The 72089-nt window shown below is 41.9% G+C and overlaps 3 protein-coding genes across 3 annotated transcripts in view; 1 reads left to right on the forward strand and 2 right to left on the reverse strand.

The window, feature by feature from the left end:
• Nucleotides 1-2557: 2557 nt before the first annotated feature.
• LOC124118180 (myosin regulatory light chain, smooth muscle-like) lies at nucleotides 2558-6345 on the reverse strand. Its single transcript, XM_046480293.2, has 7 exons — nucleotides 6264-6345; nucleotides 5811-5879; nucleotides 5014-5089; nucleotides 4442-4543; nucleotides 4123-4201; nucleotides 3628-3676; nucleotides 2558-3295 (listed from the first exon to the last, which is right to left on the reverse strand). The coding sequence occupies exons 2-7, from the start codon at nucleotides 5868-5870 to the stop codon at nucleotides 3188-3190; spliced, it is 474 nt and encodes a 157-aa protein (XP_046336249.2). The 5' UTR covers nucleotides 5871-5879; nucleotides 6264-6345; the 3' UTR covers nucleotides 2558-3187.
• Nucleotides 6346-15204: 8859 nt separating this feature from the next.
• Nucleotides 15205-43562, forward strand: LOC124118189. Its single transcript, XM_046480306.2, has 7 exons — nucleotides 15205-15422; nucleotides 22003-22054; nucleotides 37845-38025; nucleotides 38509-38741; nucleotides 39385-39654; nucleotides 41246-41980; nucleotides 43235-43562. The coding sequence occupies exons 1-7, from the start codon at nucleotides 15360-15362 to the stop codon at nucleotides 43498-43500; spliced, it is 1800 nt and encodes a 599-aa protein (XP_046336262.2). The 5' UTR covers nucleotides 15205-15359; the 3' UTR covers nucleotides 43501-43562.
• An 8322-nt stretch (nucleotides 43563-51884) lies between these two features.
• LOC124118198 overlaps nucleotides 51885-72089 on the reverse strand; it is a 22557-nt gene continuing 2352 nt past the window's right edge. Inside the window, exons 2-7 of the mRNA XM_046480318.2 lie at nucleotides 60391-60504; nucleotides 58464-58644; nucleotides 57200-57426; nucleotides 55550-55813; nucleotides 54180-54893; nucleotides 51885-52700 (exon numbers count right to left, since the gene is read on the reverse strand). Coding sequence (XP_046336274.2) covers nucleotides 52420-52700; nucleotides 54180-54893; nucleotides 55550-55813; nucleotides 57200-57426; nucleotides 58464-58644; nucleotides 60391-60439 — 1716 coding nt within the window. The 5' untranslated portion in view covers nucleotides 60440-60504 and the 3' untranslated portion in view covers nucleotides 51885-52419. The remainder of the gene's footprint in view (nucleotides 52701-54179; nucleotides 54894-55549; nucleotides 55814-57199; nucleotides 57427-58463; nucleotides 58645-60390; nucleotides 60505-72089) is intronic.

Raw genomic sequence — 72089 nt, forward strand, 5'->3', positions numbered from 1 at the left:
CAAACCAACCAACCAACCAATCATTTTAGGAGGAGATTTCCACCACCTGGTTAACAGTATCAGTATGTGGAAAATCATAATCCTATATATGATCAGTGTGCCAAGGAAAATGAAAAAATGCGTCCTTATCTTCAATGCAACGTCATCCGACCCTCTCGATATTTCGGTCTTGGTGGAATTTGGTGAAACTTGGTCGACATTTACACAATATAATATAATTTCTAGTATTCGGAATATGACAATGTGACAGATTTGTCAAGGTGGCCGCTGACGATTACACATCACTTGTCAGTCCTTCACATACAAAGCAATGATAAGAAAGAGCAAGTCTATTTCATGTTCATGTTTATTGTGAGGTGTCATAAATAAAAACGTATATACATGTACAGTACACATTCGTTCAGTGGCAAACATCCATATCAGTATTTGTCAGATATCATTATCTTTACAAATTTCAAAAGGCTGAGTGAGTGAGTTGGGTTTAACGCCGCCTGGAACAGTATTTCAGTTATACCACGGTGTGTCAGCTTGGGAGGAAAGCCCAAATTTATGCACGTCTCGGATGTTTTTACTTTGGTGAACCCCAGAGCAAGGGTATGGTGCTGACAAACCCAGAAACATGATCGGGACCAACCTGGATTCGAACCAACCATCAAAGGTTGTTAGAGTAACCAAGGGACTCAACTTTGCACATCGAATTACTGTGCCTTTAGATGGCTTGGCCTTATGTTGCTCCACTCGATCCCACGTCCCAACCCAAACAGATAAATGTTTAACAACATAATATTAACTCTTATGTACACATTGACATTGTCAGTATTGTAAGTTCGTTTCAGCTACAATTGTATTTCGCAGTGAACTGTTTGTACACTAAGTTTACGATGACCACGACACTATGACGCAGGTCAAGGTTACGTATAAGGTCGATATAGGTCAAGGTTACGTTTAAGGTCAAGGCTTATGCCTTCATCTCCTCCTCGTCCTGTTTGCCCTTCAGTTTGCCGGTGAAGGCCACATAGTTGAACTGGCCCTTAGCGATAGGTGCTTCCTTCCATGTCATTTTGATCTGGATTTAAAAAGACTCAGGTGAGTATTCATTTCATATCATATTTATACATGTTAATTCATAGATGAAAATTCAAGTGGAGCACCAATACTAGTTCATGGTGTTGAAAGGATTCGGCCTGTAAAACAAATATCCCAAAATAGTCGAGTTCTAGTTGACGAGGTATTGTGTTGTATCGAACTTCGTGATAGTATGGATGAAACGAAGCCGAATATAATTTCTCGAGTTACATAATACCCACAATTACTACATTAATTCATATTCAAAACAAATAAACACCCCGGTCATACACCCATGGAAAATGCTTGAGTTTTACACACAGGAGTTAAAAGAGACGTCTTAACATATGAATACATATTATTGAGGAAAGTATATATTTTACCTGAAATTAGAACAAAAACTATCTACAAAATCGAAAGGTTTTTTAAAGTCTTGAAAGCACAGAAAAAAACCTGTTGATATCTTTCAGTGGTTATTTTTAGAGTTGGTTGGTTGGTTGGTTGGTTGCCGTACTCAGCAATATTCCAACTATATGACGGCGCTCTGTAAAAAATCGAGTCTGGTCAGACAATCCAGTGATTGATATCATGTGTATCGATCCCCGCAATTGGGATTGATGGCATGCTTCAACCAAGTCAGCGAGCCTGACCACCCGATCCCGTTAGTCGCCTCTTACGACAAACATAGTCGCCTTTTACAGCAAGCATGGGTTGCTGAAGACCTATTCTACCCCGGATCTTCACGGGTTGAGTGTTGAAGTTTAGTGCTTTCTATGACGATACTAACGTGACACAGGCTTATATTGATTTTGTAGATTTGATTATAGGTAACACAAATATAATAAAGCGACACAACCCTCTCCATAATCATAAAAATTCATCGTCCATTGCACGATTCAGATTTTGTCATAAGACCCGTGAAGAGCAGGGGTAGAATAGGTCTTCAGCAACCCATGCCTTCCGTAAAAGGCGACTATGCTTGTCGTAAGAGGCAACTAAAGGGATCGGGTGGTCAGGCTCGCTGACTTGGTTGATGCATGTCATCGATCCCAATTACGTGGATCGATGCTCATGATATCAATCACTGGATTGTTTGGTCCAGACTCGATTATTTAAAGTCCACCGTCATATAGCTGGAATATTGCTGAGTGCGGCGTTAAACAACAAACCAACCAACCAACCAATCATTTTAGGAGGAGATTTCCACCACCTGGTTAACAGTATCAGTATGTGGAAAATCATAATCCTATATATGATCAGTGTGCCAAGGAAAATGAAAAAATGCGTCCTTATCTTCAATGCAACGTCATCCGACCCTCTCGATATTTCGGTCTTGGTGGAATTTGGTGAAACTTGGTCGACATTTACACAATATAATATAATTTCTAGTATTCGGAATATGACAATGTGACAGATTTGTCAAGGTGGCCGCTGACGATTACACATCACTTGTCAGTCCTTCACATACAAAGCAATGATAAGAAAGAGCAAGTCTATTTCATGTTCATGTTTATTGTGAGGTGTCATAAATAAAAACGTATATACATGTACAGTACACATTCGTTCAGTGGCAAACATCCATATCAGTATTTGTCAGATATCATTATCTTTACAAATTTCAAAAGGCTGAGTGAGTGAGTTGGGTTTAACGCCGCCTGGAACAGTATTTCAGTTATACCACGGTGTGTCAGCTTGGGAGGAAAGCCCAAATTTATGCACGTCTCGGATGTTTTTACTTTGGTGAACCCCAGAGCAAGGGTATGGTGCTGACAAACCCAGAAACATGATCGGGACCAACCTGGATTCGAACCAACCATCAAAGGTTGTTAGAGTAACCAAGGGACTCAACTTTGCACATCGAATTACTGTGCCTTTAGATGGCTTGGCCTTATGTTGCTCCACTCGATCCCACGTCCCAACCCAAACAGATAAATGTTTAACAACATAATATTAACTCTTATGTACACATTGACATTGTCAGTATTGTAAGTTCGTTTCAGCTACAATTGTATTTCGCAGTGAACTGTTTGTACACTAAGTTTACGATGACCACGACACTATGACGCAGGTCAAGGTTACGTATAAGGTCGATATAGGTCAAGGTTACGTTTAAGGTCAAGGCTTATGCCTTCATCTCCTCCTCGTCCTGTTTGCCCTTCAGTTTGCCGGTGAAGGCCACATAGTTGAACTGGCCCTTAGCGATAGGTGCTTCCTTCCATGTCATTTTGATCTGGATTTAAAAAGACTCAGGTGAGTATTCATTTCATATCATATTTATACATGTTAATTCATAGATGAAAATTCAAGTGGAGCACCAATACTAGTTCATGGTGTTGAAAGGATTCGGCCTGTAAAACAAATATCCCAAAATAGTCGAGTTCTAGTTGACGAGGTATTGTGTTGTATCGAACTTCGTGATAGTATGGATGAAACGAAGCCGAATATAACGGAGTTATCACTCTGAGTAATTACGGAGTAGCTTCCCTTTATCTGTATCATGACCCTCATCTGCATATTGCATTATGAACTGTTACTGCACGTTCTGTGTTTCGTGAAGCTCACCTCATCTTGGGTAAAGTTGTCTCCCATGTTCTGCAGGAGGTCCTTGATGCTGAAGTTGAGATAAAGGATATATATGGTTAGTGAGCTTCAACGAAACAACGATGCACATCTAAGTCATAAACATGTATTAACAAGTTCTTATTCACTATTGATTGTAACTCCTCTTTTGAACACTGATTCAATTATTTTACGGCGTGGCTGTTTAATACGATACAAAGACAATGGAAACAGACCTCGGGTCATACTTGGAGCAAATAGCGGATTTGAAGCCAAGATCAAAGCCTGGCTTAAGATGAGGGACAAATATTGCCATTTTGGTCTGGACAATACATATTTATGTTACATATCTAAAAGAAATTATCTGTGCATTTTAAAGTAACACGCGATGATAAATCCATGTCTTCAAAAGGGGATATTTCGATTGGATGTGAACACCAGCCATTTCTTTCTTTGATCAAAATCGGGAATTGACAACAAAGTATTTTAACTGCTTACTTATCCTCGGGCAGTGTTCCTTTGCCATCTTCGTCAAACATAGCGAAAGCGTTCTTGATTGTTTCTTCCGAATCAGTACCTTGAAGAAGAAAATCAAGTTCATAATTGAAACCGGTATTAGATTATAGAATGTGCCATAGGAACGTCTTAAAAATCCAGTTCGTGCAGACAATGTTAAAATAAACTTCTTTTGGCGGTCACTTCTTTAGAATATTTACGTCACTGGTTTAATATTTGTTCTGTATCATTTGAAGACTCTAGGAATACAATGTTTGCCATGACGTTATGATTTTGTCAGTAATATTGCTGTGCGACCTACCTCCCATCTTCTCCCCGAACATGTTGAGGAAGGTGGTGAAGTTAAGGGGGCCAGGTGCTTCCTTCAGCATCTCCTGCAGTTCAGCGTCAGATGGGACCTTTCCTGGTGATATCAAGGTTCAGAGTGAGTGAGGAGATATCATTTAACGTCAAAATCAGTATTAACTCGGTTCTATTCTGACATTGGTAGATCTTTTTAGCAAAGAGATGAAGCAGCCACTTTGGCTGACATTGAGACTATCAACTCTCATGACTGACAACCAAAAAAGTCAAGGTTTACAGAGGACATCGTCTGCCATTCAATTTCGACCACTTTTTCACAAACGACGTAACTACTAATTAACATTTAATAACTATTTTGAACTACCATTATTTTCCCTGGACATATTTTATAACTATATGGTCCTAATAAGTGAGTTGGACATGGTACTGGATCATAATCAGGACCACTGGCGGATCATGACAGGCTCATGGAACTTGTGCCTACACTTACATTTGAATAATGTCATCACAGGTAGATACTTAATATAAGAATGAGATTTTCTGTTTAATATTCTACACTGACATCCTTACCCAGGTTGGCGTAGATGCTCTTCAGGTCATCAACCTGGATGATTCCGTCCCTGTTGACGTCGATCAGAGCAAAGGCCTGAAATATACATGAAATATTCATGAAATATGAAATAAATAAACATAATAGACACATGCATCAATATCATAGTCCAAGCTAAGCCCTTCGCATCAGCTACTTCTCGTAAATGTCATAAGAGCATTTTGTGCCAGTGCAATATTAAGTAACGTGTTTGCTAAATGCTTATTCAACTTATAAGACATCGCATTAGACAACTTTATATACTTTCAATCAGCAATATATCCCATCTTGTGGTGAACCTTTTCATTACAAAACTTGAACATTTCGTCTTTTAACTTTTTCTGCGTTATTGCCGAATGATCTAAATTATAAGATTATGATATAAGTTTGTAGATAAGTAAATTGTTGTCAAAATTGTCGTGCCAGAGCTGCAAATCGGTCTTATATTAGATCCGCATAAGAAAGTAATTTTCATATTTTGGCATATAAGACTCAATTCTTACTCAATGTCGTTTTTGACGTTTCATTGACTTTTAAAAAGCTTCCCTCCTCCTCTGATTTTATTGAACGGATATCGCTGATATGGTGTATATTGTAACAAGGAATATCTTTCTTGACAGAAGTCGTAATTGTAGCCCATGTTATATTATTAAAAAAAACCTTCTCATCACCAGTAATGTATTTCCATATTGATGACGTTGTCAAATATCTTGATTACAAGTCTCTGTCATTCCTACGTACATTGAGGAATTCACAATTCAAAATCATCTACACTTACCTCTTTAAACTCCTGGACCTGAGCAGGGCGGAACATAGCGAGAACGTTTGTGGGAGCCATTGTTGATATCTACAATAGGAGAAAACTGTCTGTGTTAAATAATAGAAATGCGAGAATCTAATCCTCCTTTATTGTCGGAACGTTTTAACTTTCAAACTTTTTTTCCGAAAAAAATACGAGTAATCACGAATGTAAGAAATCGTGACTTCTCGTGTAAGTTCGGTTGAAGAAAAAGAATTGAACTGGTTCCATTGACTGGATACGCAGTTAGGTATGCGCTTTTACTTGGAGAAATTAGCCCAATCTAGAACTGACAGCGGATCGTAAACAGCAGGGGACTATATGAGATTAATAAATTCTTATCGAGTTTTTATGTAGTGAATCGAAATTAGATGGATTTTGATACAGTTGCATGTACAGATTCTAGAATGTCAACAAATCTGTCGATCTTACCTTGAATCAGCTGGTGCGAGCGAAGGAAGACTTGAAATATCTTGCTGGAAGACGAAGTGATACTGACAGTCCTGAGATCGTCAGTGTTTATATACACCCATCTACCATACGTCAAAGCATATCAAGTGTCCGTTTCTCTGTGTAATGAGTCAACATTGCGTCACTAAGACGCATCTAATGAGTCTGGCCACGTGGTCACTCTGGCAGCGGTAATTTGAGCAGCCGCTAATGTTCTAACCACGTGCTCTCGGCTGGGGGTCGAATGTACTAAGTGACATATACAGGAATACAATATACACCACTGTAATATACATGTTGTGTGTTATGTCAGGACTCATGAACGACACATTACCCGACGGGGCGTGTAAGTAACATCAGGCAATACACTGAATATAGCCGACTGCAGGGAAATATAGGTAATTTGAATTATGTCACTGCATACTCATACATGTACCAACCATTTAAACAGAGGGGCAAAAGAAACTATACCTCTCAGATGATTTTCAATTGAAAATATCATAACTTCGCTTTATTATACTCCAAAAATGAACTGTACTGGCGCTTAGAAGGTTTAATATTGTAAATTAAAAGTTGATTTAAAACATTTATACATTTAGAAATCAATTGCGCATGATACACAACTGCGGATGGGTATCTTAGACATGTTATCTTTAAAAATGAATAAAAAAATCGGCACAAATTTACATTTCAAACCTTGCAGGTGTCCTCTGGTTGCAAATTTATTTCTTACCCCAGTCTTCATTGAACCAATTTTTTGTTACACATATTAACAAACTGTTGCAGGAATGAGTGATCGTTGAATAGATAAAATCAAATTTGGGTAGCCCATGGGTACAAAGTGTGAATCTCATATCTGGTGTCCCCCGCCCTGATATTGCTGGAATATTGCTAAAAGCGGCGTAAAACCATACTCACTCACTCTTTCAATTTCATAAAAAAAAATCGGTATACTTTCTTGTGCCCCTCAGTATACTTTCAACTATCTTCAAAAACAGTCTACTACAGTTATTGTATGAGGGTGTTTTTTTTTAGGAAGACTTGTTTAAAACTGTCCTGCATAATTTAATGTGTATATGGCCAAACAACATGTGCAGTGTGGTTATTTCTTGAAACATTTCGAAATTATGTAGAAATGGTGCATATAAGGCTCAACAATGCGTGTAATTAATGTGATTATTGTTTGGGACATTACCAAATGATGTAGCAATGTGCTTTGGGTAAATAAAAGCGACAAAGACATTTCAATAATCATGAATAATTTCGTTTCTTATCGGCGTGATAATATATATATTTTTCCATTTTTTAAAATTACAGCAATTGGCTAATGGCAAATAAAAGGGACAAAAAATGACCTCTTCAAACATTATTAATTCGTCAGTTGAGTCAGTATATGAGTATAATTTTACGCCGCTTTTTTCAATATTCAAACACCATCACAGCGAGAGATACTAGACTGGGCTTCACATATTGTACGGTGGCGAATCAAACCCCCAATCGATTTATCAATATTCCAACAATATCAAGACGAGGGTTACCAGAGTGAGTTCTACATATTGCACCCATGTGCGTAATCGTTCCGTTACTGGGCTGTCCCACCGAGCGAGTTTGAATTTAGTTTCTTATCGGCGTAAAACTATATATGCATATTTCCATTTTTCAAATTATACTCTTCCAAACAAGTTGGGGGTACTCGTTCATAACTCAAAATTTTCAAATTGTAATTTGTAATACCGTCACGATTTGTCAAACATTTACTCATGTGATCACTTGACGAGGCATACTGCATTTTGAGTCTCCCAATGACGATTTGAGGGAAAATGTCATCCTCTTGCAGAGTCTGGCCAAGTTAAACCAACGTGGTCGGCGGCCTATGACGTTGACGCAGACGTCTCCCTATCATGTCCCACTCGTAAATGGGGGAAAGGTCTGGTTTCATTGCTGGCCATGGCATTCTTTGGATGCTGTGCTGCTGGAGGTGAACATTGACGATTCGTGCACGGTAAACACGTGCGTTGTCATCCTGAAAGACAAAACGACGACCCAGACGCCTTGCCAACGGGACAACCAAGGATGTCAGACTGCTGTTTCCCTATTACCGTCCAATGACCCTTCCATGCACAATATGGAGTGAGCCTCGGTCAGTCATAGTGATGCCACTCCATGCCATAACCGACCCATAGCCAAATGTGTCCTGAGGTCTCAGGTTGACATTTGCTTGACATTCATTTCCAGACACAACCACGCTCATCAAGGTAGTGCAAACTGAAACGTGACTCATCTGAAACAATGAGACGTGACCGGCGAAGATCTCCCCAGCTTCGACATTGTGTACACTGCAGACGTCTGATGGGGGATATGATAAGATTTAAAGTGGCGGCACAACACCTGTTCGTCAAGCATGTAGATGAGCTGCATGTAGACAATTTCCGCAACTGACCCTTAACTCCTACTCCAGTAGCCTGATGAAAGTTTGCAGCAATTTGATTCGCCGTTTGAGTCCGATTTCGTAGAGCCTGGTTTATGATCAATCCATCCTGAAGTTTTGTCGTTGTTGGCTTCATTGGTACATATTCGATAGCCTGATAATCGAAGCCTGGGAAACATTGAACGCATTGGCCTCTGCACTTTGACGTCTTCCAGTTTCCAGCATGCCAATAGCCCGAAGGCGCTCAGCACGTTGCAGACGCGGCATCGATAGTTCATAAACAAACAATGAATAAAATCAATTTAATCACAACTGAAGATAAGCAGAACCAATGAAATTGACAGAAATAATGGTCCACAGAGATAAATCGTCCTTCATCCAAGGGTCAAAATAAAAAAAAACTTTTTAAGACATCCTATGCACGTGTGTGGCGCCAGTGAGTGCAGCACGTGCAAACTATTGGATGCGTTTTGTTTTTACAGACATGAAGGTTCTTGTGTATAATGTTTGTCGTCAACACAACATATTTGTTCTAATACTTGGTATTGATAATTCTGTTTCATGATCCCGGACGTGAGAGTGTATATTATATATTTGGGACGGTAGGGCGGACTGGCGAAAATATTTAATTATACTCTTTTACTATACTATTTTGAAACTAACGTCTGTTACTGCTCAAACAAACCGTCCTTGTCAAAGTACCTGATGAAATATTTAATAAACAGATAAGGCTTACTTGCTTAGTGATCAGTGCATACCAAAATCAATAATAAATGTGTCCAAAGATTCATTTAAACTCGACCTTTGTATACCGCCTCAAAGAGAAGAAAGCAGATTTAAGGCGATGATTTAGACATCCTTTACAGATTTGAAGGGTTAAGTCTTTACATATATCCTTTCTGTTGAAAAGTTGTGTTTTAAGTGGTTATTTTGCCTTGATGTTTGGTGTTTCAAGAGTTGTAAGTTTCCAGCTTTAAGTTACCATGACACAAGTTCGTATCGATTTTGTTGACTTGCTTTGAGGTAACGCGAAGGTTTGCTTCACAAAACCTGCAACATCTAAATGAACTTATCGTGATACAAATGTCGCTGCTTGAATTCAGTAACACTGTTTGAATTTGATACGAAAATATTTAGTTAGTAGTTTGGTCGGGATTTTTATTTTTTGCAATGTGTGAATTTGACGATTATGATAATGAAATAATTATCTGGGTTATTATGTTGACGATTATTACAGTAATGATAACGGTGAGATAATGATTATGTTGATGATGGTAAAATAAGCGTTACCCTGCATTAATCCACACAGTTCTGTTCTGAGTGAATAAGGGGCGGTCGGGATTCCCGACATGGGTACAATGTGTGAAGCCCATTTGTGGTGTCCCCCGCCGTGATATTGCTGGAATATTGCTAAAAGCGGCGAAAACCTCACTCACTCACTCACTCTGACTGAAACAGTTATCTTCATTTCCGGATTCACTATTGAATGTTTTTGTTATGATGTCATGTTTTTTTTATTCAGTGTTTCCGGATCAACGGCATCCGGACTAAAGAGTTTAACTGTATTTCCCAAAAGTGGAATATATAACACTGCGTCACTTTTTATTCGCAAAACACAAGTTCCCCTTTAAATAATCTTAAATAAATTTAACTGGCATGATGCCGTAACACTGTCAGAATATGTATTTCGACTTCTTAACAGTATCAGTATGAGGAAAAGCACGATCATAGATAAAAAAGTGTCCCTAGTAAAATAAAAAGTGCCCATATCTTCAATGAAACTTTCTCCAAAACCGAAATCTCGGTGTGTACAGTTATATTATATAAGTTCCGTGCTTCGCGCCACATAACCGCATGGATATTTACACAATAATATCATTTCTAAAATTGGGAATATGTGTGAGTGAGTTGGGTTTAACGCCACTTTTAACAGTATTCCAGTTATATCACGGCGTGTCAGCTTAATGTGGGAGGAAAGCCTGAAGTGATGCAGACCTCAGACGTTTATCACATCGGTGAAACCCACGAGCACGGGTATGGTGCTGATGAACCCAGAAACATAATCGGGGCGAACCTGGATTCGAACCCACAATCATAGGTTTCTGGCATGCCCAAGGGACGCAACACTGCACAGCGAATCGCGGCGCCTTAGACGACTGGGCCACCCGTGCGCCCTCGGAATATGACAAGCGTTCTCATACAGATGATTGTTTTATAGAATGTATTTAACAATTAATCTGACTATAAAATCAAACTATCTTTCGTGGTATTTGGATATCCGATCCGTTAAAATTAATTACGCAAAGAACAACGCCACAAGCACAAATGAATAATTTTATGTGTATTTTCATCACGACATTTTTGTTCGGTGTGTTTTATACAACTAAGTATATCAAACTAATTGGAAGATATAGTTATAATCTACTGCTGAACAAAATGAAAGTGCAAGTGCCATGGGAGGTACAACTTTACAGAGTTCGACAGATCGTCACATCTGTAAAGCAAACAATATGGTATTCAAAACATCGAAAGCGGCGCGAAAATAATAATTTGTCCATGTCATGTCAATTTCAAAGACTGAAGACGAACAGACAGGGGAAGGGAAGACTACCATATAGAGGCTCCATATATGGTCAGGCTTAGTCTGCCTGCTTCCGCCTGGGATTTTTTAATCGCTTTGCGGGGCATTTTCTGTCTACTCATCCGTTTGACTATCGTGTCCACAAGTCAAGTACTTATGCCTTATTATTAGCAACATTGACGATGCCTTCAGTTGAGGGGTAAGCCACGGCTGGCATTTACGCGTGGCAGTAGGACCGAGGGCAGCATTGGTTTATGGTACCCAAACAGGAGGTTGGTTATAAAAAAGTTTATCACAGACATTAATTGTCATTTAAATTATTCCCAATAGTAAGATCAAACGTCCTCAGAACACTCAACATTGATGCTATTTTATTTTGGTAGGATTAACAGAAATAGCACACGCATGGATTGATTGCATCCTGTGTATCCTATTGGTGTTTGGCACCACAAGGTAGAGTGAGTGAGTGAGTACGATATTACGCCGATTTTAACATATTCCAGCAATATCACGGCGGGGGACACAAGAAATTAGCTTCACCCATTGTCCCCATGTTGGGAATCGAACACGTGACGAGCGACAATTTAGCCACTAGGCTAGCCACTACTAATATAGTAGATAGATGCTGTAACCAAGTCTACATGACACCCAATGAAAACGATCGACTCCGAGGTCTAGTGGTAGAGCTTCTGCCTGGAGAGCGAAAGGTCCGGGGTTCGATCCGCGGTCTCGTCATACCAAAAGACGTTAAAAGATGGTACTTGTTGTTTCCCTGCCTGGCGCTCGACATCAAGGGGCCAAAACAAGGACTGTTCGGTATACTGGGGTATTTGTGCTAAACTGCGGCATGGTATCTCAGTGTGCTAGCACTTTAATATCGGCATTAGTACAGACTAGTACATGTAGCCGCCCCCCCCCCCCCCCCCCCCCCCCCCCCATCCCCCCACCCCGAAAGGCACGTCGCAGTATAAGTGCAATAATCCTTAACGCGACGTAAAAATCAATGTTGCCACACCTCATCACCCACTGAAAACATTCTTCACGCACGGCTGTACAATTACGCCAGTGCTTCGTGATTTCAGCACTTTCAGTTTTTGTGTCGCGAACTGACTTAATGTAACTAGGCAAATTGATATTAACAACAAAATCGCAATCAATTTTATCTCGTTAAGAAAAATCACGACCTGGCACGTGAAGCCCCGGATCTGCAGAATTCCATGCAGTCTATAACAACAGAGAGGAGTTGGGGCGGGAGAAGATTGATATGGCAACCGTGCATGAATTTGTCGACGGGGCGCATGACGTAATCACAGAAGCACACGAACTCCACTGCACTGCTTTTCCCCTGTTCAGTTGACATGAAGCCTTCTCTTGCACTTCTATCCACAAAAACGCGGTCTTCACGCCGTTGTTCTCACATTTATCCTGCTTAAAATATATTAATGTAGACAAAAATACTTATAACGTGTTTAATAAAAAAACACCCAGTACTACGAGCCCCTTCGACTGTTTCAAAACATCAATGTCATACCTACACTTCAAAGAAATGATTTAAGAATGACATTTTTGTCTTGTTCTGATTGTATGTTAGCGTCTTCAGTTCAATATTTGCAACGTCGCGTGGAGCGTACGATCAATGAATATTTCAAAGCGAACGCGAATCGTTTTATCAGCCGAGGAAAGAATGTATTCTTGAATTGACAATGATAGCTAGTGCACGTCATCCGCAACGGCATGTTTACACAAATGTTTACAAAGACATATTTTCCACCTCACTGCTTGCTTTTCCTATTCTCAGACAACAGACACAGGTTAATTATACTGCCTTCTAGATTCAGGGAAATTCGAAGTTTATAGATTTCATGTTTCCCCTGAGAATACAACGATCCAGTCGATATTAGAAAGCGTAGGACGTAGGGCTAATATGGTAAAAAAATTTGTTGTTAGGATTGGCTTTTCCTTTCAATAAAATCGATGATCATTATAGTTGGTGAATGTCATATTTTTATATATCAGCAACCTTGGTTCATGTCGTAGTTTGCTTTAATAAATATATTGATAAAAAAAGTGTCCTTGGAAGCCATGTCAGCTAAATATTGATTCGACTGCTATGTACTTTGTTTTCTTTACGATCTAAAGTACAAGTGCGGGATTCGAACCCACACTCATAGCTTTCTGGCGTGCCCAAGGGACGCAATTCTGCACCGCTTGTGGTGCCTTAAACGACTGGGCCACCAGTACCCCAGAATCAGAGAGAGGATAGAGTGGTTATAGTGAGTGAGTGAGTGAGTGAGTGAGTTGGGTTTAACGCCGCTTTTAACAGTATTCCAGTTATATCACGGCGTGTCAGCTTAATGTGGGAGGAAAGCTCGAAGTGATGCAGGTCTTTGACGTTTACCACATCGGTGAAACCCACGAGCACGGGTATGGTGCTGACAAACCTAGAAACATAATTTGGGCGAACCGGGATTCGAACCCACAATCATAGGTTTCTGGCGTGCCCAAGGGACGCAACTCTGTACAGCGCCTTAGACAACTGGGCCACCCGTGCCCCCCAGAGCGGAACCATCACGATTTTTATGTAATAAAAATATTAAGATGTAAGAAATTTACCCCGTAGCAACAGTGTCCTCGGTAGCAGGGTGAGGTAAAATTGGGTTTAACGTCGCGTCCAAGGTTATTGCACTTATATGGCGACGTGCATGTACGTTTGTGTGAGGCTGCTTGTACTGGTCCGGACTTAAGCCGATTTAGCCCCTTAATGCCGAGCGTCAGACAGGGTAACAACATGTACAATCTTTAACGTCTTTTGGCATGACGCGGCTGCTGATCGAGCCCCGGACCTTCCGCTCTCCGGGGGGAAGCTCTACCATTAGACCACGGAGGCGGTCCCGGTAACAGGGGTAGAATGGAATTCCAATGCGGGCATTAGACATTAGCACATGCTCTCTGTCATATGCATCATATTAAAAACGTCCCAACGTCTTCAGCCTTTTCCAGGACAACGTATTCGAAGGTTCTATAGGCATTGCTATGACATCAATAACCGAAAACCCTTCCCGATCGACCGGGTACTTTTACAATAGCTAGAGAATCTGATATCGGACCATGGTTTATCATGGGTGAGGGGTGTTTTAGGGTGTGTGTTGTGTCGAGGCAACCGTTATGTTGCATGACCAAGAATGCTATACTGTTCCCATCGAAATTAGTTCACTGAGTTTATCCGTTTATCAAAACATGTACCCATCTCTAGACGATCTATGACTCACTAGCTGTGGCAAGTTTCCCAATAGTATTCCTTGTCATTTTTCAAGTTCTCAAGTTCTTATACGATTCGCTGCGATCAATTTGAGTCTCTAAATGAAAACGCAAAAGACCTCGGTTGAAGAATCAATACTTTTCGAAATATAAAAAAAATATTCAGATCTCGACAAATGTCATCATCTGTCTCCAGTAATATTCATGACGAGGAGTATTATTGGTAACAACTTCTTTGTTCTTCTTCAGCGCTACTTCGTGCGCCTTCATCTAGTGGAGGGTACATATTAGATACTGAGTACAAAATAGTCATATATATGAACAGACATGCACAGGTAATAATGCATCAGGTCTTAATCGATCGGAGTTTATTTCACACATATACATGATTTCGTTAGGACCCATGAGTGGTAGTTAGAAGACAATTGAAGTTTCAGATTGCTTCAGAAAGAATTGATTTTCACACAAGAGTACTAGATACCATGTGTTATCTTATGTATGACGTCATGAAGTGCGCTTTGGGTGTCAGATAAACACTATTGATCATAACTTCACTGATAAACACTATTGATTATAACTTCTCTGGGAGAACGGCTTGACTCCATCGATTGCATCCAAACCGTACTTTGGTTCTCTAACTAATGAATGATTCCGAGTTGTCTACAGGCATGTGACTTATAACTGTTTGCAAAGAAGTGACGTAATTATTGCCTTGTTGCCAGCTGTAGACCAATACACACAACGTTGTGTGTGGTTTGTGCCTCTGACTTGTGCAGTGACCAAGTACGCAGGGGATTTGTTTGAGAACATCATGCAGAATGGTGTATTCATTTTCAAAGATACGATCACTGACGTTTTGAAGACGAGGAAATACGTAAGTATGTCAGTATTTCTGGAGACACACACAACATGAGATGAACTTTATAATGACGGCGATACGAGAAACTAGTGACTGTGTCCTGGGAAAGGAGGGGTTTTATTATTATTATTATGATTATGATTATTATTATTATTATTTATTCATCCTCCGAGTTGGGGGATAACAATAACAAGGAGATTATGCAGTTGTGTACATAATTGGACGTGACTTATGATATGATATAAATATATTTATTTCTATAAAGTGGAGGGTTTGCCAAATAAGCAAATTTTGCTAATCTGAATGCCTCTCCCAAACATGATACATATACAAATTACAATGTATTGAAAGTGACATGAGAAATAGCATACATTATATAATTGATATTAAAGATAAGTATTGTTATGTAAGTGTTTTATTACTGGATTATCTTTCGTAACTACAGCTACGCTATTATTTACATCCAGCACAACCACATCGCATTATAATATTATAGCAAAGCCAACATCTCAGACAAAATCTCTAAATCGGCAAGAAGATAGAATAGAACTGTGCACTGATTTCAAAATTTCAAGATTTATTACAGTCGTTAATTGTGAATTACTATTTAGAATTGAATTTAAATCGTAGCCTTTTACGAAATAATACATATTTTGCGTTAATGTACTGTTGAAGGGACACGTAAGAAAGAAATGAAGTGCATCTTCCGTATGATAACCACAACAACATCTCGGGCTGTCGGATATAAATCTGGCAAATTTGTCGGCGTAAAGATCGCTGCAGCCAAGCCTGAGATGGGAGTGTATAACCTGACAGAATCTTGATCCACAATTTACAACAACGTATATACTATACTTATCATTGCTTTTTATAAAATTTTAAAAACCTCCTAAGCTACTGGCATAAGTGTATTCAATTTGTAGTGAGTTCCAAACATTAACTGTATCTGGAATAAATGATCTGGCATAATTATTTGTTTTACACTTAATGTTTTGCAGCTGTGAGTAGTTTCTCAAATTATCATCACTTGCATCCGACACTCTATTTGGAACTAAGGATGAGAGATAACCCGGTACTAGATTGTTAACCATTTTATAAAAGATATTTAACTTTTGAAAATGCCTTCTTTCTTCTAATGACGTAAGATTTGATTCTTGATGAAGTTTACCGTGACAAGTGCCACGAACAGCCCCACAAATAGTTCAGAGTGCATCTAGATTAAATTTTTCAAGTAGTAACGCCTGTTCTTTTGTGCAGTTGTCCCATATGTGGCAACAATAATCAAATATCGGTAACATGAAAGATTTATACATAATTTCCAGTGTTTTTCAATTTAAACGATACTTGAAACTCATGAGACAGTGAATCATTGGACTGACTTTCTTAACATGGCTATCAACATGACTGTTCTATTAGCAAGGATAATATATCGATGGCTTTAATGAACGTTCATGTATCTGTTTGAAGTGTAGCTGGCTAATTATTCATATAATTAGAAAGCACATGTCCTAACGATGACAGACATATGCCATTTATGTATACATATATGGAGAATTGTCCGTGAGTTAAACTGCCCGATAAAAATATAACAAATATCCACGACATTGTCAGTGTATAAACACAGTGGGCGGAAGTGGTCGTGATTTGTTATGAGTAGACTAAAGAATAGGTTGCAATAAGAATGACAGTTTTTATTATATACCCTGATGAAATTACGGCGACGTCCATATACATATGTAGGTTTCAGTGTAAGCGCCCTTTTGATAATGATAAAACATCTTTGGGGGAAAGTATACATGGGACATTTTCAAAGGTAGACAAAAACGATGTCCAAATAATCCATACAATCCTCAAAGTCACATCGCTCTCATCACATTTGTCTATGTCTATTGTTTATATAACAGTAATAACATTGAACTTACATACCATCACCAAGGTCAAGTTGACGTGTTTTCAAACAAATTCGTTGAAAAACTGTTCAGCGGCAGCAATTGTATTCAACAAACGTATTTTCGATCGCTCCTAACATGGGCGCCATATGATATGATATATACAAGCATCGCGTTGTTGTGCACCCACGCAGACCACTTATCAAAACGTCGAGTATTATCGCCGCTATAGTTTGTTGTGGCCGTTTGAAATGGAATTGATAAAAAATAAAATATGAACTAATTGGATAATTTTAATAGTTGAATCTAAAAGCGAAATACGTATCGAGTAGGCTATTTTTTATACAAGGCAAACGATATCTAGGTGAGAGAGGAATATATGTTTTAAAGTACAATCATTGTCAATATCAAGACTGAATGAGAGTGAAGCTTACGAAAATATTAATGACTTCGATTGAAGTTTTGTTCAATCTATATTCAGTGTATGTGAATGTTCTTAATGTGGAGAGGTGTTTACATAAGCAAATTCTGCTTGTTTACTGATCTTTTCAAATAAAAATATGTTTGAATAAAATACGTGTATGTGCTCAACGATCTGAAAAGAACAATTGTCCTGTTTCATCATGCATTTCGCGCCTCACTTGGGCCTGACTCAACTACATACATATTATCGTTGCGGTATATCATTTTAATCAAAATGGAAAAAACACATGTCAACATATCTAAATTTATAATTTTGAAAACTGCGGCAAATTATTTCGAATTAGTCAATCGACAAAATGTCTTTCATTTAACTTGAGAGACACTGTTGCGATTACTTGTCAAATGGGTTTGTTTGTTTGTTTGTTGTTTAGCGCCGCACTCAGCAATATTCCAGCTATATGACGGCGGTCTGTATAATAATCGAGTCTGGACCAGACAATCCAGTGATTGACATCATGAGCATCGATCCACGCAATTGGAATCGATGACATGTATCAACCAAGTCAGCGAGCCTGACCACCCGATCCCGTTTGTCCCCTCTTACGACAAGCATAGTCGCCTTTTAGGGCAAATATGGGTTGCTGAAGACCTATTCTACCTCGAAATCTTCACGGGTCGTCATTCACACGTTCACATAGTTTAACAAGAAAACGTTTGCGTTGCGTTCCTGTTTTACTTCTTACCGAAGGTGTTGCGGCCACTGCGAATGAGTACGAATGAACAAGACACCGTCACGACAACGTTAGGACTCTCATACTATGCTGCTGCTCTGGACCACGATTTCTTTCCACAACTACGCTAGAGCAAGATTTTTTTAACATTCCCAAAACAATCCTGCTTCTACGGTGGCATCAGGCCAAACTACGGTTAACCACGAACATGTGTACGACGCTGTTAAAAATCGTGCTCTGTCGTAGCATTTGGTTTTGGATTGTTGTTTAACGCCGCACTCAGCAATATTCCAGCTATATGACGGCGGTCTGTAAATAATCGAGTCTGGATCAGACAATCCTGTGATTGACAACATGAGCATCGATCCACGCAATGGGGACCGATGACATGCATCAACCAAGTCACCGAGCCTGAACACCCGATCCCGTTAGTCGCCTTTTACTACAAACATAGTCGCCTTTTACGGCAAGCATTGGTTTCTGAAGACCTATTCTACCCCGGATCTTCACCGGCCCTGCCGTAGCAAACAACATGTATGTGGGAACGGGGCACATCCTTACAATTATCATGCATTTCAAGGTTTAAGTAAAACTAAAACTAAACAACTAACAGAATATCGAGAATTTTAAGAACTACTGGACCAAATGTCACATGTAATAATTGTTTAAAAAAATAAAAATGAATTTACTTTCTATTCCGTTACCCATAAGGCTCATAGATTTCTGGAAAACTATCACAAATAGGAAACAATAATTATTCAGAAACGAAATTATGATATCAATCAACACAGACTCACACGTGAAGATCGAGGGTAGAATAGGTCTTTAGCAACCCATGCTTACTGTAAAAGGCTTCTATGCTTGTCTAAGAGGCGACTAACGGGATCGGGCGGTCAGGCTCGCCGACTTGGTTGATGCATGTCATCGAACCAAATTACGTGGATCGATGCTCATGATATCAATCACTGGATTGTCTGGTCCAGACTCGATTATTCACAGACCGCCGTCATATAGCTGGAATATTGCTGAGTGCGGCGTTAAACAACAAACCAACCAACCAACCAAATCAAAGGAGAGTCCTTGTGGTGGAGAAAATGGTTGATATCAATAATTTCTCTTTATCAACAAACAACAACCAACCAACACAGACACATTAAGGAGAGAACAATAATATTCGTTCGAATGCATAATCTTTCACAGATTCCACTTTTATATGTTTCACTGTTGTTTTTGTCTTCTACCTCTCGAACTTACCGCATTCATAAACTTCGTTGGAACCCCGCGGAATAAGCGTGGAAGGCTATTCAGTCTCCCCTTCTTTATTGTAAGAAATTTAGGGGTTTTGTTAAAAATAAAATTGAACCACTAACAACATAACAGGAATTTGTAAAACACATATACCAAAATTAATTATAGCAGATAACTGTAGACAAAATTAGAAATGCACGTATTTCACCTTTTTCTCACCTTTTTGCGAACACCTGGTATCATCACTATTTGATAGTGATTCATAAACACATGCTAATGATATAATCGGAATCGCTTTTAGCAGGAATATCTTATGAATATGGAAAGGGTTTTGTCGCTTATATTCCTATACAATTAACAATAAACTCTTATGTCCCTACAGACTTCTAATACAACTGTTACAAATAGATCAGATAATGTAGACAGTGGTATCTCTAATTTAATCCAGCTTCTATGTTGTTTTTATTACACAAGACTTTTTTTATATATACTCTTAAAAGAAAAGAAACTTGACACTGACTTTCAAAATGTAATATAATGCGATTGTTTCAAAATAGGACACAGAAACCATAATTGAAACACTGTTTGAAGATCAATGTACACAATGTTCAAAACATTAATCGTGTCACCTAAGGCAGACGCACGTACACGATACAGTTAATGTCACAGGGGTACAGAAAATGTCAGTATCGGTTGTGCCCACCACGTGCATCAATCACCGCTTGACACCGACGACCCATAGATGCAATCAAGTTGTCAATAACACGCTGTTGGATGTGCTGCCATTCATGCTGAAGTGCATCAAAAAGCGCCGGAAGTGTTTGGGGCGGTGGATTCCTTCTGCGAACGCGTCGATCCAACTCGTCCCACAGATGCTCAATCGGGGACAAATCTGGTGACCGGGCTGGCCAAGGTAATGTCTGGATGTTGTTGTGCCGTAAGAAGTCCTGACAAACACGTGCAATATGCGGTCGAGCGTTGTCCTGCTGGAACTGTCCGCCATGAACGTTGACGTGAGGAAGAACGTAAGGCTGTAGGATCAAGTCTCAGTAACGCACACCTGTCAATGCGGCCCATACCATGACACTCCCGCCGCAAAATGGGACAACCTGCTGCACACAGTTGGGGGCGTAACGTTCACCCCGACGTCTGTAGACATGTGCGCGCCCATCAGCACGTGTGAGTAGGAAACGGGACTCGTCAGTAAACAGTACATTTCTCAACCTTGCACGTGTCCATCTAACCCTCTGTTGGCACCAAAGCAGACGGTCCGCCAGATGACGTTGGGTCAATACATGACGTCGAACAGGTCTTCGTACAAAAAATCCAGCCTCCCTCAGTCTGTTGCGTACCGTTTGATCTGATATTCTGCGTACCCCAGGGATCTGTGTGGTTGTAGACGCGGCTGGGGTAGTGCGGTCTCGGAGGTGTCGCAGCCGGATGTATCGATCTTGTGCTTGGGTTGTCGCCCTTGGTCTTCCTGACCTTGGTCTGTCGTCAACTCTGTTGGTGTTGTTGTATCGGGTCTACAGTGCGGAGATTGTCTGTCTGGATACGCCAAAGTGCCTGGCCACTTCTTGCTGAGTTGCTCTAGCTTGTAATCTCCCAATGGCGTTGTTCCGTTGAGCTGCATTCAGTCTTGGCATTCTGTCACCGCCTCTACTGCCGTTATAAGGACTGTATGAACAGCCGTTGGTGTGGATTTTTTATACCCATTCAGCAGGGGGGCCTGCATGCCTAAATGCAGGATCCTGTGCTGCACGTTTTTTACGGGCGGTTGCGTTTGGATGAAGATGTAAAATTGATCCCCAAACGCTACGTTTATGTGCTTTGCATGTGTTTTCGCGAATTATAGACACATCATCTTTCTGTTTGACTTATTTGGTTCTCATTTAATGTAATTAGTTTATATATTATGCAAAAAGTGGTTTTACATCCATGTCAAGTTTCTTTTTTTGAAGAGTATATACATACACAGACTGTTGAAGAAACGCGTAATCGTCTTCCATATTAATTATGTTCTTGTCCGGTGTTTTTTAACATTTAAATAAAGGTATTTAAGCTCATATTTAAAATTTTATTAAATCTGGTTTTGTCGCCAAAATGGTATGTCCCTCAGCATGTCTTTATGAACTTCTATCGAATAGGGATGGTACCTGATGTTCGCAAAAAATGTGAATGTATCCTGTCCCACCCGTGGCAAATAAAACAAGTTTCCTTACCTGCGGCTGATTAAAACCTGCATTGATTTCCGTTACAGTGTAGATGTATTTGTGTTTCATATTTTATGTCATCCTCGTTTAGATAAGAAACAAGGCCACAATGAAGTTGCTGATGGTGATCCTGGTGCATGGTGGTGAGTATATCAAGGACACGTGTTTTTCCATTTGTGTCTGGTGCAAACTGGTGAGTATACCAGAGACACGTCCCTTCGATTCTTTGGCGTTGGTCAGCCTGGTGCAAACTGGTGAGTATACCAGAGACACGTCCCTTCCATTCTTTGGCGTTGGTCAGCCTGGTGCAAACTGGTGAGTATACCAGAGACACGTCCCTTCCATTCTTTGGCGTTGGTCAGCCTGGTGCAAGCTGGTGAGCATACAAGAGACACGTCCCTTCCATTCTTTGTCGTTGGTCAGCCTGGTGCAAGCTGGTGAGTATACCAGAGACACGTCCTTTCCATTCTTTGGCGTTGGGCAGCCTGGTGCAAGCTGTTGAGTATACCAGAGACACGTCTCTTCCATTCTTTGTCGTTGGTCAGCCTGGTGCAAGATGGTGAGTATACCAGAGACACGTCCTTTCCATTCTTTGTCGTTGGTCAGCCTGGTGCAAGCTGGTGAGTATACCAGAGACACGTCTCTTCCATTCTTTGTCGTTGGTCAGCCTGGTGCAAGATGGTGAGTATACCAGAGACACGTCTCTTCCATTTATTGTCGTTGGTCAGCCTGGTGCAAGCTGGTGAGTATACCAGAGACACGTATATTCTATTCTTTGTCGTTGGTATTATAAGCCTGGTGCAGGCTTGTGAGCCTACAAGAGACACGTCCTTTCCAGTTATTGTCGTTTGTATTATAAGCCTGGTGCAAGTTGGTGAGTATACCAGAGACACGTCTCTTCCATTCTTTGTCGTTGGTCAGCCTGGTGCAAGCTGTTGAGTATACCAGAGACACGTCTCTTCCATTCTTTGTCGTTGGTCAGCCTGGTGCAAGATGGTGAGGATACCAGAGACACGTCCCTTCCATTCTTTGTCGTTGGTCAGCCTGGTGCAAGATGGTGAGGATACCAGAGACACGTCTCTTCCATTCTTTGTCGTTGGTCAGCCTGGTGCAAGATGGTGAGTATACCAGAGACACGTCTCTTCCATTCTTTGTCGTTGGTCAGCCTGGTGCAAGATGGTGAGGATACCAGAGACACGTCTCTTCCATTCTTTGTCGTTGGGCAGCCTGGTGCAAGCTGGTGAGTATACCAGAGACACGTCCCTTCCATTCTTTGTCGTTGGTCAGCCTGGTGCAAGCTGGTGAGTATACCAGAGACACGTCCTTTCCATTCTTTGTCGTTGGTCAGCCTGGTGCAAGCTAGTGAGTATACCAGAGACACGTATATGCCATTCTTTGTCGTTGGTATTATAAGCCAGGTGCAAGCTGGTGAGCATACCAGAGACACGTCCTTTCAAGTTATTGTCGTTTGTATTATAAGCCTGGTGCAAGCTGGTGAGCATACCAGAGACACCTCCTTTCCAGTTACTGTCGTTGATCAGCCTGGTGCAAGCTGGTGAGTATACCAGAGACACGTCCTTTCCATTTATTGTCGTTGGGCAGCCTGGTGCAAACTGGTGAGTATACCAGAGACACGTCCTTTCCATTTATTGTCGTTGGGCAGCCTGGTGCAAACTGGTGAGTATACCAGAGACACGTCCTTTCCATTCTTTGTCGTTGGGCAGCCTGGTGCAAGCTGTTGAGTATACCAGAGACACGTCTCTTCCATTCTTTGTCGTTGGTCAGCCTGGTGCAAGATGGTGAGTATACCAGAGACACGTATATTCTATTCTTTGTCGTTGGTATTATAAGCCTGGTGCGATGCTTGTAAGTATACCAGAGACACGTCCTTTCCATTCTTTGTCGTTTGTATTATAAGCCTGGTGCAAGTTGGTGAGCATACCAGAGACACGTCCCTTCGATTTATTGTCGTTGATCAGCCTGGTTTAAGCTGGTGAGTATACCAGAGACACGTCCTTTCGATTCTTTGTCGTTGGGCAGCCTGGTGCAAACTGGTGAGGATACCAGAGACACGTCCTTTCCATTCTTTGTCGTTGGTCAGCCTGGTGCAAACTGGTGAGTATACCAGAGACACGTCCTTTCCATTTATTGTCGTTGGGCAGCCTGGTGCAAACTGGTGAGTATACCAGAGACACGTCCTTACCATTCTTTGTCGTTGGGCAGCCTGGTGCAAGCTGTTGAGTATACCAGAGACACGTCTCTTCCATTCTTTGTCGTTGGTCAGCCTAGTGCAAGCTGGTGAGTATACCAGAGACACGTCCCTTCCATTCTTTGTCGTTTGTCAGCCTGGTGCAAGCTGGTGAGTATACCAGAGACACGTCCCTTCCATTCTTTGTCGTTGGTCAGCCTGGTGCAAGCTGGTGAGTATACCAGAGACACGTCCCTTCCATTCTTTGTCGTTTGTCAGCCTGGTGCAAGCTGGTGAGTATACCAGAGACACGTCCTTTCCATTCTTTGTCGTTGGTCAGCCTGATGCAAGCTGGTGAGTATACCAGAGACACGTATATTCCATTCTTTGTCGTTGGTATTATAAGCCTGGTGCAAGCTTGTAAGCATACCAGAGACACGTCCTTTCCATTCTTTGTCGTTTGTATTATAAGCCTGGTGCAAGTTGGTGAGCATACCAGAGACACGTCCCTTCGATTTATTGTCGTTGATCAGCCTGGTTTAAGCTGGTGAGTATACCAGAGACACGTCCTTTCCATTTATTGTCGTTGGGCAGCCTGGTGCAAACTGGTGAGTATACCAGAGACACGTCCTTTCCATTTATTGTCGTTGGGCAGCCTGGTGCAAACTGGTGAGTATACCAGAGACACGTCCTTTCCATTCTTTGTCGTTGGGCAGCCTCGTGCAAGATGGTGAGTATACCAGAGACACGTCTCTTCCATTCTTTGTCGTTGGTCAGCCTGGTGCAAGATGGTGAGTATACCAGAGACACGTATATTCTATTCTTTGTCGTTGGTATTATAAGCCTGGTGCGATGCTTGTAAGTATACCAGAGACACGTCCTTTCCATTCAAGCCTGGTGCAAGTTGGTGAGCATACCAGAGACACGTCCCTTCGATTTATTGTCGTTGATCAGCCTGGTTTAAGCTGGTGAGTATACCAGAGACACGTCCTTTCCATTTATTGTCGTTGGGCAGCCTGGTGCAAACTGGTGAGGATACCAGAGACACGTCCTTTCCATTCTTTGTCGTTGGTCAGCCTGGTGCAAACTGGTGAGTATACCAGAGACACGTCCTTTCCATTTATTGTCGTTGGGCAGCCTGGTGCAAACTGGTGAGTATACCAGAGACACGTCCTTTCCATTCTTTGTCGTTGGGCAGCCTGGTGCAAGATGGTGAGTATACCAGAGACACGTCTCTTCCATTCTTTGTCGTTGGTCAGCCTAGTGCAAGCTGGTGAGTATACCAGAGACACGTCCCTTCCATTATTTGTCGTTTGTCAGCCTGGTGCAAGCTGGTGAGTATACCAGAGACACGTCCCTTCCATTCTTTGTCGTTGGTCAGCCTGGTGCAAGCTGGTGAGTATACCAGAGACACGTCCCTTCCATTCTTTGTCGATCGTCAGCCTGGTTTAAGCTGGTGAGTATACCAGAGACACGTCCTTTCGATTCTTTGTCGTTGGTCAGCCTGATGCAAGCTGGTGAGTATACCAGAGACACGTCCCTTCCATTCTTTGTCGTTTGTCAGCCTGGTGCAAGCTGGTGAGTATACCAGAGACACGTCCTTTCGATTCTTTGTCGTTGGGCAGCCTGGTGCAAACTGGTGAGGATACCAGAGACACGTCCTTTCCATTCTTTGTCGTTGGTCAGCCTGGTGCAAACTGGTGAGTATACCAGAGACACGTCCTTACCATTCTTTGTCGTTGGGCAGCCTGGTGCAAGCTGTTGAGTATACCAGAGACACGTCCTTTCCATTCTTTGTCGTTGGTCAGCCTGATGCAAGCTGGTGAGTATACCAGAGACACGTATATTCTATTCTTTGTCGTTGGTATTATAAGCCTGGTGCAAGCTTGTAAGCATACCAGAGACACGTCCTTTCCATTCTTTGTCGTTTGTATTATAAGCCTGGTGCAAGTTGGTGAGCATACCAGAGACACGTCCCTTCGATTTATTGTCGTTGATCAGCCTGGTTTAAGCTGGTGAGTATACCAGAGACACGTCCTTTCCATTTATTGTCGTTGGGCAGCCTGGTGCAAACTGGTGAGGATACCAGAGACACGTCCCTTCCATTCTTTGTCGTTGGTCAGCCTGGTGCAAACTGGTGAGTATACCAGAGACACGTCCTTTCCATTTATTGTCGTTGGGCAGCCTGGTGCAAACTGGTGAGTATACCAGAGACACGTCCTTTCCATTCTTTGTCGTTGGGCAGCCTGGTGCAAGCTGGTGAGTATACCAGAGACACGTCTCTTCCATTCTTTGTCGTTGGTCAGCCTGGTGCAAGATGGTGAGTATACCAGAGACACGTCCCTTCCATTTATTGTCGTTGGTCAGCCTGGTGCGAGCTGGTGAGTATACCAGAGACACGTATATTCTATTCTTTGTCGTTGGTATTATAAGCCTGGTGCAAGCTTGTGAGCCTACCAGAGACACGTCCTTTCCATTTATTGTCGTTGGGCAGCCTGGTGCAAACTGGTGAGTATACCAGAGACACATCTCTTCCATTCTTTGTCGTTGGTCAGCCTGGTGCAAGCTGGTGAGTATACCAGAGACACGTCTCTTCCATTCTTTGTCGTTGGTCAGCCTGGTGCAAGATGGTGAGTATACCAGAGACACGTCCTTTCCATTCTTTGTCGTTGGTCAGCCTGGTGCAAGCTGGTGAGTATACCAGAGACACGTCCTTTCCATTCTTTGTCGATCGTCAGCCTGGTTTAAGCTGGTGAGTATACCAGAGACACGTCCTTTCGATTCTTTGTCGTTGGTCAGCCTGATGCAAGCTGGTGAGTATACCAGAGACACGTCCCTTCCATTCTTTGTCGTTTGTCAGCCTGGTGCAAGCTGGTGAGTATACCAGAGACACGTCCTTTCGATTCTTTGTCGTTGGGCAGCCTGGTGCAAACTGGTGAGGATACCAGAGACACGTCCTTTCCATTCTTTGTCGTTGGTCAGCCTGGTGCAAACTGGTGAGTATACCAGAGACACGTCCTTACCATTCTTTGTCGTTGGGCAGCCTGGTGCAAGCTGTTGAGTATACCAGAGACACGTCCTTTCCATTCTTTGTCGTTGGTCAGCCTGATGCAAGCTGGTGAGTATACCAGAGACACGTATATTCTATTCTTTGTCGTTGGTATTATAAGCCTGGTGCAAGCTTGTAAGCATACCAGAGACACGTCCTTTCCATTCTTTGTCGTTTGTATTATAAGCCTGGTGCAAGTTGGTGAGCATACCAGAGACACGTCCCTTCGATTTATTGTCGTTGATCAGCCTGGTTTAAGCTGGTGAGTATACCAGAGACACGTCCTTTCCATTTATTGTCGTTGGGCAGCCTGGTGCAAACTGGTGAGGATACCAGAGACACGTCCCTTCCATTCTTTGTCGTTGGTCAGCCTGGTGCAAACTGGTGAGTATACCAGAGACACGTCCTTTCCATTTATTGTCGTTGGGCAGCCTGGTGCAAACTGGTGAGTATACCAGAGACACGTCCTTTCCATTCTTTGTCGTTGGGCAGCCTGGTGCAAGCTGGTGAGTATACCAGAGACACGTCTCTTCCATTCTTTGTCGTTGGTCAGCCTGGTGCAAGATGGTGAGTATACCAGAGACACGTCCCTTCCATTTATTGTCGTTGGTCAGCCTGGTGCGAGCTGGTGAGTATACCAGAGACACGTATATTCTATTCTTTGTCGTTGGTATTATAAGCCTGGTGCAAGCTTGTGAGCCTACCAGAGACACGTCCTTTCCATTTATTGTCGTTGGGCAGCCTGGTGCAAACTGGTGAGTATACCAGAGACACATCTCTTCCATTCTTTGTCGTTGGTCAGCCTGGTGCAAGCTGGTGAGTATACCAGAGACACGTCTCTTCCATTCTTTGTCGTTGGTCAGCCTGGTGCAAGATGGTGAGTATACCAGAGACACGTCCTTTCCATTCTTTGTCGTTGGTCAGCCTGGTGCAAGCTGGTGAGTATACCAGAGACACGTCCTTTCCATTCTTTGTCCTTGGTCAGCCTGGTGCAAGCTGGTGAGTATACCAGAGACACGTCCTTTCCATTCTTTGTCGTTGGTCAGCCTGGTGCAAGCTGGTGAGTATACCAGAGACACGTCCCTTCCATTCTTTGTCGTTGGTCAGCCTGGTGCAAGCTGCTGAGTATACCAGAGACACGTCCTTTCCATTCTTTGTCGTTGGTCAGCCTGGTGCAAGCTGGTGAGTATACCAGAGACACGTATATGCCATTCTTTGTCGTTGGTATTACAAGCCTGGTGAAAGCTGGTGAGCATACCAGAGACACGTTCTTTCAAGTTATTGTCGTTTGTATTATAAGCCTGGTGCAAGTTGGTGAGCATACCAGAGACACCTCCTTTCCAGTTACTGTCGTTGATCAGCCTGGTTTAAGCTGGTGAGTATACCAGAGACACGTCCTTTCCATTTATTGTCGTTTGTCAGCCTGGTGCAAGCTGGTGAGTATACCAGAGACACGTCCTTTCCATTCTTTGTCGTTTGTCAGCCTGGTGCAAGCTGCTGAGTATACCAGAGACACGTCCTTTCCATTCTTTGTCGTTGGTCAGCCTGGTGCAAGCTGGTGAGTATACCAGAGACACGTATATGCCATTCTTTGTCGTTGGTATTATAAGCCTGGTTTAAGCTGGTGAGCATACCAGAGACACGTCCCTTCGATTTATTGTAGTTGATACGCCTGGTTTAAGCTGGTGAGTATACCAGAGACACGTCCTTTCCATTTATTGTCGTTGGGCAGCCTAGTGCAAACTGGTGAGGATACCAGAGACACGTCCTTTCCATTCTTTGTCGTTGGGCAGCCTGGTGCAAACTGGTGAGTATACCAGAGACAAGTCCTTTCCATTTATTGTCGTTGGGCAGCCTGGTGCAAACTGGTGAGTATACCAGAGACACGTCCTTTCCATTCTTTGTCGTTGGTCAGCCTGGTGCAAGATGATGAGTATACCAGAGACACGTCTCTTCCATTTATTGTCGTTGGTCAGCCTGGTGCAAGTTGGTGAGTATACCAGAGACACGTCTCTTCCATTCTTTGTCGTTGGTCAGCCTGGTGCAAGCTTGTGAGTATACCAGAGAGACGTCCCTTCGATTTATTGTCGTTTGTATTATAAGCATGGTGCAAGCTGGTGAGCATATCAGAGAAACGTCCTTTCCATTGATTGTCGTTTGTTTTATAAGGCTGGTGCAAGCTGGTGAGCATACCAGAGAAACGTCCTTTCCATTTATTGTCGTTGGTATTATAAGCCTAATGCAAGCTGGTGACCATACCAGAGACACGTCCTTTCAAGTTATTGTCGTTTGTATTATAAGCCTGGTGCAAGCTGGTGAGCATACCAGAGACACGTCCTTTCCAGTTATTGTCGTTGATCAGCCTGGTTTAAGCTGGTGAGTATACCAGAGACACGTCCTTTCCATTTATTGTCGTTGGTCAGCCTGGTGCAAGCTGGTGAGTATACCAGAGACACGTCCTTTCCATTTTTGTCGTTGGTATTATAAGCCTTGTGTAAGCTGGTGAGTATACCAGAGAAACGTCCTTTCCATTTATTGTCGTTGGTATTATAAGCCTGGTGCAAGCTGGTGAGCATACCAGAGACACGTCCTTTCCATTTATTGTCGTTGGTCAGCCTGGTTTAAGCTGATGAGTATACCAGAGACACGTCCTTTCCATTTTTGTCGTTGGTATTATAAGCCTTGTGCAAGCTGGTGAGTATACCAGAGACACGTCTCTTCCATTTTTGTCGTTGGTATTATAAGCCTGGTGCAAGCTGGTGAGCATATCAGAGAAACGTCCTTTCCATTTATTGTCGTTTGTTTTATAAGCCTGGTGCAAGCTGGTGAGTATACCAGAGACACGTCTCTTCCATTCTTTGTCGTTGGTCAGCCTGGTGCAAGATGGTGAGTATACCAGAGACACGTCCTTTCCATTCTTTGTCGTTGGTCAGCCTGGTGCAAGCTGGTGAGTATACCAGAGACACGTCCTTTCCATTCTTTGTCGATCGTCAGCCTGGTTTAAGCTGGTGAGTATACCAGAGACACGTCCTTTCGATTCTTTGTCGTTGGTCAGCCTGATGCAAGCTGGTGAGTATACCAGAGACACGTCCCTTCCATTCTTTGTCGTTTGTCAGCCTGGTGCAAGCTGGTGAGTATACCAGAGACACGTCCTTTCGATTCTTTGTCGTTGGGCAGCCTGGTGCAAACTGGTGAGGATACCAGAGACACGTCCTTTCCATTCTTTGTCGTTGGTCAGCCTGGTGCAAACTGGTGAGTATACCAGAGACACGTCCTTACCATTCTTTGTCGTTGGGCAGCCTGGTGCAAGCTGTTGAGTATACCAGAGACACGTCCTTTCCATTCTTTGTCGTTGGTCAGCCTGATGCAAGCTGGTGAGTATACCAGAGACACGTATATTCTATTCTTTGTCGTTGGTATTATAAGCCTGGTGCAAGCTTGTAAGCATACCAGAGACACGTCCTTTCCATTCTTTGTCGTTTGTATTATAAGCCTGGTGCAAGTTGGTGAGCATACCAGAGACACGTCCCTTCGATTTATTGTCGTTGATCAGCCTGGTTTAAGCTGGTGAGTATACCAGAGACACGTCCTTTCCATTTATTGTCGTTGGGCAGCCTGGTGCAAACTGGTGAGGATACCAGAGACACGTCCCTTCCATTCTTTGTCGTTGGTCAGCCTGGTGCAAACTGGTGAGTATACCAGAGACACGTCCTTTCCATTTATTGTCGTTGGGCAGCCTGGTGCAAACTGGTGAGTATACCAGAGACACGTCCTTTCCATTCTTTGTCGTTGGGCAGCCTGGTGCAAGCTGGTGAGTATACCAGAGACACGTCTCTTCCATTCTTTGTCGTTGGTCAGCCTGGTGCAAGATGGTGAGTATACCAGAGACACGTCCCTTCCATTTATTGTCGTTGGTCAGCCTGGTGCGAGCTGGTGAGTATACCAGAGACACGTATATTCTATTCTTTGTCGTTGGTATTATAAGCCTGGTGCAAGCTTGTGAGCCTACCAGAGACACGTCCTTTCCATTTATTGTCGTTGGGCAGCCTGGTGCAAACTGGTGAGTATACCAGAGACACATCTCTTCCATTCTTTGTCGTTGGTCAGCCTGGTGCAAGCTGGTGAGTATACCAGAGACACGTCTCTTCCATTCTTTGTCGTTGGTCAGCCTGGTGCAAGATGGTGAGTATACCAGAGACACGTCCTTTCCATTCTTTGTCGTTGGTCAGCCTGGTGCAAGCTGGTGAGTATACCAGAGACACGTCCTTTCCATTCTTTGTCCTTGGTCAGCCTGGTGCAAGCTGGTGAGTATACCAGAGACACGTCCTTTCCATTCTTTGTCGTTGGTCAGCCTGGTGCAAGCTGGTGAGTATACCAGAGACACGTCCCTTCCATTCTTTGTCGTTGGTCAGCCTGGTGCAAGCTGCTGAGTATACCAGAGACACGTCCTTTCCATTCTTTGTCGTTGGTCAGCCTGGTGCAAGCTGGTGAGTATACCAGAGACACGTATATGCCATTCTTTGTCGTTGGTATTACAAGCCTGGTGAAAGCTGGTGAGCATACCAGAGACACGTTCTTTCAAGTTATTGTCGTTTGTATTATAAGCCTGGTGCAAGTTGGTGAGCATACCAGAGACACCTCCTTTCCAGTTACTGTCGTTGATCAGCCTGGTTTAAGCTGGTGAGTATACCAGAGACACGTCCTTTCCATTTATTGTCGTTTGTCAGCCTGGTGCAAGCTGGTGAGTATACCAGAGACACGTCCTTTCCATTCTTTGTCGTTTGTCAGCCTGGTGCAAGCTGCTGAGTATACCAGAGACACGTCCTTTCCATTCTTTGTCGTTGGTCAGCCTGGTGCAAGCTGGTGAGTATACCAGAGACACGTATATGCCATTCTTTGTCGTTGGTATTATAAGCCTGGTTTAAGCTGGTGAGCATACCAGAGACACGTCCCTTCGATTTATTGTAGTTGATACGCCTGGTTTAAGCTGGTGAGTATACCAGAGACACGTCCTTTCCATTTATTGTCGTTGGGCAGCCTAGTGCAAACTGGTGAGGATACCAGAGACACGTCCTTTCCATTCTTTGTCGTTGGGCAGCCTGGTGCAAACTGGTGAGTATACCAGAGACAAGTCCTTTCCATTTATTGTCGTTGGGCAGCCTGGTGCAAACTGGTGAGTATACCAGAGACACGTCCTTTCCATTCTTTGTCGTTGGTCAGCCTGGTGCAAGATGATGAGTATACCAGAGACACGTCTCTTCCATTTATTGTCGTTGGTCAGCCTGGTGCAAGTTGGTGAGTATACCAGAGACACGTCTCTTCCATTCTTTGTCGTTGGTCAGCCTGGTGCAAGCTTGTGAGTATACCAGAGAGACGTCCCTTCGATTTATTGTCGTTTGTATTATAAGCATGGTGCAAGCTGGTGAGCATATCAGAGAAACGTCCTTTCCATTGATTGTCGTTTGTTTTATAAGGCTGGTGCAAGCTGGTGAGCATACCAGAGAAACGTCCTTTCCATTTATTGTCGTTGGTATTATAAGCCTAATGCAAGCTGGTGACCATACCAGAGACACGTCCTTTCAAGTTATTGTCGTTTGTATTATAAGCCTGGTGCAAGCTGGTGAGCATACCAGAGACACGTCCTTTCCAGTTATTGTCGTTGATCAGCCTGGTTTAAGCTGGTGAGTATACCAGAGACACGTCCTTTCCATTTATTGTCGTTGGTCAGCCTGGTGCAAGCTGGTGAGTATACCAGAGACACGTCCTTTCCATTTTTGTCGTTGGTATTATAAGCCTTGTGTAAGCTGGTGAGTATACCAGAGAAACGTCCTTTCCATTTATTGTCGTTGGTATTATAAGCCTGGTGCAAGCTGGTGAGCATACCAGAGACACGTCCTTTCCATTTATTGTCGTTGGTCAGCCTGGTTTAAGCTGATGAGTATACCAGAGACACGTCCTTTCCATTTTTGTCGTTGGTATTATAAGCCTTGTGCAAGCTGGTGAGTATACCAGAGACACGTCTCTTCCATTTTTGTCGTTGGTATTATAAGCCTGGTGCAAGCTGGTGAGCATATCAGAGAAACGTCCTTTCCATTTATTGTCGTTTGTTTTATAAGCCTGGTTTAAGCTGGTGAGCATACCAGAGAAACGTCCTTTCCATTTATTGTCGTTTGTATTATAAGCCTGGTGCAAGCTGGTGAGCATATCAGAGACACGTCCTTTCAAGTTATTGTCGTTTGTATTATAAAGCCTGGTGCAAGCTGGTGAGCATACCAGAGACACGTCCTTTCCAGTTATTGTCGTTGATCAGCCTGGTTTAAGCTGGTGAGTATACCAGAGACACGTCCTTTCCATTTATTGTCGTTGGTCAGCCTGGTGCAAGCTGGTGAGTATACCAGAGACACGTCCTTTCCATTTTTGTCGTTGGTATTATAAGCCTTGTGTAAGCTGGTGAGTATACCAGAGACACGTCCTTTCCATTTATTGTCGTTGGTATTATAAGCCTGGTGCAAGCTGGTGAGCATACCAGAGACACGTCCTTTCCAGTTATTGTCGTTGATTAGCCTGGTTTAAGCTGGTGAGGATACCAGAGACACGTCCTTTCCATTTATTGTCGTTGGTCAGCCTGGTGCAAGCTGGTGAGTATACCAGAGACACGTCCTTTCCATTTTTGTTGTTGGTATTATAAGCCTGGTGCAAGCTGGTGAGTATACCAGAGACACGTCCTTTCCATTTTTGTCGTTGGTATTATAAGCCTGGTGCAAGCTGGTGAGCATATCAGAGAAACGTCCTTTCCATTTATTGTCGTTTGTTTTATAAGCCTGGTTTAAGCTGGTGAGCATACCAGAGAAACGTCCTTTCCATTTATTGTTGTTGGTATTATAAGCCTGGTGCAAGCTGGTGAGCATACCAGAGACACGTCCTTTCAAGTTATTGTCGTTTGTATTATAAGCCTGGTGCAAGCTGGTGAGCATACCAGAGACACGTCCTTTCCATTTATTGTCGTTGATCAGCCTGGTGCAAGCTGGTGAGTATACCAGAGACACGTCCTTTCCATTTATTGTCGTTGGTCAGCCTGGTGCAAGCTGGTGAGTATACCAGAGACACGTCCTTTCCATTTTTGTCGTTGGTATTATAAGCCTGGTGCAAGCTGGTGAGCATACCAGAGACACGTCCTTTCCATTTATTGTCGTTGGTATTATAAACCTGGTGCAAGCTGGTGAGTATACCAGAGACACGTCCTAACGCGTGTGTGTATATGCTACGGTGTCCTAACGCGTATGTATATGCTACGGTGTCCTAACGTGTGAGTGTATATGCTAAGGTGTCCTAACGCCAGTGTGTGTATGCTACGGTGTCCTAACGCGTGGATGTATATTCTACTGTGTCCTAACGTGTGTGTGTATATGATACGGTGTCCTAACGCGCGTGTACATATGCTATGGTGTCCTAACGCGTGTATGTATATGCTATGGTGTCCTAACGTGTGGGTGTATATGCTACGGTGTCCTAACGCGTTTGTGTATATGCAACGGTGTCCTAACGCGTGTGTGTATATGCTACGGTGTCCTAACGTGTGTGTGTATATACTACGGTGTCCTAACGCGGGTCTGTATATGCAACGGTGTCCTAACGCGTGTGTGTATATGCTACGGTGTCCTAACGTGTGGGTGTATATGCTACGGTGTCCTAACGCGCGTGTGTATATGCTACGATGTCCTAACGCGTGTGTGTATATGCTACGGTGTCCTAACGCGTGTGTGTATATGCTACGGTGTCCTAACGCGTGTGTGTATATGCTACGGTGTCCTAACGCGTGCGCTCAAAAACCGGTGTTCACGGTGCGTTAATCCGTGTAGATTCGTAGCGGATGTACGCAAAGTGTGCACCTCGCGATCGGTTTTTACGTTTACTCCGTAAACAAATAATTACGTAAACATAATTTAACTTACAGACGCGGTTGGTTTTAAATCTTTCCTCGGATTTCTGCGTAAAATGTAATTGATTTATTTATGGCCTCATTTAGGAGTTTTATGGGACTATTACGCCGTCGGCGCTTGGCGGGTCAAGGCAATAATCTAAATACTAATGGGACGGTTGAGTTCCCACTACAGCAATGATAACTCATTATCCCCGAATGTCCAATGTGTAATTTCTAATGTTTGAATGACACATTGTTCTAAATAAACCGTGACGTGGAAATAGATAGTTGTTTTAAAATCAATAATATTTCCGCTATTCAAAGTGTGCAGTGAGGCCATTTTATCAACTGTCATTTCTGAGACGTACATCCAATCGCATTTTTCGCTTCAACAAACTCTCACGTTAATTTCAAGATTTACAGTATATACTATTCAAAAGAAGTTAATAAACACACGATTCTTTCATATGACTATGGTCAGGGCTCAGTCACACATTCAGGATTTTTACTGCCGTCCTTGACAGGACCATTCCCGATTAAAATTTGTCATAAGTCTGATCAAGATCCTGTGATTCGTGGCGGGAAATTCACAAACAATTAGATCCCGATTCAGGCGTTTCCAGTCGAATTCGTCCCAATTCTCCCGTTCTCAATCCGAATCTGATCCGATTTGTATCTCCCGCATGGTACAAAACGACCGAATCTGTCCTGACAGCGTCCCGATTCTCCCGAATGCGATCCGACAGAGATCAGGCAGTGACCGGACAGTGAACCGACAAAGGCGGTTCGCATTCGGCAAGATCTGTACGCAATTTGAACTCAATCGCCAAGAAACGGCAATGAAAAGTTCATGCCCGTTCATCACGACAGCGTCCCGATCCACAGGACACCGTCCAGACAACACAGGACATTGTTACGATTTTGATCCAATACAGCAGAATCTGTCACGACATAGTCACGATTGTAACCCGACTAGACAAAATCGGCTGAGTTTCCCGAATGTTACTGGACGCACCATACTGTCGGGAGTGCTTGGCCGACCTCTCTGGACCTTTCCCGATCCGTAGGGCTATGTTGCGAACGTATACGACTGCGTTCAGACAATGATAGGTCATTCCAGATTATTGAGGATATTAAACCGACTTTTTCCTGTCGTAGCGCGGTCAGATCTAAAACGGGAGCCATAATCGGCACTGTGTGAACCTGGCCTTTTACAGCGAGAAAGCGAGAAAGCAAGGAAGCGAGGAAACGATAGAGCGAAAAAGCGATATTTCCAGTAAAACCGTAAATTAAAAAGTGCCTGCCGATATTCAGTGATCCATCCATTCCTATAATTCTCACAGCTATTTTGCCTCTTATTTTACCATGAATATTTTCTTGTATTGTAGTAAATTAGCAAGATTCACATACACTAAGAAAGAAACATCTTTGCGTGTTTAAAACATTTTTTCGCTATTCCTATTTTTCATTATTATTCATAATTCTTCCTCATTTCCAATCAGCCATGATTGATATATATTTGGATTTTAAATGATTTATTTAGAACGTATTGACATGACCCGCCACGCGCTTTCGGCATGAAACTCCTAAATAGGGCCATAAATCAGTCACCTACTTTTTGCGCATAAATATATAGTCGTAGTATCACCTATGTCTGTACAGTTGAATTATGTTTCAGTAAAAAGTGAGACAATTTCAACATTCCCTCCATATAGGTATCATTTGAAATGTGACTGGAAACAATCACTTGTGTTACCGATTTCTCGTCTCGCGTCATCGCTTTCTCGTCTTGTGCTCTCGCTTTCCCGTCTTGTGCTTTCTCGTCTTGTGCTATCGCATTCTTGTCTCTTGTTATTGCTTAATCATCTCGTCTTATCGCTTTCCTGTCTCGTGTTATTGCTTTATCGTCCCGTGTTATCGCTTTCCTGTCTCGTGTTATTGCCTTATCGTCTCGTGTTATTGCTTAATCATCTCGTCTTATCGCTTTCCTGTCTCGTGTTATTGCTTTATCGTCTCGTGTTATTGCTTAATCATCTCGTCTTATCGCTTTCCTGTCTCGTGTTATTGCTTTATCGTCCCGTGTTATCGCTTTCCTGTCTCGTGTTATTGCCTTATCGTCTCGTGTTATTGCTTAATCATCTCGTCTTATCGCTTTCCTGTCTCGTGTTATTGCTTTATCGTCTCGTGTTATCGCTTTCTAGCGGCCGTAATTGAAGACGATAAAGCGATGTCCCCACTCGGCCACCATATTTAACCACTAGGCTTCCTCACCGACCCGTCACGTCTCGACGATTAGGCTCAGTAAATTTCTTCAAGTGCATTGCAATTTTTTTTTGACGGCCGTTAATCGACACACCAAAAAAGGTTGCACAGGCGACTTAGACGTCTAAGGCGTCGCAATTCGCTGTGCAGAGTTGCGTCCCTTGGGCGCGACAATAACCTATGACCGTGGCTTCGAATTCCGGTTCGCCACAGTAATGTTTCAAGGTTGTCACACCCATACACGATACCGTGTGGCCTGCATCACTTCGGGATTTCCTCCCACATTAAGTATAACTGGGATACTGTTTCAGTCGTCATTAAATCCAACTCACTCACTCACTCACTCAATGATCTGAAATGTGTCAATCCAGCTGAGCTTACTGGGAACACTACCGTCTGGATTAACTGAAAAACCACGCCGAAAACTGAAAATCTCCGCAAAGGGGCGTTAAACTAACTCATTCACTAAAGGATTTAAGTTAAAAGTGTACGTTGTTGTTCATTCTGTTGTAGGCTTGACGTCTTCGTTACCAACAACACCTGTGAAGTACACACTTTACGCCGGTTACAAAACCTGGAACGAGGTTTACGCAATATGTCAAGGTCAAGGTCAAAACATGCTCACACTGAATACATTAACGAAATATAACAACTTTCAGGAAATCAACGCTGATTGGAAAAATAATTCACAAATGTGAGTATATTGTTGGCGAATCAAGATTATCCTTGTGTAGGTATTGATATAATTAAAAGGAACAAGAATTGGATCAAAGGGCAGTTACCTCAAATTTGATTTATAATTTCAGCCACTCTTTTTGTTCGCCGGTTGATATTTCGGGACAGACTATTACATATTTGAGGGTAGGATGGGTTGGCGGATTTGGGGGGATGTCGTAGAAAAATTATCTCCAGAAAGGTTTAACAAAACAATGGCGTGTTTTGAAGCTTTGACCGACAAGAAACAAAACTGCCTGTGACAAAATTCCCAAGCACCACTTACGAATACTTAACGGCGAGTTGCTCAATGGTTTACCCTTATTACAGAGATGCACCTTGTGCATCCGTGAACAATTGAGTTGACTGTGCTAGGTTTGTGACGGGTGACATCGGCGCTCCAGGACACCCTCAACTTTTGGCCAACACCTGATATCACATACAAAACCGATGTGTATTGCAGGACAAGAGACTACTGGACTGGACTTCATCAACCTGAACCGAACAACGCCAACGTATCAAACCTAAGATGGTCCACGGACTGTGAGCCTCTTGGATGGGTCATCTGGGGTGGTAACAATGAACCCGATCATCTAGCCGATCACCGATGTATGCGACTACGCGATGAAGGGCCCACTGGGTTCATGACCAGGGAATGCAGCGCCCGATACCAGATTGTCTGCGAGGAATACACAGGTGTGTATTTATCCTCAGTAATCCAATGGTTTGTCCACCTGTAAACAACACCAACAATACCACATTTTGGACCGAACACGGCGGTAGGAGGGTAAAAAATATAAACAAACTAGAATCTCGTGTTGAACTGATCTTGTAACATTTTGGATTTAAAGTTGTTGTTTTTTGTTATGCCAAAGACAAGTACATCAAACTTGTCATAAACGAGTCAAAACGTAGCAGTTAGCAGTTAAAATCAACATTTTAATCTCGACTAGACGCTTCATATAATGTCTTTAAATGAGATCTTTTACACTCTCTCTCATACAATAACCCTCTCGATTCCGAAATATTGATTTAACAAAGGAAAACCGACACAAAATACTGATATAACCTCGACAGTTATTCCCTTTGGGCGAATACAGGGTATGTAAATATTTACAATACTACAATAGTAGGCCATTGTTTCCTCTCAGAACTGCCCGTTTAAGTTCGTTTTCGAAACTTAACCTGACGCATCCACCTATATAGACTCGTGAGGTCCTTACACAGAGAATTATCATGTGGCAGTAAAAGATGGACTTTTATTAGACTGTTTCTCCCTTCGAATCCCTTATATGGACAGTGTTTCTTGTTTAATTTCTTTCTCTATGCTTTGTTGCAGGTGTTTGCTCTTTTGAAATTATTAAGTTAATGAAGACGTCCGGACTGACCTTCCTTTGGGAGGCGGCTGGGATGACAATACAAGAATGCATGGATGCTTGCAGAAATTATTCGTCAGGGTCCGAGGAATGTGTGGCTTTCCATCAACTAGCCTCATCTGGCGGGACACCCTTCTGTCAATTTTATGGTCGGGAGTCGGTTTTCGTTAAAAGTAATCCGTCCCTAGTAGCTGACAGTGAAGCAAAAACATACGTCAAAAGATGCATCGAAGGTAAACGACCGAAAATATCCACGATAGGTACCATTGTGTTAATTATTATTATTTACAGATCAAAATTTTTAAAAATGCAGCAAAGAGGGTTTGGGCGATCCTTGTACAGTCTGGCTGGTTAGGCTCATCATCAGCTCAGGGCCCGTGTCTTCTCTACACGCAGCCCAGACAGCGAATGGGACTTCTCCCAGATTGGTTTGTTGTTTAACGCCTCACTCAGCAATATTGCAGCTATATGACGGCGGTCTGTAAATAATCGAGTCTGGACCAGACAATCCAGTGATTGATATCATGAGCATCGATCTACGCAATTGAGATACGATGACATGCATCAACCAAGTCAGCGAGCCTGACAACCCGATCCCGTTAGTCGACAAGCATATTCGCCTTTTACGGCAAGCATGGGTTGCTGAGGACCTATGCTAGCCCGGATCTTCAAAGCGCGGCCTCGTCAAACCCACCCAGAACTTTTCGGAGAATGTGCAGACTCCCCAACACTGCATCCTTCTGCATCACCCAAATTGTCAGAAGTGCTATATTCCCGGTAGCAAACCCGGGTACTCTCCTAATGTCAGTCAACAGATTGGGAGGTACCAAACCTAAGGCACCGAGAACAATGGGGAGTCGGGACAACCTGGTACTTGGGATGTAAAAGCGTGACATTTCGAAAGCGAGGTCCGCATATTTGCCATGCTTTTCCTTAATCTTGTCAATCAAATTAGTGTAAAAAAGGACAGAAAAGATCGATGATATAAAGGATTTCATTGGACTTATCCAAAAGGACAAGATCAGGATTGTTGGCCTGGATACGTCTGAGGCTGACAACGGGCCTATTCCAATGAATTTAATATTTATTGAAAGTGGTTACTGATAGGTAACTTTATATGCCTGCCGCACTCAACAATATTCCAGCTACATTTCTGCGGTCTGTAAATAATCGAGTCTGGACCAGACAATCCAGTGATTGACATCATGAGCATCAATCCATGTAGTTTGTTTGTTGTTTAATGCCACACTCAGCAATATTCCTGCTATATGACGGCGGTCTGTAAATAATCGAGTCTGGACCAGACAATCCAGTGATTGACATCATGAGCATCGATCCACGCAATTGGAATCGATGACATGCATCAACCAAGTCAGCGAGCCTGACCACCCGATCCCGTTAGTCGCCTCTTACGACAAGCATAGTCGCCTTTTACCTCAAGCATGGGTTGCTGAAGACCTATTCTATCCTGGATCTTCACGGGTCCAATCCATGTAGTAAGCTTACGACATGCACCAACCAAGTCAGCGAGCCTGACCACCCGATCCCTTTAGTCGCCTTTTAAGACAAGCATAGTAACCTTTTACGGCAAGCATAGGTTGCTGAAGACCTATTCGGCCTGGCAGGAGTACTGTAGTGCCGCGTCAAACAAAAAGCAAACACTTACTTTTTTATGCAAACTGGACGGCGTGTGCTACCGGTAGGACAGGCAATCGGCGTACATCTGGTGCCAGTTTAAGTGATCCATCCACGCGGTGGAATCTGTTTCGGTGGGTGATCGAGATTGGTTATTCTGTCTATGACGTTTTATATGTCTTCCCGCAGGTGTGTATGCCCCGAAGGCCCCGAAAGTTGCAGCCAATGATGACATGGCACCGGTAGTTGTCTGCAACTCAAGCGTTGATGAAACATCATCTGTTTTTCATTCAGTTTCTACTCAAACACAACTACTTTCAATTTCGCCAACGCCTACGCCAGTGGGTCCTTCTTCGCTTCTGACAACGTCCTTGCAAGAGTTGACATCGCCATTGGTGCCCAGTGTCCATGTAACAGTCGACCCTTCGTTTCAGTCAACGTACGCGTCCATGCAAAAGTTGACCTCACCATTGGTGCCAAGCGTCGACAAAGCATTCGAATCTTCATTTCAGTCAATGTCCATGCAAGAGATGACATCGCCGTTGATTCCAAGAGTCCATGTAACAGTCGACCCTTCGTTTCAGTCAACGTACGCGTCCGAGCAAGACATGACCTCACAGTTGATGCCAAGCGTCCACGAAACATTCACTGTGTCGGTTTTCGATGCATCACCGGTTCTCGATGCGTCGCCAAGTGTATCCGACTGGGAAGGGTCCGTTCAGTCGATGGGGTCAGATTCCAATTCCAAATCTTCTCTGTACACCAAAGCTCCTAATCCCCATAAAGATCCGACTTCATTGGAATCAAAGACGTCCAGTGACGAACATCCGTTGCCTTCAAGTATTCCCGATGGAAAAAATGTAACTCTGTCAACACTGAAGTTGAAAGATGCTTCTTTGGCTCCATCCGAATCAAGTGTATATGGTAAGTTGTCCCTGAGGAAGAATAGGTCTTCAGCAACCCATGCTTGCCGTAAAAGGTGACTATGCTTGTCGTAAAAGGCGACTAAAGGGATCGGGTGGTCAGGCTCGCTGACTTGGTTGATGCATGTCATCGATCCCAATTGGGTTGATCGATGCTCATGATACTAATCACTGGATTGTCTGGTCCAGACTCGATTATTTACAGACCGCCGACATATAGCTGCAATATTGCTGTGTGCGGCGTTAAACAACAAACCAACCAACCAACCCTGAGGTTCTAGAGTTATGAACTGTTTGAGTGAGTGACTGAGTAACTATGGTTTTTAGCAATATTCCAGCACTATCACAGAGTTGACACCAAAAAATAGGCTTCACACGTTGTACATATATTGGGAATCGAATCCGGGTCTTTGCCGTTACGGGCGAGCGCATTAACCACTAGACTACCCCATCGCAATATAAACTGTCTGGGGTGTTTTGGTTGTTTAACGCAGCATTCATGACAACGGGTTGGAAATAATCGAGTCTGGCAAGACAGTGCTGTCGGGGTGTACGAACGTGACCATCCGATCGACGAAGTCACCTTTATCGACCAATATATACTCTTTTTCAATACATTTGATGACATTGTAAGCGATCTTCCTACTCTGTAAATGAATGGTTTGACCTCTTGCCCCTTGTCTTGTTCCTATACCTAGGTCTAGTAGCAGAACTTTGTTCCGAGACCCTGTTTTTGTCGTTAATTAGTATTCGCAATATCGTGTACGAAGAGGTGACTGCTAAGTACACTGTCTACTGTAGCGGTTCACTTGTACAGATCATGATCTGGACTTTGAGAGCGACGCTTTAACATGTATCGTGTGACTGACAGGTCTGTATGCTGCGCACGTGACCCGTGTTTAAACTACCTTTAAATAGGTCTTCAGCAACACATTCCTGCCGTAAAAGGCGACTACGCTTGTCGTAAAAGGCGACTAACGGGCTCGCTGGCTTGGTTGATGCATGTCATCTATCCCAAATTGTGTGTATCGATGCTCATGATATTAATCACTGGATTGTCTGGTCCAGACTCGATTATTTACAGAGAGCTGTCATATAGCTGGAATATTGCTAAGTGCGGCGTTAAAAAACCAACCAACCAACCTCTAAATACTAGTATATTGGGATCGCCTTTCTGTTTACCATGGACATGTGAAAGGAACATATTTCTTCACCTGAGGGTGAAAAATGGCATATTCTGATTATTTTTCCACAGAGGTTACCCTCTGCACCTGCAGCTGCAAGGACGACGACAACACTGACCTTGACGAATTGGACCTTGCAGTGGACAGAAAGAAGATGTCTGCCTACAGGAGGTCCAAGACTTCGGCTGTAGATGACCGCCCATCTGCCAAGGCTATTGGTAGTACAGGAACCGCCATCTTAGTGTCCGTGTTCGTGTTCATCGCGTGTATGGACTTAGACAGGGCTGTGAAGTTCATACAACATATCTTTAAAAAGCGGAGCACTGGACAGGTCTGATTTTCTTGAGGACATGGTTACCATTTTAGATCTAGTTCCAGCCATGTTAAATGGTTTGTTTGTTTGTTGTTTAACGCCGCACTCAATATTTCAGCTATATATAGAGGCGACAACGGGTGATCAGGCCCACTGACTTAGTTAATGCATGTCATCGTACCCAAATTGCGTGGATCGATGCTCATGATGTCAATCACTGGATTGTCTGGTCCAGACTCGATTTTTTACAGACCGCCGTCATATAGCTGGAATATTGCTGAGTGCGGCGTTAAACAACAAGTAAACAAACAAACATGGTGAGATTATCCATGTGTCCATCACTGGGTTCAAGATGCGATTATTTACAGACCGCCGTCATAAAGCTGGAATATTGCTGAGTGCGGCGTTAAATAACAAACATTATTTGAGTAAGCAGGCTAGTGGTACATGTGGTACTCAACCACTTCAGTCTTCATTCACGACATGGATTAACTCTGACCTTTGAGAACGACTCTTTCACGTGTATCATGTGACTGACAGGTGTGTACATGGCGTGTGTATATGACAATATATCATGTTAAATGACAGATGAACTCTTTGATTGTTTCCTGCTTGTTGTTCCTGTGCCATCCTTGTGTCTCTATTGTCTCTTAAAATGTGACGCATGTATTGCATACGTATGTGTGGGAAATCTGGCATGAGCATGAAATATACATGCATGTGGATGCAATATGCTTACAAACTTATAATGCACTCTATTAAGGTGCTCAACAAAATGTGATGTGCTACAGCAACATGTCCGTGTAACTTATAGTGACAGTAGTGACGGCGGAAAACTTAGTAATATACTGACACGACATCCATACAATTATACCAAAACTGAATTGATCATTACTGCATGGATTGGGATTCATTTGTGTGGAAAGAATGAGGCACTACAGAAATTTGGTGAAAAGATGGAAAAATCACAAAATCAACCCCTTTGAACACACCAACATGGCATGCACGTGCCACATCAGTTGTTGGGCTACAAAAACTATGTTTTTTCAACGGAGCACCAAGCACCATTACAAGACTGAGAAACGGTTATCAGACACACGGGACAACACGAGACCTTCCCAGATCCGGTCAATCACGTATCACTACTTGGACACAGGACAGATTCATACGGCTACGTCACTTGCGTGAAAGTACCACCACAGCCACCTCTAATACCAGGGTTGCGTTGGATATCAGTCCAGACAGCGAGGAACCGTTTACGCCTTGAAGATATTCTCGCCAGACGACCAGTTCGAACATCGTTGACTGTGTTTGTTTGTTTGTTGTTTAACGCCACACTCAGCAATATTCAGATATATTTCGGCGGTCTGTAAATAATCCAGTGATTAATATCATGAGCATTGATCCACCCAATTGGGATCGATGACATGCATCAACCAAGTCAGCGAGCCTGACAACCCGATCCCGTTAGTCGCCTCTGACGACAAGCATAGTCGCCATTTTCGGCAAGCATGGGTTGCCGAAGACCTATTCTACCCAGGATCTTCACGGGTCTCGTCGACTGTGACATTAATGGCTCCAAGGTCCAAGGTCACAGAGTCACAACTGCGATGGAGACAAGTTTGGTTGAGTCACATTTTATGCTTCGCCGTGCTGATGATAGTTATATATTTGGTGGTGGTAGCGTGCTGATGTGGGCAGCCATCTCCTACACTGGTAGAACAGACTTCGTGCAAGTTCTGAGGAATTTAACGGCACAACGTTACACGCAGTAGATTCTTCGGCCAAGCGTCCTTCCTATTATGCAACAAGCGAACGTCACATTTCAAAGAAGACAACGCCCGACCTCACACGGCAAGACTGACAGCTTCTTTTCAAATCACAACACCCAGGTCCTGCCATGGCCCTCCAGGTCTCCAGTTTTAAACCCAATAGGACATTTATGGGATGCAATGAATCAACGACTGCACGGAGCACGGAGCAACAACCACAGAACCTCCGACAGTTGGCACAATCACTGCAGGAATAGTGGGTGAACATTCCGAAGGCCACAATTCGGGATCTGATTGCCGCAATGGGACGACGACGCCAGTCAGTTATAGTGCCCATAGAAGCCATGGGACGGCGACGCCAGTCAGTTATAGTGGCCATAGAAGCAATGGGACGGCGACGCCAGTCAGTTATAGTGGCCATAGAAGCCATGGGACGGCGACGCCAGTCAGTTTTTGTGGCCATAGAAGCCATGGGACGGCGACGCCAGTCAGTTATGGTGGCCATAGAAGCCATGGGACGACGACGCCAGTCAGTTATAGTGGCCATAGAAGCCATTTGACGAAGACGCCAGTCAGTTATGGTGGCCATAGAAGATATTGAGAACAGAAAATCTACTGTTCCAAGTGTGCCATATGGAACCTGGGTCAATGACAATGATGTGTGCCAATTTTGAACAATTATCTGTTGATTATTTATATGATATATAATGTATGTCACTCAAATCACTTTTGCGGGTTTATTTTTTTTGAGGAGTACAATAGCAACAGTAATTGCTTAACGTGTGAGTGAGTGAGTTAAAATTTAAGAACTTCTGTAATTATTTTTGATAGACATGCTGCAATCCATGTGGAAACATTGTGGTACTAATGAGTGTTGGAATAGTATTGTTGTTAATACACCAAAAAAACAAATAGGGAAATATTTGTGAAATGGACGTACATGATACTTAATGTGTTCTCTTCAGATTTTACGTCAGTCAGAACGGTTCATCCAACATCAGTAATGTGTCAAAGCGTACATAAAATGATTATTCCGCCTAAGACTCCCTGAAAGTTCGAGTGGAGATTGCTTGAGGTGTTCGAAAGTTGCAATAGCCTGGTTGCGATATCTGCAGTCAAATATCGTTCAAACAAGCCCCATGGGTACTTTTTTTTAAATTGACCTATATCTCCGACTTGCAATTTACAATGATGTATGCGTAATCATCACTATTTCCAACTGTAACTAGCTTGAAAATGTCACTCACTTTATATATGCAGTTGAAAATACTATTTTGATAGGCAAGATGTTTGTGTGAAACTGATTGGAGTGTATCCACTTGCCTTTGCATGTGTTTGTGACGGGTGCCACCTGTAGGCCAGGATACATTCACTTATTGGGGAACACCTGGTATCACCACTGTTTGATAATGTGATTGATGACCACGTGTTTGTGATATCAAAATCGTTCAATGGACTTATTGCTTATGAAAGGTTTTGTCGCTTTTATTTAATAAAACGTGACATTTGTTACGCGTCCTATTGCAAATAAGTTAACGTCTTACGCACTTCATTATTCCTTCCCGCTGGGGGATGGGTGGCCCAGTCGTCCACGTTGCTGCAATTCGCTGTAGAGAGTTCGATCCTTTAGGCGTCCAAGAAATCATTAATCGTTGTATTCGAATCCCAGATTACCCGTGATCATGTTTCTTGGTTTGTCTGCACCATATCCGTTTTCTTGGACACCTAACACCTGCATCACATCGGGCTTTCCTCCCAAATCAGAAGTTTATTTGTTTGTTTGGTTTTTTTTGTTTAACGTGACCCTCAGTAATATTCCAGCTATATGACGGCGGTCTGTAAAATGAACGAGTCTGGACCAGACAAGCCAGTGATTGACATCATCAGCATCGATCCACGCAATTGAGATCGATGAAATGTATCAACTAAGTCAGCGGGCCTGACCACCCGATCCTTTTAGTCGCCTCTTTCGACGCATAGTCGCCCTTTACGGCAAGAATGGGTTGCTAAAGACCTATTGAACTTGCATGATGTTCACTAGTGGCGCCAAGTCCAACTCGCGTATATAGTATTCTGCTTTTATCCTTGCAGATTGTAATCAATAATACACTGTAGCTGATAGCTAACGATTTGTTTTCATTAATTGCATATTGGTCTATTGATAAATGGTGAAACATGTTCACAAGTAGGAGTACTTGACTTAACACTATGAGGTGAGGTGAGGTGAAATGGGGTTTAACATCGCGTCCAAGATTATTGCACTTATATAGCGACGTGCATGTTCGTGTGTGTTTGTGTGGCTGATTGTACTAGTCCGGACTGATGCCGATTTATAGTGCTAGCTCACTGAGATACCATGCCGCAGTTTAACATGAATACCCCACTCAGACACAGTATACTGACTCAGAGCCGACCAGTCCTTGTTTTAGCCCCTTAATGCCGAGCGCCAGACAGGGTAACAACAAGTACCATCTTTAAAGGTCTTTGGGTATGACGCGGCCGGGGATCGAACCCCGGACCTTCCACTCCCCAGGCGGACGCTCTACCACTAGACCACGGAGGCGGTCTCTTAACACTATGAAGGCACACACACACACACACACACACACACACACACACACACACACACACACACACACACACACATCACTTTAATTTCATTTATTAAACACTTCATCGTGAAAGACTGAGTTGTCGGAAGTCGAGCAGAGATATTTTCCTTGCAGTGAACACAACACTTCATATTTCACTGCAGTGAACATGACACATTAACGGAACTATTGTCATACAAGAGTTACCTCCCCTTAAATTGTCTCCCTTTATCGTAAGTGTCGAGCTCGTACACAAACTGTTGACGTGCTTCTTACGTTAATTCCGCATTGACAAGGCAAAATAATGACAGATGCTCATATATGGAGTTAATATCGCTTCTTGCCGTTTGTTATTCTCTCGAAAATGTTTCGTTATAATCTGAAATATCTCATTTAACTCGTCAATCGAGAATGTTCGTTTCGCAAAGCGCCATTTTTGTTACTTGAGCAGCGTGTATTCTTTCGCTTCCAACAATGGTCTCGTAGTTTCAAGAATATTTTTTGTTAAAGTTGATTTTGTATAGAATCATATCTATATGTATGATAAAGAAGTTTCGTGACCCTAAATATTTTTTATACCTTTGTTTATATTTTTTTAAGATTTGCAAACACGGAACTACTTTTTAAGTCGCAAATACAATGGGTGGTGAACCGTCCCTGTTTGTTAGGTAGGGAGAATTTAGGTTTCAACTGAAGGTTTTACATTTGTAATGGAAAAAAATAGTTTTCCGGTAGACAACTACACAAAAAGTATATAATAAATAGGATATTTCATGTGTCTCCTGAAATATCATGTTTCTCTCATCTCTTGACTGGGGGAAAGAGATATTTGTATTGTATATTGATTCCACTAAAATCACTTTTGCATGATCTACGTTCACCTATGATAAACGACATGTAGTTAATCTTTACTACACACCTGGAATAATGCCATGGACAGTGTACGGTATCCAACTCAACTAAACGTAGCCAGCTTTTGACATGCGATATCATTTATAAATTTTCCTGCCAAACATACTTTTTTCTTTTTTTCAAAATGACATATATATTTGTATTACAGAAATCGAAATGGACTATGTTAGGTTTGTTTGTTCAACAAAAGGTTTTCGCTCTCCTCTCACTTGCTTGCCCTGCTGTTTTGTATCATATGATTGACGCGGTGTTTGCGACCATCTGGAGGAACATACAGTGTTCTGTGATATCTAAGGCATTTATACATCAGTGTCATGTGTAGATATTTACACAGATACATGACAGTTCAGAAGTGCTGGTGCATAACTTTCATGTATTTCGGGGAGTGTAGTGCTACCAAAGCTGTAGACTTTGGGTGCACCAATTTGATTTCTCGGGGTGGGGGGAATCAATGAACAGTTTGATCGGAAATATGCAAAAAAACAAATAGTGGCAGTGGTGAAATAAAGGAAGTTTGAATTTTCAATTTTAGTTCTAATGACTGTATTTTCTTGAAATCAAATTATTAATACAATTATGTAAAACGGAAGTCGTTGAGTTGTTGTATACTTCAACCCTCGTGTTCACTCTTCTCACTGTCATTTTTTAGGAAGAGTTACCTATTAAATGGAAAATCTGTCTCAGAAGATATGGTGTTACAAACAACAGGAAAACATAAAGAAATTTTAGATTTTTTTTAATTCTCAAGTGTAATTGTGAAAATCCCATTGTCTTTGGACGGTAGATACAACAGTAAAAATACATATAGCAAACTGTTTGTTCGTTGTTGTTTGTTTATTTGTTGTTTAACGCCACACTCAGCAATATTCCAGCTATATGACGGCGGTCTGTAAATAATCGAGTCTGGACCAGACAATCCACTGAGTAACATCATGAGCATCGATCCACGCAATTGGGATACGATGACATGCATCAACCAAGTCAGCGAGCCTGACCACCCGATCCCGTTAGTCGCCTTTTACGACAAGCATAGTCTCCTTTTACGGCAAACATAATCGCCTTTTAGGACAAGCATAAAGCAAACTGAAAAAGTACTCTTCCCTGAGGAATATACAATTCCATCACTGTGATCACGTCACAAATACGCATTCGTTGCTTAATTGATGTATCTTGATCACAAAAGAAAGAATTACATCGGTGGACTTGTTTTTATTTATATTTTTATAGGTTCAACAGGTTTACAAACAGGACCCCTGTTGATAGGTACAAAATATTTTGTGGAAAATACCCACCCGTTATTTTTCTATGTGAATATTGTGAAACTGAATAGATTGTTCAATGATGCTCTGTAAAAAAGGTGTTTTGGATATAGCTTAAATATAGATTGTAACGGTTGCTCCTTTAATCTACTTGAGTTGACTCACAGGAGATGATTTTTTTTAAAAACCATCCAAAAGTGTTACTTCAATGAATATGTCAAAATTTAAAAAAGCAACGTAAACACCAAGTTTAGGTGAGGTGAGGTGAAATGGGGTTTAAGGTCGCGTCCAAGATTATTGCACTTATATAGCGACGTGCATGTACGTGTGTGTGTTTGTGTGGCTGCTTGTAATAGACCGGACTGATGCCGATTTATAGTGCTAGCTCACTGAGATACCATGCCGCATTTTGAATACCCCACTCAGACACAGTATACTGACTCCGAGCCGACCAGTCCTTGCTTTAGCCCCTTAATGCCGAGCGCCAGACAGGGTAACAACAAGTACCATCTTTTAAGGTCTTTTGGTATGACGCGATCGAGGATCGAACCCCGAACCTTCCGCTCTCCGGGCGGACGCTCTACCATTAGACCACGGAGGCGGTCACCAAGTTTTGGAGTTTCAATGAAGGAGTAATGGGAACTACAATAAAATATCAAGTGATGACGACAAATTTAATAATAGCAAGAATATGTGCCCAGCATTTCTGATATTAAGTACATGAATAAATAAACAACAATGTATAATAGGAATAGTAAAGAACATTTAGTGATCATGTGAAATAAACTGACGTGATGTCTTCCTGTATAATCTATACAAGGGTGTTATACATTTGATTATCATGCTGCGTGTAGACGGCTGAAATAGGCACATGTCAATATAATTTTGTGAAATTATGTTATATTCACAATGACGTATATTTGAGAAAAAATATAGTTTATGTTCTCTTATACTTGTATGTTTTACCACAGTTAAAATAAAGATTGAAATGGTTGGTTGGTTGGTTTGTTGTTTAACGCACTCAGCAATATTCCAGCTATATGACGGCGGTCTGTAAATAATCCAGTCTGGACCAGACAATCCAGTGAATAATAGCATGAGCATCGATCCACCCAATTGGGATCGATGACATGCATCAACCAAGTCAGCGAGCCTGTCCACCCGATCCCGTTAGTCGCCTTTTACGACAAGCATAGTCGCCTTTTACGGCAAGCATGGGTTGCTGAAGATCTATCCTGGTTATTGAGCTGACAAAGGATCATAATGAGGACGAACCTGGGATTGGAACCAAAGACCAACGGATCCTGGCACAATAAAGGGACGTAGCTCTTCACAGCAATCTGAGGCGCCTCTGACTACTTGGCTGACAACGCCTCCAAAAGGAAAGTAGGTACTCAAAATAAATACTGAATATTTGCAAAAGAAGTATGATTCTGTTACGGTAATATCGTTTTTACTTCTTTAATGAACACTGCACCTACTGCTCCACTTGACCCTGTAAAAAGGCGTGTGTAGTTATACTGCAGCTGCAACTCCTACAACTGTGCCTTGATAATGAGGTCTTGATGGCAATCGCTTGTTCGTGCACAAGCAATATCTACTAGTATATAATAATAATTATAATAATAATAATAATAATTACTAGTATATAATAATAATAGTAATAATAACAATAACAACAACAACAAATTACAATAATAGTTGTTATTATAATAATAATAATAATAATAATAATAATAATAATAATAATTATCCATTTATATGGCGCTGTACTCAATGCTCTTAGCACTAAGACATTTCTTACCCCGGTCAATGGATCAATGTGCACTCAACAATCATTCTCTACTTCCCGGGGAGTATACAACCCAAAGCTGCCTGTTAGGCGCCAGAAGGTTAACAACAACATTGCCATCTAGTCCTACCAGGTTCCCATTCACTGCTGGGTGAACAGAGACACAATTAGAACAAAGTCACTTGCCCATGGAGATACCACATGTGCTGCGTGTGCTTTAGTGCGGACCTGAAGATACATATTTTGTTACTTTACAATTAATTTCCATCACGCTATGAAACAGTTTGAGTTACAAATATATATTGGATTATATATATTAGAAAACAGAAATTGAAAACATGTGCAATGTTGAAAACGTTTTAAGGCTAAGGCGTTTAAGAATTACATAATATCAAAGTCGGCATTTAACACAGTCAGTTTCCTTTAAAAATAGCTTAGATGCCATGCTGAATAGTCTCATCATAAACTTTTCAAAGCATCTACATCTACAGTTTTCTTGTGGCAGATATTTGAAATCGAATTGCTCTCCTAAAATACACCTTGAAACAAATATGGCCAATGGTTTGGAATACGGTTATAGCTGATCTCCGCTTGTAGAGCACATCAACTTAAGCATTTTAAGCACTCGACGCGTTCAGTTGTCTGTATCGTGCCGTCGCTCGTATGATCCCGTCCACATCCAGACAAACGACGAGTGCAGTGACGACTGCGATGATGGCAATCCCCGTACCGCCGATAGCCTTGGCTGAAGGACGGTGATCCATGGCCGATGTTTTGGACCTTCTGTAGGAGGAGAGATTCTTTCGGTCAAGGCGATTGTCAAAGGCGTTGACGATCATCGACGTTAGAGGATGCATGGATGTACAAACACAGTGGCATTCGCTCGGCGTAATGGAACCTGGGGAAAATGAATTATGCAGAAGTAGATATATTTACAGAGTACTTTAGTGTTTCATCATGTTTCAGTCCCATCGCCCACGGGCACTTCGAACTGTAAGACCCGTGAAGATTCCGGGGTAGAATAGGTCTGCAGCAACCTATGCTTGCCGTAAAAGGCGACTATGCTTGTCGTAAAAGGCTACTAACGTGATCGGGTGGTCAGGCTCGCTGACTTGGTTGATGCATGTCATCGATCCCAATTGGGTGGATCGATTCTCATGATATTAATCACTGGATTGTCTGGTCCAGACTGGATTATTTACAGACCGCCGTCATATAGCTGGAATATTGCTGAGTGCGGCGTTAAACAACAACCAACCAACCATCGAACTGTAAACACATGATGTCATCGGACGTAAATATTCTCAAACGTGGAATGTGATTAGATTAGACCTCTCGAGACAACAGTAAACATAAATTTGCATGATTTGATGGCAGTGCATTGGATTCAAAGATATAGGACTCTGATTGAATTCAACTGCTCTCTACGCCTTTCCTGATAATGGCAATCTCATTAAAATCAGATCTAAGTTCTCGCTGCCGCTTTACAAAGACCTGAGGACGTCAGAATGACCTTTTGCGAACTTTGACCGACCACTGAAACAAGAAGTCGCCATCAGCCAATTAGAAAACACCTTTCTCGAGCTTTACGGCACTCGTTTCAACCTGGCGACTTCCACTTCAGACTACGCTTGAAAAATATGTTGACACAGTTCTCGATTAAAATTTTGAAAACTGAACACACGAACATTCCGGAAGGTGTTATATATATATATATGGTTGAGATTGTATGGCAGTGCTTCCCACGTACTGTGCAACGCCTCCTCCGTTCAAATGTTTATCCCACGGAAGCGAGAGATAGACGATAATTTTGACGGAATCAGTCGTTCGGGCCGTAGCTGTCGTTCGGAATACCCCGTGTTAACGTTTTCGACTTTGAATGATTAGAAAACACATTCCGACTGTCACTTTCATGATCTGGTAAGCGACGCATTGATTGGTCGGATGAAAGGTCGTTCTGACGTAACCCGTAATGGGATGTCCTCAGATCTTCGTTCAGCGATAGCGAGAACTGATCCCATGAGATCTGATTTAAATGAGATTGTGATAATGGTACGTTCCCCGATATCGTACTGTCGCAATATCGTGTAAGTTGCTCGAAAACATCATATCAAGGTTAGTTGAAAGAACAACCAGCATCAATGTTTGATTTTAATATAAAAAAGTTATTTATGCGTGCAGCATGAAGTTTTAAATATTATTAATTGATATAATATTGACAGAACTCAAATGTGAAAATTGATTTCGAGTTTCCAAGCCCGAAAGTTATCACAATTATAAATAATCCCTGTTTCAAAATTCATGGTCGCTTTGCATTATTATACAACGTCCTTGATAATAACAGCAGTAGGCAAATCTTAAGAGAATGCATTCTTACCGATACTTGACGTCAAACAAGGTGTATCGGCAACCTGGTTGGAAACATGAATGCTTGACTCCAGTCCCAGAGAAACGCTGACAATGGTCAATGAAGGTTTGGCGCCCTCAGATGATGCTGAATCCACCACATCAGGAGACGTGGTGATTTGTGAGGATTCAGATATGGTCATGGTTAAAGTAACCGAAGGTACAGCGTTCGACTCTGATGCTGTATTAGCCATTGTGCTGTCGGTGTATGACGCCACATTATCAATACTCCAGTGCATATTTAGAGTTGTACTATCGATGAAGCCAGCGGGTGAAGTTGATGAGTACAGAATAATAGACGTTTGCATATGTGAACTCATTGTGGATATCAGATGGGATTCGACAGAAGTATCGCTCGCACCGCCGGATGCATTTGTAGAATTCATTGAACTGGACGTCATCGAACTTGCGACTGAGGTCGTCTCAGGGAAAGTATTTGCGGATGTTGAAACACTTTCATTAGCAAGATCACTTTCACTGGAGCTTGTATATGAAGAATATATGGCCTCCGAATGAGTGTCGGTTAAAGCAGATAGTTCATTATTGGCAGTTGTACCTGGATATGTAGGTGATACTGATATTGGTTCTGACGACATAATAGATGTTGATGACATCACAGGGCACGCGGTTATTGGGTCAGTGTCTGTATTTTTGTTAACCGATAAGGCAGAAGACTTGTAATCACCTGAAACATATTATATGATGACTCTTTAAACAAAGAGAAACAAATGTTTCTTAATGGCACCAGTTTGTTTGTTTGTTTGTTTGTTGCTCAACGTCGCACTGAGAATATTCCAGCTATACGACCGCAGTCTGTAAATAATCGAGTCTGGACCACACAGTCCAAATCCACGCAATTGGGATACGACGACATGCACCAACCAAGTCGGCGAGCCTGACCACCCGATACCGTTAGTCGCCTCTTACGACAAGCATGGGTTGCTGAAGACCTATTCTAGCCCGGATCTTCACAGGCACAAGTTAGTAGGTAACGTTCGTGATTGCATACCCCAAAAACAATTCTCATCATATTGCTGAAATATTCATGACTATTGTTGTTTTTCTTCACACTGAAATATTATCACAACATGAACTACAGTAGGGCTGAAGTATCAGTGAGATGCTAACATTATTTGTGCATTCGTTTGTTGTTTAACATGGTTGTATTCCTGCTGTTGGACGTCAGCCTGTAAATAATGAAGGCCGTTTCGGTACGATGATATGCAATCTACCAATAATCCATTAAGTCGCATCTTACGACCAACACAATTTGCTTGGACCAATTCTACCCGAAGGGGTTAAGACATAATTAAGATACGTGTACACCTCATACATTTGTACCTTCGACACACCGTTTCACCAAAACTGTTTTTTCAGACGAAGACGTCATTTCCGGATTGTCGTTTATGTACACCCGCTGCCTGGTATAGACCTTACAGGGTTCAGCTGAACGTTTCTGGCTATCGTAGACTATGGCCACACATTGGCTTCTTCCGGTATATGCGAGACATGTGAGCTGGCAGTCATCAATGCTGGCATCGATGGAGGAGGCCAGATCAAGAGCAAGAACGTCCTGGTTTTCAAATCTTTCAAAGGTACATACTTCTGGTGGATATATAAAATATATTAACTACAGTAAGCTACGGTTATAACGAACACGCTTATAACGAACTTACGGATATAACGAACTTACTTTTTTGGTCCCGACTATTTGCTGTAGTTATGCTGTATATATGCTTAAAACGAACTACGGTTATAACGAACTGACATTAGTAGTCCCGTTATAGTCCCGAGTTCGTTATAACCGTACTTTACTGGCGTCAGACAATGCAGGAATGGATTTGCTTTAGGGCCAGGTTCCGGTTTCAAAAGAGATCTTACGCATATATATTAACATAGACTTTTGACCTGCACTGCGATAGGTTTTTGCAAAATGGATCAGCAAGTAAATGTTAACTCTTTACATTGGACATTGTACCCACACACAGTGCCCAGACAAACTGATACATGTACATATAATATTATTGTGCGCTACCAAACCTATTTATGTCTGGTGTTGGGAAACGACGGATATACGGACGTTTTTTTGTGTATAAACTTAATTCTCCTTGGGCACAGCCTGTGATGCAGGTCTCGGACGTTTACCACTTCGGTGAAATCCACGAGCACGGGTATGATGCTGACAAACTTAGAAACATAATCGGGGCGAACCGGGATTCGAACCCACAATCATAGGTTTCTGACGTGCCCAAGAGACGCATCTCTGCACAGCGAATCGCGGCGCCTCAGACGACTGGGCCACCCGTGCCCCCTATTTCAAAACAAGTAAATGAGTGAAGGTTTAGTACACCCACTACATCACGATTTCATGTATTGCACGACTTCTTAAACGTTCATCTCTCAAGCGCACAGGAAGGTGTTGAAACCTTGACTTAGATAGAAAACCCTCTGTCATGTTCATAATTTCATAGACGCGTTTCATTTTTCACACTGGGCTGGCTACAACAGAGGGGCCGGAATACTGAGTGTGAACTCCCGACATTATCAGACATCCGGAATAGTTGTTCAAATTTCACTTGGCCACAAATGCTACAATGAACGAGCCCCAGTCTATATGCCAACAAGGGGCCACCAATATGTACATATCTGCATTCTGAAAATGAGTGAGTGAGTGAGTATGGTATAACGCCGCTTTTAGCAATATTCCAGCAATACCACGGCGGGGGACACCAGAAATGAGCTTCACACATTGTACCCATGTCGGGAATCGAGCCCGGGTCTTCGGCGTGACGAGCGCACGCTTTAACCACTAGGCTACCCGACCGCCCATTCTGAAAATGCTACAAGCTACTTTCATAATTCCATATTGCATGTTGCTTTATGTCACAAGATGTTATACAACATGATACATTGACCAAGAATGAAAACTATAGGCCCTTTGACAATTACCACTCGGCCTGATACTCAACACAATTTAACGTAGCTTCCTACCTGCGGACTCTTGACAAACCACTTGATAGTCAGCATCACATGCAACTGAGCGAAAATAATCGTTTTTAACATGCAGCCGTATGCACTTCTCTGTCTCGGGGTGGTTTGGTTCCCATGATTCCCAGAGCCCCCAGGCTCCAACTGGCTCACAGTCATGCCACTCCAAGTTGAACACCCCAGGGTCGCTGAGTACACGTTGGTGAAGCCCAGTCCATATATCTTTCGTTCTGTAATAGAAAAGTTATTTATCGTAATGAACTTGAGTAAACTCTATGACAAAGTCATTTTTTTCAAAATAAAAGATGTGTGTATGATTTGCATTTGTATGCAAACGCGTGATAAGATAATGCACCTTTTTCCAAAGGTTGATTAGTTGGTTGGTTTGTTGTTTTTCGCCGCACTCAGCAATATTCCAGCTATATGACGGCGGTCTGTAAATAATCGAGTCTGGACCAGACAATCCAGTGATTGACATCATGTGCATCGATCCACACAATTGGGACCAATGACATGCATCAACCATGTCGCCGAGCCCGACCACCCGATCCCGTTAGTCGCCTGTTACGACAATCATAGTCGCCTTTTACCTCAAGAATGGGTTGCTGAACCGTCGTTACTCAGTGCTCAAGATTGGGAGGTTTGATCCTCTTTACGCTAAGATCGCTGTTTTGAATTATATTAGTCTGTGGTCACACAACAACCGAGCATGTCACACACAAATCACAACAACCGAAATCCATATTTGATGTCTACTTCGTAAGAAACCACTCCAGAATTTTGGAATGACTGATCATGTGAATATAGGCACAGCACTTTCAATATTCTGATGCTGCAGAATTAAGGAACGACCATTGTATCAATGGAATTGGGGGTGGGTTGGGTTAGGAGTATAAATTATATATCTTGGAATGTTTTGTCGGAGACAGATAATCGTTTTTGGTCACTGCTGCACACACAGTTTTGTTCATCGAGAGTTGGAACCATCATACTCAGTTAGGGTTTCCAGCGAACGAATTTGTTTTCGTAAAAACCTAATGCCAAATTATTTTTCCAGTATTTACCCCCACCCAACCAAAATATATCCATTTGTCCCTGTAATGCAATGAGACATAACTAGAGCCTATCAGTAGAGCATCCCCTTATCCTGATGGTAACCCAAAGTTTGAATGCGAGATGTCATGCAGAAAACGTTAGTTGAAAGCCTAAATAGACAGTTCTCCGCGAGATTCTCTCAAGAAATAGTTTCCATAAATTGTTTACACACATCTTGTTATTGGCAGTCCAGATGACTTTCCACACCAGGAAATTCTCATACTTGTCCTCAGTGTCCAGCTTGACCATATGCTGGCCATATGACTCACAAATTGCACGAGCCTCGTTCCAGGTTTTAGGCGTGCCGTAAAGCGTGTACTTTACTGCAAGTGTCGGTGTCGTTGTCGCAACATCTGAAAGATCATGTGGGCTTCCAATCACAATCAAATTGTCTCTTTAGCAAATCAAGAATTCTACACCATGTTAGTTGCCAGCTCAAAGATATAGATTTAAATATTTAAGGGTTTGAGAACGACATTTCACTAGAAAGAAACAAAATAGTCTTGATATTGCAGAATCTCGTATTATGACGCTTCGACAAGGTAGACCAGCTCAGGACGCAGAAACTCCAGTAATGTTAGAAAAGTCCAAAGCAACAAACATTTGTGAGAGACGCCGAAAATAGATGATGAACACGCCCTGGGGCTTCATAGTGAGTTAGTGAGATAGGTTTAACAGTATTCCAGTTATATCACGACCTGTCAGCTTAATGTTGGAGGAAAGCCCGAAGTGGTGCAGGTCTCGGACGTTTACCACTTCGGTGAAACCTACGAGCACGGGTATGGTGCTGACAAACCTAGAAACATAATCGGGTCGAACCGGGACGCAACTCTGCACAGCGAATCGCGGCGCCTTAGACGACTGGGCTACCCGTGCCCCCCGGGGCTTCATAAAAAAAATCCTTTAATATATGAACATTAGATGGTGTCTGAATCACGTATTGTCACAGCATGAAACTCTTTTCTGTTTGGCCTGCTTCATACACTTTTTGGTCGCATATGCTTACTCTAAGTTCTTAAGCCAAGACGAAGCTATGATGTTCCTGAAGGAATGATGAAAACCCTTATTGTACAATACAGGAAGTGAAATAAGTTAAAATGCCCTATTCGCAGGCTTTCATAATTACGAGCCACAGCCATACACGAGGAATAGGTCATGTGGCCCTGTTTCGACTACTTATCAATTTCATTCAGTTCCATGTACTCATTATTTTGTGTTTCCCCCGAATATGCGACATCCAAATCAAGAACATGTTAACGTTTCAAATTCATTGACACACGCACCAAATGCCTGAGATATGTGAGCATTTTTTAAATCATTTTTACACCTCAAATCGCAATATATATTTGTTAACGAAATTATTTCTCTGCATGAAAAGAAATAATTAAATTATTTTATACAGGTTCACGATCAGATTTGTTCGTTTGTTTGTTGTATAACGCCGCAATATTATCAGTGGTGTGGTGAGGGTGAAATGACTTTGCTAAATAGTTTGTTACATCATGTAAAGTGTATGATCACTTTTGAAATAATAGCCTTATATTTTCCCCATTTTCAAGTTTCCAGGGGATGCTTGACATCATGAGCATCGATCCACGCAATTTGGATACGATGACATGCGTCAGTCAAGTCAGCGAGACTACCCGAACCAGTTAGTCGCCTCTTACGACAAGCATAGTCGCCTTTTACGGCAAGAATGGGTTGCTGAAGATCTATTGATCACTTTAGCACTTTGGTGACACCCACGAGCACCGGTATGGTGTTGAAAAACACAGAAATGTAATCGGGGCGAACCGGGATTCGAACCCACAATCATAGGTTTCTGGCGTGCCCAAGTGACGCAATTCTGCGCAGCGAATTACGGCGCCTTAGGAGTCTGGGCCATGTGTGCCTCCTGACGCCTGGGTGATCTCATGACTTCATATCAGTATGGCAATCTTCTGAAACGAAGCTATTGTTGTGAATTGGTCCGGGTACTTACCATAATGGAAGACAGAGGTAAAACCCTGGATACTCGAGGATGACTCTTACTGACCACCATGCGACAATTACACTGGGTACTCATCTCATCCAATCAGCTCGCTGAGCCTCATACTTACCAATAAACGCTGCTAGGAACACGATCGTTATCTCCTTCACTGTTCGCATACTTAAATTGTACGTAGCAAGGGAAATATCAGATGCGTCATCCAGATCTTTGCCTTTTGGTGTATCTGATGAAGGAAAATTGGTTGCCATTGAAATAACAATAGTCAAATACTACTAAAAAGAGCGACCAAAGATCGCTGAGTGAGTGAGTGTGTTTAGATACAACGTCACAATGGCGTTATTTCAGCCATATAGCTAGGCTAATGATATCAGTATACCAGAGAACGGTGGCACCAGGGTGAAAACACTTAATAAATTCTTCATAAAGAATAAACACGCTCTTAACATATCCGCATCAATATAAACCTGTAGCATATGTCTTTAAAAAAGTCAAGACATTTTTGACAACTTTAGAGGCTTCATGAGCATGTAAGGCATTCAATGTACACATTCAGATTCGTGATCGTCATAAACTGAGGGCCCAAAGAAAGTATACCGAGTTGGGTTTTTTTGATTGTGTCTTTTAAACATTACATGTAAGTAATCTGTAGCTGGGTAGTTTTGTGAAAACATAAATTGGATCAATGGAGACTGGGGGGTTAGAAACGAATTTCCAACCCCGTGATCCCAACCATGTTTGAAATATTCATTGGTATAATATCGCTAACTTAAAATATTTTGAAATGAAATTCAAACATATAATAAAATTAACTGAGAGGTATAGTTTCTTTTGATCCTCAGCTAATGTTAAAGAAATACGTTTGCTTGTTTCTTTCTTTGTTGTTTAACGCCGGACTCAGCAATATCCCAGCTATATGACGGCGGTCTGTAAATAATCGAGTCTGGACCACACAATCCAGTGATTGACATCATGAGCATCGATCCATGCAATTGGAATACGATGACATGCATCAACAAAGTCAGCGAGCCTGACGACCCGATCCCGTAAGTCGCGTCTTTCTTACAAGCATAGTCACCTTTTCCGGCAAGCATGGGTTATCCCGGATCTTCACAGGTCTAACGAAATACGAATAATATTTGGTTATATCTGAAATACGTTTTTTTTAAAAAAAAACGAGACTCTCATCCTGAATTGTTACTCCGTGCCCGTCACATAAAATCGAAGGTTTACCCTGATTTTGTTTGTCAGCACCATGCCTGTGCTCGTAGGTTTCACCAAATTGGTTTAACGTCTAAGCCTGCCTCGCACGTCGTGATAAATTGTGGCGCCCAAATTGCTGAAGGCTAACAGTGAAACGGTACCAAGCTAGTTAATACATCGGAAGGAATGCGTCTCATTAAAACTAAAAAACCTTTACTTTGAATCAAACTTTAAAGTTTTCTTTTCTTGCTGCTTTTGATAATGTTGAAATTTAGGGACATAGTTGCAAGAGGAAGAATGTCTAGCCAGAATTGGATTCCGTTTCCAAAACTCCAAAACCTTTCAATATCTTTTAACATCTTTCAACTATATCAAACAGATCCTGAAGTGGTGCATTTGCTATTTGCTCCATTTTCATGGCGGTAGGTGTCGTTTCCGGAGCACAACTTGAAAACTATGAAATACTTTTCATCCAAAGCTGGTACTCGTATTTACCAAGGGCTGAAGTGGTGCCTTTTGCTGTTCAGGAGTTTTTCGAAATTTCATTCTCACCTGTTTCCATGGCAACAAGACTTTTCATCTAAAGCTGGTACTTGTATTTACTAAGGGCTGAGGAGGTGCCTTTTCCTATTTAGGAGTTTTTCAAAATTTATTTTTTCCCCTGTTTCCATGGCAACAAGTTAGACTTAGCTGCAACGGAGGTGTCATTTCCGGAGCAGAACTAAACAAACTATTCAACATTGTTTATCCAAACTTGGTACATGCATTGATCAAGGGCGAAAGTGCTGCCTTTTGCTATTTAGGCATTTATGTTTAAATGGCTTTAGTAAAATTTCATCTAGATGACCGAGGAACATCAGATGGTGATACAGATTTTAGAATGGTAGGAAAATGATCATCCTCGACTGACCATTCAAATTCAATAGGTAAGTTGGAATCTTCAACTGATAAATCCAGACAAGAGTAAGCTCCAGTTGCAGGATGTAAATATGTGTTAGAACCATCATTAAAAATGCATAAATCGTTTTTTTAAGAAAAAGTCCTCTAGTAATAATTATTAATTCTTTGCATTGCTGTCATTACTACCCGAAAGTGGGTTATGGCCCTTTAAATCTCCCATGATAACACAGGGCTTCGGAAGCTGGTCATAAAGTGCCTGAAGTGACTGTCGAAGAAAATGTATAAAACATATATGTACTGCCACAGAGAGGTATTTAGAGGAACAGGACTGTGAATGACGCCCTGCCTGACCATAACAGGAGATCCTCCAGTAGCTTTATCACCCGGAGGAGAAAAACAATGGTAGGAATCGTATTGTCTTAAATCAAAATTAAAGAGTGTTTTTGAGGACAGATTCTTTGTAGACAAAAGGCTGATGGTTTGAAATCTTGAATTATAGCTGAGGATCATTTAATTAATAGAGCGACTCATGGAGGCTCAGATCCTGATCAGGGGGCAGGTCCTCTCTGCTGAACTTGCAGTGGTAGAGTCACTTCCATGACCTAAGCTGTTGTGAACCTCCAGAAGAACAGTCAAAGGAGTAGGCACCTCAATATGTTTCAGGGCTCTAATCTATTTTCTTCTTAGTTGGTCGGGCGGTCGGGTAGCCTAGTGGTTAAAGCGTTCGCTCGTCACGACGAAGACCCGGGTTCGATTCCCGATATGGGTACAATGTGTGAAGCCCATTTCTGGTGTCCCCTGCGGTGATATTGCTGGAATATTGCTAAAAGCGGCGTAAAACCATACTCACTCACTCACTCTTCTTTGTTGGTTCCGTTCTTTTTTTGCGAGTCGTTCATTTCTTTTCACAGGTTTTGGGTGAGTTGAATGGTCTGGGGAAGTGTCAGGCCGAGTGTTTGTTTCTGATAGAGTATCAGGCACTGGTTGAGGTTCAGCTGGAAGCATATAGCTGGAATATTGCGGCGTTAAACAACCAACCAACCAACCAACCAACCAATGCCTGTAAATAATTGAATCTGGACTAAGCAAACCAGTGATTGATATAACGAGCAACGTCCCGGAAACATATGATTGTGGATTGGGCTCAATTAGCCCTGATTATTGTTCTAAGTTTGTCAGCACCATACCCGTGCACGTTGGTTTCACAAAAGTGGTAAACGTCTGAGACCTGCATCACTTCTGGCTTTTCTCCCACATCAAGCTCTATCACGTTATATTCCTAAATGCATGTTTAAACCTCCCTCACTTACTCTAAAATTGATGTCATGTCTAAACTGATCATATACAGTTTAACAAGGGCCTAAAATTTAGGGCTGTTTTAAGAATGAATTATCATGATCATAGTAATCTCTTTTGTTGCGACAACATATTTTCTGTCAGCAGATTATTTATAATATATTTTTTTGTAATCAAAGTTGTCAATGATTTATTAGGACGGTTACGTATTTTGCAATATCCTTTACTTCCTACATGGTTTATATGAGGTTATGCGATTGATAATCAATAACGAATTGTATAAAATGTATCTTGAGCATCTAAATAGTTAAAATAAAACTAAAACCGAAAAAGCTATGTAAATAATTTCACGAAAAGCATACCGATTACCGAACAGGCCTATGTACAAACATACATGTGCGTGCGTGCATACATGTACATACACCCAATGTCAAATTCTTTGCTTAGCAGGTGTTTCTTGTCACCTGAGATGGGCCCACTGGCTCCATTTCTGTGCCCCGTCATTCCTCATGTGCCGCGGCTTCTCGGCCTAAAATTTACGGAGAAGGTCGGCCAACTCAGAAATCGGAATATGGTAATTCCGTCTACGGATATTGTCTCCGATGACCACTTGGTGGGCACGGTTTTTTGGTGGGTTTTTTAAATTTCAGTTTCTTTCCTTACCTTTATATGTTTTATGGTTTCTCAAAATCTTGGAATTTGTCCCCGATACGATAGTGAATCGGGTTTTACTTTGGGATTGATCAGGAGCAGTCGCTTTGATCTGTGTCAGATAACATCTGAGCAGGGTAACGACATTGTGTTCATTGGTGCTCCATTCCTGTCATTTCCGAAAACAAGGCATCAAAGTAAGTATCGCTCATTTAATAAATCAATTTCGTTCACCTCAGTAATTTTACAGAATTCATTTTCTTCTCTTGCGTTATTAGCATTGAAAGATCGCCATTCCATATCCAAAACGACGTGAGGACAATCCATTTTATTTCATCTAGGCCTAGCAGCTAGACGAAATTTTAAAAACACCAGAACCAAAACATTTATTTATTATTAAGTCAGACGAAATTACAAGAGAAAGGCAAAAATACTAAATTAATTATATTCCTGATAAATGCACGGAGAAGGTCGGCCAACTCAGAAACCGGAATAGTATAGATTTCTAATTCCGTTTACGGATATTTTCTCGTCCCCGATGATCAATCGGTAAAACAGGCAAGTATTTTTTTTTAAATTTTATGTTTTATGGTTTCTCCAAATCTTAGATTCTTTTCCCGATGCGATAGTGAATCGTGTTTTAGTTTGGAATTGATCAGGGGCAGTCGCGTTTGCTCTGTGTCAGCGGCCAAATCTGAGCAGGGTACTACATTGTTGTCATTGTTGCTAGATTCCTGTCACTTCCGAAAACAAGGCATCGAAGTCAATATCGCTCAATAAATCAATTTCGTTCACCTCAGTAATTTTACAGAATTAATTTTCTTTACTTGCATTATTAGTATTGAAAGATAGCCATTCCATATCAAAATCGCCGTAAGGACAATCAATTTTGTTTCATGTAGCAGTTAGACGACATCAAACACCAGAACCAAAGCATTTATTTATTTATAAGTCAGATGAAATGTTACAAGACCAGGCAAAAATACTAAATTAATTATATTGCTGATAAATGCAGGGATTAAAAAGAACATAGAAAAACGAATTGATCGTAAACACCGATCGAGAATTCGGGGAAACCCTGGAAAGTAGTTCCTGCAAAAGTTCACAGGATTAATTTCACAAAAAATTGTTCAGATCGTGTGAACTTTTTTTGTCCGTTCACAGGTGTGTGAACTCCAAATATCAGATCACGTGACTACCCATTCAGCCAATCAGCATGAAAGAAACAGTGTAAACTTCAAAGTATGAAATTATTTAAACATGAACAGTGTGATAGATCTTATTGTATCTCTAATTGTGACGGTGCCAGAAGACGGTGGCTCATGGGCCAATATGGTAATACAGACCGCTGAATTATATGTTTATATGTATATATTATATGTTTCTTAAGGGAAATGCCATGGGCCGAACCAGCCTCACATCTACTTTCAGTAACCAATTTTCATGTCTATATTTATGGAGTGGTCAAAGATCAAAAATATGTATCGCATGTAAGTCCTGCGGCCCTTAACATAGCAGTTACAAATAAGTAGTTTTACATATTTGGTATGTACAAGTGTTTAACAATTCGTTTCTGAGAGAAATTGCATGTTTAACATATAGCCAGTTTCTGTATGACAGCATAATATTTTGTCATTGCTGTTAAGCGGTTTATAAGGAACAACCAGATAAACTATCAGCAAAACCCATACCTACCTTTTCCATTTCTCCATTAAATTTCTGCTTAATTTAAGCCCGTTACTTTAACATCGGAGTGGAGGTCTATGCCAGAAATTAGATGTAATTATAACTGTCTGAGCCAGTGAATAAGAAAGAACCTGTCACTGTTGATAAATGCTAGAAATGCTCTACGATTCCAGAAAGGCGGATCCTACTTTACTTGACTTGAGACCAGCTGGTTTCATAAGGTCTTCTGAGTTGCTACAAATGATTCCCATGTTGTTTTGAAAAATCGAAAACAGATATTTATAGGAATGGAGCTTGGTGAGTTGTAGGTCGATGTAATTCCAAACTGTGTCCATTTTAATATTTACAGATATATTAGATGCTGCTTTAATTTCTCCAGGTTCTTCGCTTTTTTGTATACAGGAATGTTACAAAGCGTTATAATGGCTTTATTCACATGAAAGAAACTATTCCCTTGGGAATTATTAATTGGGGCATTAAGACCTGTTGTTGACAATGTCAAGGTGTACGGTTTACACAGTGTCCATACAGATGGTGAAACAGCAGTGGCTAACAGTGACATTCCTGATAGCATGGCCACTGGAGAAGCAAAAAAATATAAGTGTCGTAAATGGCAACCTTCAGAATAGATGGGAAGTGTCAGTCTCGTTTAGATGTATATGAAGATATGAGTTATTACTTTCGTCCCTCCTGCTTGCTTTCACGGCGCTTACATTTTGGTTTTTAATTTCCTGAATATGAAATGACTTTGTTTAAAAATTACAGGCTTCTTTCAATTATATTTATTTAGATTCATGAGTGGTTCCTTAAAGTCGTTATAATACTTGGTGTATCATCACAAGTTTGAGTGTGTCTGATAAATCCTTATAACACTTGGTGAATGAAAAAACAAGTTACTTTTTAGGTGTGTCTGAAAAGCCTTCATAATACAGACCTAACTTGCTGAACTTTTCGTATGGCTTCAACTATATTTACCTGTATCTAACTGTTTATTGTTGTTATTTATATAACAAATGAAATCAAATGTTCATATGTTTTTTGTCTGGATAATTTAGTACATTGTCAGTTTACACTTGTTCATGTACTTTGTGTCGATATGTTTGGTCGATCTGACTCCAGTAAAGTGCAGCTGCATTCAGTGGGGGTACACGATTCCAGGGTTTTTTTTATCTCTTGCTTTATGTCTCGGACCGTTTCACAGTGTTCACCCTTTTGTACCGTTTATATATTGCAATTCTACTTGTGCTATAACAGTATGCTCCGTTGAACATTATGCTGTCGATTTGTTGGAATCGATGTTTCTGAACGTGGACGAGATTATACTGATCATTCCAATTATCGACCAATTTCATTAACGAGGTGTTTGCAAAATCATGGAATACTTGATCGATAATCGACGGTTTGTTTGATACTTTTAAAACAACAATGTAATTGACAATAAACAACGTTGTTTGCATAAAGCAGCGGTGCCATCTATCATTCATTTCGTTTGGCATGTCCTGCATGACTGTGTTGGTTTTTCCATCAAAAGGGATCAATATTTCAATGTTGCACTTTTAAAAGAATAATTTTTATATTATATCTACGGAAAAAAGTAACTGTGCGTCACAGTGAGTGATGGTGGTTTTACGCCACTTATAGCAATATTCCAGCAATATGATCACGGCGGGGGACACCAGGAATGGGCTTCACACATTGTACTCATGTCGGAAATCGAACCCGGATATTCAGCGTGACGAACGAACGCTTTAACTACTAGGCTACCCGACCGCCCCTGTGCGTCACATAAAGTTCAATCAAAATATTTATTCTTAAACTAAAAGTGCATTTTTCGCAACATATTCATGAGTTACTGAGTTAAGATTTAAAGTCACATCGGCAATATTTCAGCCTTATCGTGACTTTCAAGGGTTATTCATAATACATACATTTAGACAATATAAAAACCGGCCAATGAGTGAGTGAGTGAGTTGGGTTTAACGCCGCTTTTAACATTATTCCAGTTATATCACGGCGTGTCAGCTTAATGTGTGAGGAAAGCCGGAGGTGATGCAGGTCTTAGACGTTTACCACTTCTGTGAAACCCACGAGCACGGGTATGGTGCTGACAAACCTAGAAACATAATCGGGGTGAACCGGGATTCGAACTCACAATCATAGGTTTCTGGCGCCTATGACGACTGGGCCACCCGTGCCCCCTCCGGCCAATGAAGGACAGTAAACTAACTAGACTTATCACAGAAACAGATTTAAAACTGGTATATAATCATAAGAAGGATAGCACTATATATAACAATACATGATAAAAACGGGCTATAGCTCGCCAGCAACTAAAGGAGATCACCGTACAAGGGACCATAGGGACTTAAAGAACCTTTGTTATCTGCATGGACCCCAGCGGGACTGATCATCTCTTCAAGTGTTGGCCATTATTAACAAAGTTAGCCTACATTAAACGACACATAGTCTACGACTGAAAACGTGATAGTCCTCATTTTACTTTCAATGATGTGGAACCGACGTAACCTCTCTAGGGAACAATAATTTTACAGTACCTTAACCCTTTCGGGGATGCCGCCACTAACAATCGCAGTTGCTTATTTATCTACCAACGTTAAAACGACATATTTTTGACAAAACAATTTGTTCAAAGCATTTCCAACAATTCTTTTCCTTTACCAAAAATAATAATTAAACGAGAATTGATACTTATAAAAAAAGATCCTCAATAGACGATGTTTTGAAATATATCCCTACATATTCTTGAATATAGCTATCTTCTCGAGTTTAAGGTCGTGATTCACATTTTGCACGTCCTTGTTCAATCACGGCGCACAATGTGGATGTTTGCGTGTATGTTTGGAGCTAATACGCATACACGAGGGATTCGAGTGAGTGAGTGAGTTCGGTTTAACGCCGCTTTTAACAGTATTCCAGTAATATCGCGGCGTGGCAGCTTAATGTGGGAGGAAAGCCCGAAGTGATGCAGGTCTCAGACGTTTACCACTTCGGTGAAACCAACGAGCACGGGTATGGTGCTGACAAACCTTGAAACATAATCGGGGCGAACCGGGATTCGAACCCATAATCATAGGTTTCTGGCGTGCCTAAGGGACGCCACTCTGCACAGTGAATCGCGGTGCCTTAGAAGACTGGTCCAACCGTGCCCCGAGGGTTTCGAATGTGAACAGCACACAATGATTGTTAAGCTATCAGGTAATTCATACATTTATATGCTTTCATTTCCCTGTTGAGACCGCCTCCGTCTAGTGGTAGACCGCCTCCGTCTAGTGGTAGACCGCCCGGAGAGCGGAAGGTCCGGTGTTTGATTCCCGGCCGCGTCATACCAAAAGACGATAAAATATGGTACTTGTTGTTACCCTGTCTGGCGCTAGGCATTAAGGGGCTAAAACAAGGACTGGTCGGCTCGGAGTCAGTATACTGTGTCTGAGTGGGGTATTCATGTTAAACTGCGGCATGGTATCTCAGTGAGCTAGCACTATAAATAGGCATCAGTCCGGTCTAGTACAAGCAGCCACACACACACATACACGTGCATGCACGTCGCTATATAAGTTTAATAATCTTGGACGCGACCTTAAACCCCATTTCACCTCACCTCACCTCATTTCCCTGTTGGCCCAGTCGTATGAAGTTCCGTCGAGTTTCGTCCCTTAGGTGGGCCAGAATCCTATGACCGTGGATCCTGATTCGCCCAGAATGTAGGTTTGTCATTGCAATACCCGTGCTTGTGAGTATAACTAACCGGCTTTTCTGCGATACCTGGCTAAACACGACACACCGTGATACAACTGAAACACTGTTCAACAATGGGCGGTCGGGTAGCCCAGTGGTTAAAGCGTTCGCTCGTCACGCCGAAGACCCGGGTTCGATTCCCGACATGGGTACCAGGTGTGAAGCCCATGTCTGGTGTCCCCCGCCGTGATGTTGCTGGAATATTGCTAAGAGCGGCGTAAAACCATACTCACTCACTTCATGCACTGTTCAACAAGATAGTTAAACCGTACTCATTCAGACGTTTGAAATTTGAACCCAATTTTACCTTTAATTATATTGCCATTTTCTCCATTTTTAAATCTGAACAGCACCTTTAATTTGGAGATGTGCTGTGCCTGTGCTTACAGTCGTAACGACCACCCTGTAGCTTGTGTTGTTGAGTAATCTGGGCCTGTCATTAAAATTAGGGGCAGTCGGGTAGCCTAGTGGTTAAAGCGTTCGCTCGTCACGCCGAAGACCCGGGTTCGATTCCCGACATGGGTACAATGTGTGAAACCCATTTCTGGTGTCCCCCGCCGTGATATTGCTGGAATATTGCAAAAAACGACGTAAAACCATACTCACTCACTCATTAAAATTAATTCTCTGTTCCTAAGAGGTGAGACCAAAGGCACCACCAATGATGTATTAGACAACTGATTGTCACGTGATCCAACCCATCAGTAGTTATGTTAACGGTACTCAAATGACAGTGTCGAGGCTATTGCGGGTTTCATAGACACATGTTAACATAAAGAACAGAAACAGTTAGGGATCATGAACACTTTTGTGGACAGAAATATTTCATGATCCCTAACTTTTGTTGTTCAGTATACATGGCTTTACATTGATATTTGTTGCGTGATCATAACAAACTGTCTCCATAACAACGTGTCCAGTTCCCAAGCTTCCAAAACACACGTGTAACTTTCCCCAGCTACTGTAAACATCTGTATGTACATAAGAGCTAATCAGTTGGATACCAGTCTCTCTTCCAGGGTTATAATGACCGGTATGTGTAAATCACTCTCCTCAAAGCAAACGTAAACTATTAAAGACGTTCGGCATGTTCAATATTTTTTTGAAAGAAGGATAAAGCAGGTGCCTTCAAGGTTTGTTTTTATATTCCTTTGTGATATACTACACATAGATATTTCCAGCTTGTGTCTTCTATCGTAAATACGTGCTTGTTTGTGATAAGCATTTTCTTCAAGTATCTACATAGTTCCAGATAATAAAACTGAAAACCACCCACGCAAATTATTTCACAAAGGCGAATCAATTAATAGCAATGGCCACTTAAAACTATATTATTAAGGCGTAAACAAATACCCATGGGAGTTTATGTCTTCCATCGTAAATACACTCATGTTTATGGCTAAACATTCAGCTTTAACTATATAAATAGTTCCTGAAAATAACAATCAAATTGAACAACAAGACCATATAAAATATTTCATAAAGACAAATCAATAACTCAATATGCCAATGGTACGTGAAATAGGTTACGAGTGAAATTAATATTTGTGTTGGACTCACTGAATGGAGGACGTTCTTTTTCAATGACATATTGTTTGCCACTAACCTGGCAATACCCCCCGCCCCTGTTGCAGAATTTATGACATAATTAAATCTAAACAAACCCATACCTTTTTTAACCGAGGTGCAACTTGTCATGGAAATTGTAATAAAAAGAGAGTTTGGAACCTAAGTCCATCTTGTTGCCATGGAAACGTAAAAAATAGCAAAAGGCACCAGTTCAGCATGTACTTGACAGACCTGCAAAGTTTCATTAAAAAATATGGAACGGTTTCTGAGTTATGTTCCGGAAACGAAACGTGACGGACGGAGCCCGTCCGTCCGTATGTATAATAGCGCTTTACTCAGGCCTTGAATTTTGTAACCTTGATCGAACAACTTCTGATCTAGAGTTGTATGACGCTCTTTGAAACTTTGGTAGAAAGAGCATGCTCGATTTTACCTTAAATGTTGTGAAATGTAGACGTTATTTAGTAAATGAATAAGAATTGTCATTCATCCTAACCTTCCTTGTTAACCATGAAGGCGTGACTATGAATTATTAGATCCTTGCAAATCCAAAGGGTTCTGACAAACACATAAATACTTACAAATTATTGACGTTATACATTGAACGTTTTGGCTTTATGGGGGACTAGGCTCGGCTAAATGGAAGCCCCAGACAAATTTACTCAAGTCGTTCCAAAACTGCATATGCATGGTTACTAATTGCAATTTAATTGAATTATGAATAATAGCATAACAGATAAGAAGTTCTAT

The sequence above is a fragment of the Haliotis rufescens genome, unplaced genomic scaffold (assembly GCF_023055435.1).
Source record: "Haliotis rufescens isolate VD_foot unplaced genomic scaffold, xgHalRufe1.0.p SCAF_12, whole genome shotgun sequence".
In the NCBI taxonomy this organism is placed as follows: domain Eukaryota; kingdom Metazoa; phylum Mollusca; class Gastropoda; order Lepetellida; family Haliotidae; genus Haliotis; species Haliotis rufescens.

Bases quoted from the DNA above. Each gene is read 5' to 3' on its own strand.
- LOC124118189 (XM_046480306.2), top strand. From the start codon at position 15,360: ATGCAGAATGGTGTATTCATTTTCAAAGATACGATCACTGACGTTTTG. The intron at 22,055-37,844 runs GTGAGTATATCA...ATTCTGTTGTAG, and splicing joins GGTGATCCTGGTGCATGGTG to GCTTGACGTCTTCGTTACCA. The intron at 38,742-39,384 runs GTGTGTATTTAT...GCTTTGTTGCAG, and splicing joins TGTCTGCGAGGAATACACAG to GTGTTTGCTCTTTTGAAATT.
- LOC124118180 (XM_046480293.2), bottom strand. From the start codon at position 5,870: ATGGCTCCCACAAACGTTCTCGCTATGTTCCGCCCTGCTCAGGTCCAG. The intron at 3,677-4,122 runs GTAAGCAGTTAA...TCTCAACTTCAG, and splicing joins GGAACACTGCCCGAGGATAA to CATCAAGGACCTCCTGCAGA. The intron at 3,296-3,627 runs GTGAGCTTCACG...TTTTAAATCCAG, and splicing joins ACAACTTTACCCAAGATGAG to ATCAAAATGACATGGAAGGA.